This window comes from Phaseolus vulgaris, chromosome 9 (assembly GCF_000499845.2).
Source record: "Phaseolus vulgaris cultivar G19833 chromosome 9, P. vulgaris v2.0, whole genome shotgun sequence".
Classification (NCBI taxonomy): Eukaryota; Viridiplantae; Streptophyta; class Magnoliopsida; order Fabales; family Fabaceae; genus Phaseolus; species Phaseolus vulgaris.
Window position 1 is genome coordinate 2,223,587 of NC_023751.2, and position 72,089 is coordinate 2,295,675.

At 32.7% G+C, this 72,089-nt stretch overlaps 5 protein-coding genes across 5 annotated transcripts in view; 3 read left to right on the forward strand and 2 right to left on the reverse strand.

The window, feature by feature from the left end:
- Positions 1 to 8,180: 8,180 nt before the first annotated feature.
- Positions 8,181 to 15,454, reverse strand: LOC137820222 (transcription initiation factor IIF subunit beta). The gene is made up of 6 exons (XM_068624180.1): positions 15,099 to 15,454; positions 12,822 to 12,930; positions 9,484 to 9,617; positions 9,309 to 9,383; positions 8,804 to 8,953; positions 8,181 to 8,628 (listed from the first exon to the last, which is right to left on the reverse strand). The coding sequence occupies exons 1-6, from the start codon at positions 15,294 to 15,296 to the stop codon at positions 8,509 to 8,511; spliced, it is 786 nt and encodes a 261-aa protein (XP_068480281.1). The 5' UTR covers positions 15,297 to 15,454; the 3' UTR covers positions 8,181 to 8,508.
- Positions 15,455 to 18,232: 2,778 nt separating this feature from the next.
- Positions 18,233 to 20,084, forward strand: LOC137822685 (cysteine proteinase 15A-like). Its single transcript, XM_068627631.1, has 3 exons — positions 18,233 to 18,910; positions 19,161 to 19,407; positions 19,581 to 20,084. The coding sequence occupies exons 1-3, from the start codon at positions 18,335 to 18,337 to the stop codon at positions 19,856 to 19,858; spliced, it is 1,101 nt and encodes a 366-aa protein (XP_068483732.1). The 5' UTR covers positions 18,233 to 18,334; the 3' UTR covers positions 19,859 to 20,084.
- Positions 20,085 to 33,992: 13,908 nt separating this feature from the next.
- On the reverse strand, positions 33,993 to 36,723 carry LOC137820223 (protein EXPRESSION OF TERPENOIDS 1-like). The gene is made up of 2 exons (XM_068624181.1): positions 35,356 to 36,723; positions 33,993 to 34,823 (listed from the first exon to the last, which is right to left on the reverse strand). The coding sequence occupies exons 1-2, from the start codon at positions 35,933 to 35,935 to the stop codon at positions 34,474 to 34,476; spliced, it is 930 nt and encodes a 309-aa protein (XP_068480282.1). The 5' UTR covers positions 35,936 to 36,723; the 3' UTR covers positions 33,993 to 34,473.
- Positions 36,724 to 62,402: 25,679 nt separating this feature from the next.
- On the forward strand, positions 62,403 to 64,844 carry LOC137821323 (S-type anion channel SLAH4-like). Its single transcript, XM_068625865.1, has 2 exons — positions 62,403 to 63,341; positions 64,550 to 64,844. Exons 1-2 carry the CDS (start codon positions 62,436 to 62,438, stop codon positions 64,796 to 64,798), a joined length of 1,155 nt encoding a protein of 384 aa, XP_068481966.1. The 5' UTR covers positions 62,403 to 62,435; the 3' UTR covers positions 64,799 to 64,844.
- Positions 64,845 to 68,631: 3,787 nt separating this feature from the next.
- The window catches only part of LOC137820634 (uncharacterized), a 5,433-nt gene continuing 1,975 nt past the window's right edge, over positions 68,632 to 72,089 (forward strand). Inside the window, exon 1 of the mRNA XM_068624807.1 lies at positions 68,632 to 72,089. This exon is cut by the window's right edge and continues 1,975 nt beyond it. Coding sequence (XP_068480908.1) covers positions 68,632 to 72,089 — 3,458 coding nt within the window.

Genomic DNA, 72,089 nt, shown 5'->3' on the forward strand with positions numbered 1-72,089 from the left:
AAACCAAAGTAATGTACAGCGGAGACACCTCTATTCAAAGTTTTCTGTTCTTTTAAGAATGGGTTTTAAAAATCAAAAGCGAACTGTTTTAAACAGATAACTTTGTTTATATGAAAAGAGAGTGTGATGAATTTGTTTTAAAATACTAGAAAAAAACATGATTTTCTTAATTTGGTTTTTTAATTTCCTGGTCTGAATCGAATCAAACTAAAACAATTGTACTCAATTTATACTAATTTTCTTATTTCATCTTTAAAGAAATGCCACCCTTATTATGAAGAAATGCCTATATTTGCAGAAAAGTTTAAATTTAATTTTAATTAATAAATTTCAATTCCCTCTCAGAACATATTTTGGAATCATAAATTTTTAAATCACAATTCATGGCACCTACCTAAATCAATATCCACGTTATTTTCTTTATTGCTTTTTAGTTTTGGAGTTTTGCGCTAAAAGGTTAAGCCATCTTCATCAGGAACACCTGCTTTTCTCTTTCACTTTCACTCTTTTCCACTACCAACAATTATTAATATATATTTACTTGCTTCTTAAAATGTATTTAATTTTCAATTGAGAACATGTCCCTAAAAAATATAGTTTGTACATAGTTTGTACTGATACGACTGGACGAATCAACGAGTTGGCCAGAATGGGATCGAATCACCATTTAGTCCATCGTGGAAGGGTCACGTAACGACACGTGACCGATCGACCATTGACGCTAAGTTAATGGTTGACCAAGCCAGTAGGATTAATCCGTGGTTAAGGGTTGCTTAGCACAACCCTAAATACGAGTCATTCCCCTAATCAGGCCCACCAATGAAGGTCTATTAAGTAATATAAATAGCACGTATTTCAAGGAGAAAGATACGTCATTATCTACAGTACTCTGACACCCGAGTGCTTACACCCCGACTGACTTGAGCGTTGGAGTGTCTTCTGCAGATACCATCCCCGCCTATGGAGCCAAACAACTAGGAGAAAGAAAGGTGTAACAAAGCTTGGAGTATCATTAACCGACCGAATATGAAAGCTGAAGCAATCATTCTCTAGGTCTCTAACCCGTTTGAGAACATAGTTATTATTTTATTTAAACATTTAAAATTTCATGTTAACGAAAAACCTTAACATACTCTTAGAACATCCTCATGCGAAATAAATGTATACGATACAAAGCAAATACTATATTTCTTTAATTACTTAATATTTGGATGAAAAACTCCAAGAATTTAATTACTTTGTGATGGAATTTAAATACTTGATGATAAATAATACTTTGAATAGATAATTAACAAATAAAACTTAAATTCTATAAATTTGCTAAAAATATATTTCAATCACTTAAATTGTTAAACTTCAATGTTTATAAATTTTTTACTGATATATATATATATATATATATATATATATATATATATATCATTTTTATATTTTTCTCCTTATCCTTTATATTTTAGTGTTCCTCTCTTCTTGTTTTCTTCTATTTGGTCTTTGATTCACTCTCTTCCATACTATTTTTTTTTTGTCTTTACTATCTATTTTCCTAGGATTAGTATTAATGTAAAAAAATATTTAATTTTAAATTATTTAGTATTAGTTTGAATTATCAAATATTTAAAACTAGTTTATTCTTTGATAATCTTATTCAAAATAAAATAAATAAATTTTGAATTAATTTGTCTAAATAAAATATTTAAAAATGAAATCAACATAATTTAAATTTCAAATATTTTAGATTTCCTTAAATTTTCAAAATTACTCTACTGAAAATTTAATTTGACATTTTTTTTTCCAAATATAAACTTGGAATTAAGTTGCGTTTGTAGCAAGCCCTAACTTAAAAAAGAGAATTATGTGATATGTTTTGGTGCTAATTATTTGCAACTACGCCTTTTTGACCATTCAATCTTTCGTGATGATTAAGGCAATAGATGAAATCATATTCTTCATGTCAATATGGACAAAACCTCTTTTTTTTCAAATCTCACCTTTTCCCTATCTATTATAACTGCTTTTTACACTGCCTTCAAACCTACACTATTATTATTAGTATATAAATATAAAATTACTAAATTAACTTTTTTATTAGTTAGCTTCAAAATACATTTAAAGCAATGACACTGATACTTTATCTTTTATATATATATATATATATATATATATATATATATATAAAAGTTACACTAAAAAATTATTAAATAAAAATTAATTTTAAAGACTAAAAATAATTAATTATTATGTTGACTAAATTAGATACTAAAAAATTATTGAGTTTTAAATTAGTTTCTATTATTAATAAATAGTTTTTAAATTGGTATTTAATTAGCTACTAGTGTTTTAACTATCAATTAATTACATTATAAATTTGGTAGAAAAATCTTGGTAGTTAATTAGATACCAATTTAGAAATTATTTATCAATAATAAAAATTAATTTAAAAATTAATAATTTTTTTTAGTTTTTATAATAGTATCTAATTTTCTCAAGCAATTAATTATTTTTATTTTTAAAATTAATTTTTATTTAATAATTTTCTTGTAGTGATAATCAAGTCATATAAAGTTCAAACTTTGTATTTTTAATCGAGAGTTTAAAAGTACACACGAGTAACCTACTATAATGAATTTGTGAAAAAAAAAACTTAAGTTCCATAGAATAAATCTTTTAAAAGAAGTAAACAGTTTTAAGTATGATGAAACTTCACATTAAAGATTAGTTTTATAATCAATAAAAAAACTAGAGTTTATAAAACACTTCAAATCTCTATATTAAATATCCTTATTATGATGGTTAAAATGAGACATTTTCAAAATGAAAAAGAGAGATAGAGAGAGAAGTACTTTGAATAAAGTTGAAGTTATTTGGAGAAAAACATTAATAAAATTAACTTTAAATTCTGACAGTAAAATTAAAAGAAGACAAGACTTTATTTAGAAGCATAGATGTTGGGACAGGAAGAAGAAAATAATTTGAGTAAAAAGTAGGAGGGAGTGAAATGTTTGAAATAAATAATAAGAGTGAAAAAAAATCAACTTAGTGTTGTAGTAAAAAAGAAAATGGCTGCACAAATACTCTCTTTTTCACATTTTATTTTTCCTTATATTTTTACATTTTTTTTATTAGTAATAAATAAATAAAATAAAATAAAATAAAAAAGGTTTCAACCTTTTACAAACTAAATCAATTCAACCTACTAGTTACCCTACACTACAAGAAAATTATGAAATAGAAACCAATTTTTAGATACCAAAATAATTAGTTGCAATAGTAACTAAATTATAGACCATTTTAGAAACTAAAAATGTTAGAGATCCCACATCGACTAGAGATGAGGACATTTCATTGTATATAAGTGGGTGCAAACCTCACTCTATGAACCGATTTCATAGGGTTGAGTTAGGCTTAAAGTCCACTTTGTAATAAAAATAAAAATTGATTTCTAAATTAGTTTATATTATTATTAAATAGTTTCTAAAATGGTTTCTAATTTAATTATTATTACAACTAATTATTTTAGTGTCTAAAAATGGGTTTATATTTTATGATTTTATTGTAGTTTTAGTAAGCAGAGGAAATCAGAATACTACTTGACCTTTCTTAGACATGTGCCAACGGATGTTCAAAAGAAAACAATAAATTAAAAATACTCTAATTCGAAAATGTTTTGGAAAACATATAGTTATTTTGAAACCTTTAACAACTTCAGTGAGAAAAAACATATATAAGTTTGTCGAGAAATAAAAAAAAAACATATAAATTATAAATTCCAGTATTCCATCGTTAAAAAGATTCAAATTTTAAAATGTCTTGCTATAGAAAAATTTTCCTTGCATGTTTGATAGGAGCAGCATTACCTTAATTCAGCCCTAATTATTATGTATTAAAACCCATAGTGTTTCTACGTCTTATTTTTGTCATAACATGATATAAAGTTTCAAGGTATGATTTGGTATATGTATTTCTAGGTGAGGTTGGATGTTACAAGCCTCATTAGGTTTTCAACAGTTTTGTTAACTATTTTGTTATGATTTATTTGGAAGAAAAATTATTTTAAGAAGGTTAGATTTAGGTATGGTATATGTCCCGTAAAGTAAATATAATCTCACATCGCTTAGAAGTCGAGTTCAATGGTAGTTTAAATACCCTCATTTTTCTAGTATAGGAAATTTTTGTATATGGATTGGAGTACTCGAGTACTTCTATTTATTAAATTTTTATTGCTGATTAAAAAAAAGGTAGTTTAAATACATATTTTTCTTTTAACACACCGAAATGTCTTTTAAGAACAAAACTGTGATGGAGCTTAAAAATTTCAAACAATATCGTGATTGATCCAAATAATGTTATCTCAACGAATATAACATCAAAGAAGCTTGTGATTATTAAGTGTTTTGTTTATTTATGTATAAGTATTGAATCCTTACTCAAATTGGATTCTGAATCCTTTGGACTGTAGGAGGATGATCCGTTAATGTTTTTTTGCATTCTGGTAGGCGGCTCTGGTTAGGAGAATGGTAATGTTAGTTATGTATAAGGGTTGGACCACCCCTGAAGTGGTTCCCATTTATTGATTTTTTATTGCTGATAAAAAAAAATTGTATAAGTATTGAAATATTTCTTAATTCTGCTTCTTTAATTTTATTTTTTGATAAAAGAAATATACAAGTTTCATCTTTACACTTGTTTTTTGTTTTCTTCCTTGACCTGTGAATGAAAATATCTCCCTTGAATTGGTTTTGTGTATGGTTGAATAATGAATGAGGAGTGATGTTGGAGGACATTTTGTGATGCATGCAAGGAATGTCCTGAATGGGTAGGGCAGGGAACATTGACAACATTGTCCTAAAAGGACATTCCCCAATCAAAATGGTTCTTCTTTCTTCTATATCTCTCTCTCTCTTCGTTTATTAGGCATGCCACTTTAGGAATCCCACGTTCATGGGAGTGAGAAATGAAAGTCCTCCAATTTCCATTAATCTGAATGGTGGGACACATGAAGTTGATCTCTGGCTTAATTCTGATGGGAAGATGGTATTGGAATCTTTGAGGAGTGAAGAAAGTTTGGTCCAAAAATCTTGAAAGCTCACAAACAATATTCCTAGTTGATTTCCACGATTGAATAACATGGATGGTGGGGTGACCAATAGTGAATGCGTTTCACACCAGATGCAACCTAATCTTCTCATTGCAACCATGCAAACCTTCCTCACCCAAATCTACACGTTCAATCATCGCATGCACTCATCAATTAATCAAGCTTATAAACGATATTAATTACATGTTAATATTAAAAAAGAAAGTTGAAATTAGATCTTTATCTAAAAACTTCTTTTTAAATTATGCATAAATTAACTTTAAGGCATAAAAATATTTTGTTCTAAAAGTATTTTTAAAAATGTCTACTTAAACATTTCGAGGTCATTTCAATAGTTTTGCAACCATATATGGAATAAAATTAATCAATTCTATTTACTAATTTTGTCATTTGCATTTGTAATACAACAAAATCATGAAATAAAAACCAATATTTAGATACCAAAATAATTAGTTACAATAGTAACTAAATTAGAGACTATTTTAGAAACTAAAAAAGAATTGGTTTCTAAATTAATTTTTATTATTGTTAAATAGTTTCTAAATTGATATCTAATTAGCAACCAAGGTTTTTGCTATCAAATTTAAAAACTAAATAATTGGTAGTTAAAACATTGGTTTCTAATTAGATACCAATTTAAAAACTATTTAACAATAATATAAACTAATTTAGAAATCAATTTTTTTTTAGTTTTTAAAGTGATCTCTAATTTAGTTACTATTGCAACTAATTATTTTAGTCTCTAAAAATTGGTTTCTATTTCATGATTTCCTTATAGTGTTGTTATGCGTGTGTATAAAATTACACATTTTTTCTCTGGTTTATGAATGATTCTACACAATTTTAATTGATAAAAACTAACACAATTTGTAAAACTACAGTCATAGAATCAGTAAAGTTTGCACTAGAGAGACCAAAATAATTGTTATTTAATCATAATGTATGGTAAGTTTCTTGACTTTTACGATAATTATTTTAAAACTTATACAAACAATCATATTTGATTAGTTTCCATGTAAATTTTATTTTACACTAATAGTGCCTAATCAATAAACTCGTACTTATTTAAAGTGATTACGGTATCTTCGATTTTAATATTTGTATATTGAGTAGATAAAAAATGATCTTTTATATATTAAAACTACATAATAAATTAGTTGAAATTTAATTAATTCTAATGATGTTTTAATTTTATAATTAAAAAAAAAAACAATTGATACTTATTTTAATTTTTTAAAGATTAAACACAAAAGATATAATAAAGGCCATTCTTGAAGTAACTTAACAATTAAAAAATAACAAGATTCCAAACAATAAGTCATATGATTTATAAAGTGAAACTTATAGGTACAAGTGTATTTTATTTACTTATTTACTAAAAAATTGAGTACTATAAAAATTAAAGGATACAGTAGAATTTACTTTGCTATAAGTGGCTTGGAGTGTCATATTGATCCTATGTTCAATTCAGGATGAGTCAGTCTTCAGATTCGGTTAATGTTGTCTAGAGTACAATTTTGGTTGGGATTGTGAGTGAAATATGGAATTACAGGAATTTTATCACTTTCAAAAGAAGTGTGACTGATGTGTTAGAAGTGTTTGCAATGGTGCAAGTAAAAGTTTGGTCGAATTTCTGTAAAATCTCGTTCTGCTTCATTTTCCTATTCTGATTGGTGTTTGGAACCTTTGACGTGCATGTGAATGGTTTCTTAAAGTTTTTAGGTTGTTAGTTTGGTTAATGTTTTCGTTAGTTTAGTAGGCGGTTCTAGTTAGAAGTTGATTATTGTATAATTTTTAATAAGGGTGAAGTGGTTCTCGTTTATTTATTGTTTATTGCTTATAAAAAAAATTATATTCCAAATCAATTATTCCTTGATAACATTTCATTGCATAATTTTGGAATGACATGAATTCAAACACGCATCTTAGTAGTCGTATGCAATAACTGGATGAATTCCATCAAAATCAACCTTGCTTTAAACTAGAAAGATGCTAAATAAGTCTAAATCTGCATAGAAAAAAATCAGAGAGGCACCACCAGTGGCACTTAATTTTCTTATTCAATTTTCAACCGAACCATAATTGAATAATTTAATGGAAGCATTCCTTTTTTTTTTACCCTTTTAATAAAAATTCTCAGCTTTTTCTTGAACAGTTGTACAGTACAACGGCTTTAGTTAAAAATGTAACTTTCTTTTTAATCAGCAAACTTTAGTCAAATATGTGGAACACACATTTTCAATGATTGAATAGTCCATTATCTTATATTGTACAGACTTAGCATAAAATTACACTGGGATTTCAATGAAAGGGGACCAACATTTTTAAAAGCTTTTCATTTATCATCTCCCATTAAAAAAATCATAGTGTTTTGCATATTTGTATATTATATGATGCATCTTTTCTTTTAATAAAAATCATTGTGGGACATAAATATTCAATTATCTGAAATGATCATAGGCAAGTACTACTTGGACCATATCAATTCCAATGTGCACCGAACCTGGTATTGAAAATGATAAAAATATCCTTTCAACATGTATCCAATCCGGATCGCAACTTTTTATCAAAACATTTTGAATTTTATAAATTTTTATTTAAAATGCATTTTTAATTTTGTGTTCTGAATTATCCAGAATGTATTTTTTTTAAATTATTTTTACTATTCCAGATTTTTAAATCCAGAACAAGAATAAGGATAATTTTGGAAATTTTGAAAAATATAGAGGCATATGAAAAATATAGATGCAGGATAGAATTGGTGTAGAAAGAAATTGCCATGATCATAATATGATATGTAGTGGCTTACCTAATAAATTTTTTGTTCAGAATAAATAAATATTGAACATAGAATTTACTGTTAATAAATTACCTCGCAAAAGGATAGAATATCTAGCATGACATCTCTAATGCAAACTAAATTTAAGACTTGAATTTGATAAAAAAAAATCTCAATCTTTACATAACTAAATTTTTAGATTATAAAAAATATACAGATAAAAATTATAAAAACAAGAATTTTACAATACATTTCCAGCAAAACTTACAATGATATTAAAAATGATAAAAGTAAAATAAGATTCACTTAAAAGAAAATGAAACTTTATATTTATAAAATCTTTGCATTAGAACCCCGGCAGAGAAAAATTCTACACTAACCATTATTTTTTCGGTTACTAAATTCCTTTCTGAAGGTATACAATACAACTGCCCCTCTGACAATTTATCCATATTAAAAAAGTCATAAACTAAGTATCCTTCGCAGTTCAGATACATTGCTTCTTGTTTGACCTCCAATGTTTCTTTCTTGGATCACCCTATTTACCCTAAACATGTTGACTCTTTTCAGAGAAGAGAAAGAGACTGAATTTTGTTTATGGAGTTAGAATAATAGACTATAATAAACAAAACCCTCATTCAGCGCTTGTATCTTCAACAGATTTCTTGTACTCAGGCTTCAGCTCATAAGTTCCTTGATTGGCACCTCTTTTATTATAAACACACAGTTCGTTCAGAATCTCTTTCAAGAATTGCTGCAAAAGAAAAAGCAACAAGTTCACTCAGGAGCTTTCAAAAATTGCTGCAAAAGAAAAGGGGGCAGAGTGTGTGGGGACAGCCTGCAGGAAGTGTGTGCGTGCATGTGGGTGTGTACAAGCTCTACAGCCACAACATCAAGTTAGGAACTAAAAAAAAAACAGAAAAGCATACAGCAGGTTGATCAGTCTCTTGAACAAGCTGTTTCAGGGCCCAATTAGGCTGTCTTTCAAATAGCTTGAACATTATATCCTCCAGCTCTCCCCGATCTCTTCTTGTTCTCTTTGTATCAGACTGTTTAATTGGCTGCGTCTTCTTCTTGTCCTGTGAAAGTTTCATGAGAATAAGAAAAAAACCTCAGAATTATTCCATGCATACACACACTTTGAGTTGAGAGACCAAACTTTATCCTTAGACAAATTTTATTTATATATACTCCAGCGAATTTTCATTGATATTAAATGAATCTATGGTATAATTAACTAATATATATTGCTTATTATTTATGAGTGGCACTATATCATAATGCTTTTAAAGCCAAGATACTTGGATCTTCTATAATTAACGTAAAACTTCCACACTGACCAGAAATTTCATCCAAGCAAAAATGATAGATTGAGTCAATTAGAACCATGTCACCAACATGTCGAAGAGATTGAATTTTTTATACAATACGTACCTTGGAATTGGATGAAACTAGACCAATCATTCCAGGCATTGGCCTCATTAGAACTCCACGATCATTATCAATAACCTTTCAATTGAGTCGAGGGAACCAGAGAAAGAGAATCAATTATTTAATCAGACAGAAAGCAAAAAATGTTATAATTAAATAATACACATGAACGAAATACCTGTATTTGACGATTTTTAATCATAGATCTGTTTGTCCTCTCACGGCATAATTTACCATATTCTTCAATGTTTTCACCATGGGGCTTCATATCAAACTTATGTTCTACTTTCCCTTCCATTGCAACCTTGCCACCTAAAATAAAATATAAAAGCTGTTACTTAACTCAAGGAAGCTAAGCTTTTCACAGTATTATTTCATCCATTTTAAAGTATTAAACATATCACAATTCACAGTTACCATTTGCCACGTCATAATAAAGCAAATTATTTAGAGTTCTATCATTTCCTTCTCCATCGTCTTTGAAAAGAATTCTATCAAATATGATTCATCAAGAGAAAGACTAGGATATTTCAAAAGTTTCAGGCCCCTTCAAGTGAGTGGATCTCATTCATCCCCACCAATTTCTCATATTTTGTTTTTATCCTCTTTAGAATTATTACTCTTTTCTAAGAGGAGATGAAGATTTGTATATGTAAGAACTAAATCTTTAATTCTTTTAGGATTAAACCAATTTCTTTCCTCTCACAACAAGACAATGATGATTGTTAAAGAGTTTCAATGCCAATGTATTGAAACCTAGAAAGAAGACATTCCCAAAAAGAAGACATACACAAAAAGAAGACATTCCCACCCAAGGAAGTACCCAATTTTTTTGTAACATTTTTGTGGTGCGTATTAGGTTTGTATACATGAGTGAACAAAAAGTACCGAAACTGGTATGATAGGACATGGTTTTAGGAATACCCATGCTTTAGGGCTTTCCAGTTTCCCATCCCAACATCACATTCATAATCATTTAGAACAAAAATTCTGAAATGATAACTCATCATCCCCGTATGTGAAGAGATCTTCATCTCATTTCAGTCCCCAACTGCTGGGTTTGTTTACAACAGGGTCTACCCAAACTCATACTTACTCCTATCCATTATATTTTAGCTCCGTTAGTTGAAAGTGGCTTAATTTCTTAATTCCACTTATAATAGTCAATCTGGGTTAGTGGATGTAGATCCCTATCAAATTTAAGTAATTTTACTAGGCAGAGAGCAGTGACATAATTTCCTAATTTAATCGTAGCAAACAATCTTGAATGCTGACTCGGAACAGCCAACTCCAATTCAGATGCTACACCAAATAGCAAATACTATGCAAACAACCTATACATATAAGATGCTAAATAATCAAGAAGTTTGTAACTTAAGACATATTCAACATTAATACTCATAAATCATATCTCAAAGATAAAATCATCATAGCTTGAAATTGCATTAAGCCTCAATTACACCACACAAAATAGTTATTTTAAAAAGATGTCTGGTACATGTCATAGTTAATTGCAACAATTAACAAAGGATCTGTTACCTCGCCGCCAGTATTTGAATTGCAAAAAAGTGGTTGCAAAAGTAAAGAGACAATGATGCCACTTTTACTTGTGCTTTTGTACAACCAGCAATTGCAATCACACTCACACTCAATGATTCACTTTCGCAAGATCAGGGTAGGACTGCCAAGCCAGATAATACAAGTGGAGGAATTGCCTGTCTTTAATATTCTAGAGAGTTGCCATTTAAAGCAGCACTATTTCACTTTCGAAAGATCAGGGTAGGACTGCCAAGCCAGATAATACAAGTGGAGGAATTGCCTGTCTTTAATATTCTAGAGAGTTGCCATTTAAGCAGCACTATTTCACTTTCGCAAGATCAGGGTAGGACTGCCAAGCCAGATAATACAAGTGGAGGAATTGCCTGTCTTTAATATTCTAGAGAGTTGCCATTTAAGCAGCACTATTTGTCGCCATTGAGTTTGGACTGATTTTAATCTCCTTAGAGAATGAAAATGACACGTTTCCCTTTTAAACTACAGTAACTACTTAAATTTACTCTAAACATTTCCTTTGTTGATCTATGTTTACCCTAAATGCTAGACTCTAAAGAAAACCCACATGAAACAAGAGATACTCCCTAGTTTATATTAAACCCTTTCGACTCTAAAAATCAAACTAATTGTAAATTATCAACAAAAAAAAAAACTACTAATAAGCCATCATCCTGCAGTGGTAGAGCTGGAACTGAACATTGAAGGGGACCAGGGACAAAGCTATAACAACTTGTATTGTGAGAATGCTTGAAGAAAGATCTTAGTAAGAGAAGTGGATTTATTATATAAGTTTTCAACCAAATCCCAGATTTAATGAAAGTGAAATAAAAAACAAATCCAACGAGTGAAAAAAGGGCCTTATAAATGGTAGTTGAATCAGGATTCAAATAATGAATCACAGGGCTCATAATTGGACCGTGTAGATTGATGATTAATAATAAAGCATCGCCAGGCATTCACAAACTAAGAAAATACATTAAAGCACATATTCATGAGCAGTAACTAAAAAAATAAATCTAGGAGCATGAATTCTATTAAAATTTGTTATAATAGAATAATATTAAAATTCAAACTAAATATTCTGCTATTAAAATTATTACACATTAGAATTTATAATACATACTCTGATATTAAATACTTGAATTTGAAAAACAAAAACAAAATTTTAATATGTTTTACATAGGATGTTAAACTATCGGTAGTTCAAATAAAAAATTATCATCAATTAAATATGTTTTTATTTGATACTAGACATTTGACAATGCTTAAATATCTAGTGGAAATATATAAAAGTTAAAACTGATGGTCCAAAGTTGAAATGAAACACATCACGTCTTGCAATTAAAACACAATTTGTTAAAATAAAATAAATACAATACACTGTCATATAGGATTAGGGTTGTGAAAAGGGTCATCTCTCTTCATTGTTATACTAGATGCAAGTGCAGCCATGAGGAGAATAGAAGTTAGAACTGTGATGCAGTGCAATTTATCCACTCTGGCTGCCTTTTTCAGTTACGAAAAGGGCTGCTCAAACAGGGGGGTGATGGGCCTTGGAAAAGTGGCAAGGTGCCGGAACTCCACTTAAGACCTCATAGAACCTCTGCAATAATCTTTTTATTCTACTCTAAGTTGCAATATTTGCAATTCATGTTTGATTTATAGTGCAAACCAAGCACCAAAACAATTTGCTCGTCAAATTATATTGCTGAAACAGTATTGAATTGGGCATGGTACCACCAATCATGAATATAACCATTGCTATATATATCTCAAGTTAGAGAATTGAGAAACTTACAGGCTTTTAATGAACTCATAAATAATTGATATAAATAAACTACAACTGATATAAAAGCATTACTTGCTATTGACGAATAAAAAACTGCAACTGGTATAAAACATTACTTGCTATTGATGAATAAAAAACTACAAATGGTATAAACCTGGGAATACTATTCTCACCTTGGCTAGTCTCAGAGAAGACACACATAGGAACAAAGTCCTTAAACATATTCAATGAATAAGTTTTTGGCATATTCACAGCGTCAGAGCCAGCCATCTCCATTGTAAACTGTCATAGTTAAGGAGCTATAAAATCAATATATCACATAAAGACAAGCAACAAATATTAATCAGAAACTCTTATCTATGTAACAAATCTAGAAGCAGAATCATCATTCATCTTGCACAATCAATAAATTCATATGGGAAAATAGTACAAAACATATAAAATAAGCCATCATTAGAATATGGAATTTATTTGCTTTAAAATCATTATCATTTCTCATGTGGTGGAACTAATTATTAAGAAAAAGTGAATGGATTTGCAAATCATATTTCACATTTAGAATACCTAAAAAATGAATACAATTCATTTTAATTAAATGGTTTACTCCAGGCCTTGGTTAGAATATTTAAAATAGGTAACTTAATAAGTAAAAAATTGTCTGCTCTTATTGTTAAAATCAAAGTAAACCCACTCAAATTTGTACATTTTTAAATATACACCAGAGTTACCTAATAGCATCAAATATCTTTGATGATACAGGTGCGAGATATACTACTATATTAAATATATGGTATGCAGGGGGTATACTTGGTTGGTACACTAGGGCATGTTTGTGGTAAAACTCCTAGTTTACAAGCGGATAAAGTATCCACTCCCCCAGATCGAGCAGAAATGCAAGAAAAATCGTTTTTCTGGTGAAATTGAGCAAACTTGTTTGGGATTGCTCGAGCTCACAAGTTCTACATGATGTGTGCGAGTCCATTAAGGCTCCTATTTCAGAGCAAAACCACAACCTTTTACGCTGTTTTGAGGTACAATAAAGACAAGTTTCTGGAGTGCTAAGGCTCATGCGAAATGTGTTTCGAAGGTGCTGGTCCCAGGCACGATTCTTTCTGTTCTTGTCTTTCATCTATTGGTCTGATCCCATAATCTCATGTCAGGATTTTGGGTTTGGGGCCTAAGTAAAGTCTAACAGCTGAAACACAATATTAGTCACAACTGCTGATTTGGCCAGTCTTAGAGGAGGCAATGTAATTTAGGGAGAGCCCAAGACAGGGGGAATGCATTAGCTCTGAGATTGCAGGGATCATCTTCTGAAATATTTTGTTGCTTTCCCAACCAATAATATTGTTGCGCTTCTATGGAATCTGGTTCCTATCATCTTGTCACGTCTGTTTGCAGGTGTCATCTTGTTCTCTCCATTCAACAGTACTCACATCCCCATCAGTGATGAAATGGGACAAAATCTATTCCCACCAACTTGATATCCCAACTCTACCCATTACCTGTCTGAAATACTCACTACACCCTATGTAGGGGACACTGACACGGATACACGACACAGACACGATATGGAGATAACGGATCTATATATTATGTAATTATGAATTATATAAACAGACAATAAAGATTTATGTCCATTAACAGTTTTTTTATAGAAAGATGTTTTTCTATAACAGGTTCAAAAAATTTGTTCCTTCAAAAAATTTGTTCCTTATTTTTTTAATCATAATAAAAAATTATTCAATAAGTTTAAGTTTTTAGAAAATTAATGTTTATCTCCTTTTTAAAATTATTAAAATTATGATAGACTCGTGAAAGAATTGTCCCAACAAATATATTTTGAATTTGACACAATAAGTTACGAGGGTCGTGTTCGATAGTGTGTCGGATACCGTGTCCGAGCTTCATAGACTCCACCTCTATGCATCGTCTATCCAAGCTCCATACATCATTTTCAAGGAATTGGTAGACAAATGAATCACAAAGTGGAACAACCAAACCAATTCACACTACTCTAAGGGAAAACCAACACCATTAACGATTCAGGGTTTTCCGTTATATAAAGGATCACAGAAAAAACAAAACCCCAACCAAAATCCATAGATAGAACTCGTATCTATAGGATTCAATAAACAATTCGATACCAATTTGATGACCTTCCCGATCAAGTCAATTCCACGACTCTGCAGTTTAAAGCTCACCTTGCAGTCGTTTATTGGTCGAAACACACCGTAGTAAAAAGTTAAAGTAGCTTCTATTCATTGCACTTTTCCGAAATAGAAAACCGCATAAGATTTTGAGCATCTTAATGAGCGATGCGGTATCTAACTTAGATTCGATATCAATTTAAACAGCATCGAACATGTGTTAATCATTCGGGTAACAAGAAGGAAAGAAGAGCAGAATTGGATAAGATTAAGGGCGTAAAAAAGAAGAAGATGGAGAACCTGAACTGCAGAGGGATCTTCTTCAGGGTGGAGAGGATCGAGGGAGAGGACGACCTTAGCGAGAGGTTGAGAAGGAGGATGAGTCTGCCATGACTTAGCCACCACCAAAGGGCATTTCATCAACCACACAGATCTCTCCGCCTTCAAAGTCTCCAAATTGGAGCTGCTACTCCCACTGTAACCATTCTCTTCATCCATCTCTCTCTCTCTCTCTCTCTCTCTTTCTCTCTGCTTCTTCGACCCAACAACGAAAACCACGCTCCTGTCTCACAACCGACACCGCCCAAGTCAATTATATTTGACCTTCAGCTCAATCCCTCATCATAAAACTCTACCATTTATATACTCCCTTCTTCGCCCAAATTCAATACTACACATTTATATACGCTCTTGGGCTTAACGTTAGTGGGTGTTTCTTCCTGCAGCCCAACAAATCTTTTCATGTACCCCATATTTTTTGAAAAGACTATTTTACCCTTTTTAAAAATTCTGAATTATATTTTTTAAATATTTCCAAAAACATATTTGATAAATTCGGATTTGCTATTTTGAAAATTAAAAAAATACTTTTCAAAAAAATATTCTAAAATGATTTTTTATTTTCCAAATTTTTTATGCCAAAAACACTTTTTTTAGAAATTTTTTTACCTATGTAACATATATACAAATACGGACACTGACACGACACGGATACGAATACGGAGATACGTATAATCTCTAAAATGTAGGACACGGGGACACGTATCTATATATTATATAATTTTGAATTATATAAATTGAAAATAAATATTTATGTGCAAACGTATGCTTGAGATTCTTTTGGGAGCATGAAGATATTTTTCATGATTTGTTCAAAAGAATTTGTTCCTTATTTTTATAATCATAATAAAAATTTATACAATAAATTTGAATTTTTAGAAAATTATTGTATTTATATCTTTTAAAATTGTGTTAGAATCGTGCTAAAATTTTCAAACAAAAATTCAACAAATATTTTTTGAATTGAACACCTTCACTGATAAATATCGTACAAGTGTTGACACGAATACATGTGTCTGACACAAATACGTCATTTAAGATAAGTGTTTGAGCCTCATAATTTTCTACTTATGAAATATCTACTAAAAAGTTATCCAAAACCGCCAAAAGATAATTTCAGTATTTTAAATAATATGAAAATACTAAAAGGGAAGAAACATCCAACTTAGTATACCTCTTCTTGGTTCGAAAATAAAACAAATCCAACCTCGGACATTTCATTCTCCATTGCTTTTTAAACCTGGTACCCATATAAATTAAAATTTAAAATGTATATTTTATTTTATTTTTTAATGATACATTTTATAATACAAAATAAAAAATACATTTTAAAAATATATTACTTCAATAAAATAAAAAATACATTATAGATTCTAAAATATATATAAAAATATAAATTTTAAAATGTATTAATACATTTTAGATTATATAGTTTAAAGAGCATTTCTGATTCCAAAAATATATATTAGATTGTAGAATTAAAATGTATTAATATATTTAATATCTTCTAAATCTATACATATATACGGAATAAATCCAAAATAAATGTTTTTTAGGGAGAGTTTTGTCATTTCAGCTCTCATAGTATGCAAGTTTAAAAGTATGCAATGCAAAGCCATCCAACCTGATGTATTGAGCATAAACCTCAAATATAAGTTACCAATGACCTTTTTATTGAATGTATTAAAAATAAAAGTTTTAGCAATTGTAATAGATTAATTTTTTAAATTTATATGAATATGTTCCGAGTAAAGATATAATGTTACTTTAAATTTCAATAATTTAAAAAATACATTAAAAACATTAGAGGATCAATAATTTAATAAAATCTTTCTAAAATTTAACTTACATTGCTTAAGTTTCTACGCACTCCCTAAACCCTAAACCCTAAACTCCCTAACCAGATTAATAGATGAAGCTGTTTATTAGAGATAATTCATTTTTATCAAGAATTTAACATTGTATAATTATATATGCTATTTGGATAAATTAATATATTTGTTAGATATTTTAATATTAATTTTGTAATTAATTTTGTTATATCTCTTTAGTTGACTCAATTTTTCATATATATATATATATATATATATATATAATACTATTTACACATTTATTTCTCCATCTAACACCTTTTATTTTTATTTCTCTATCTAACATCCTTTTGTTTTTGTTTTCTATCTAGCATCCTTTTGTTTTTATTTTTCTATCTAGCACCATTTCAAAAGTAAAAATAAAAATTGATAATTTTAATTTTAAATACATTAAAAAAATAAATATTTTTAGTGTTTAAAATAGTTAGAAATATAATTAATGAATAATGAAATAATTTTTTATAAAATAAAAATAAAAAAGTAATAAATTAAAAATGTTTAGTTTAATTTTTTTAAATAAAAAAAGTAAAAAATATAACCGTAACAACATAAAAGTTGAATCTATAAACATAAATTAATATTTATTTATTGTTATTATGATATAATCATGTTAATATAAAGTAAAAAATACAGGACATAATTATAAAAAAACCAAGTCAATTAGTATTAATTAGTAGTAGACACATATAATATTGAAGTGTCTACTCATTTTTAAGCATTAAGTATATCATTTGCATTAGTTTTTTTTTTTAGGATTTTGCATTTAGGTAGAGTAAACATTTTATTTTCTTCATTCTTAGAAAAAATTAAACTAAACATTTTTAATTTATTACTTTTTTATTTTTATTTTATAAAAAATTATTTCATTAATAACTATTTTAAATATTAAAAATATTTATTTTTTTAATGTATTTAAAATTAAAATTATTAATTTTTTTAATTTATTATTTTATTTATTTATTTTTGAAATGGTTTTAGATAAAGAAATAAAAATAAAAGATGCTCTTATTTGTCGTGTATAATCTTGAAAATATCCGGCGAAGAGAATAAGTGGGCCTGAAATTTATGGGCTAAGAAGAATCTTTATCTAACTTAAGTATTAGAGAGACTTATTTCTCCTGTATAATTTTGAAAATATCCGGCGAAGAGGATAAGTGGGCCTTAAACTTATGGGCTAAGAAGAATCTTTCTCTAACTTAAATAACAGAGAAACTACACGTGTTGACATCGCATTGATTACGTCGTTTACAATAATCTGGGAAGCGTGTATAAGATTCTCCAAGGATCAAAATATCCATTACTCGTTTTCAGTCTTTTCTTCCTCCGATGGCTACTCCGTCACTCTTCTTCCTCTTCAGTCTCCTCCTTTTCTCCGCCACCTTAGTCATCGCCAATCGGATCGACGGTGAAGACGACCTACTGATCCGTCAAGTTGTGCCGGACGCGGAGGAGCACCTGCTCAACGCCGAGAACCACTTTTCCGCCTTCAAGACCAGGTTTGGCAGGACCTACGCTACGAAGGAGGAGCACGACTACCGCTTCCGCATCTTCAAGAACAACTTGCTCCGAGCGAAGTCGCACCAGAAGCTGGACCCCTCCGCCGTCCACGGCGTCACGAAGTTCTCCGATCTCACTCCGGCGGAATTTAGCCGCCAGTTTCTGGGCTTGAAGCCGCTTCGTCTTCCCTCCGATGCTCAGAAGGCTCCGATTCTGCCGACCAGCGACCTCCCTAGCGATTTTGATTGGCGCGACCATGGAGCCGTCACCGGCGTAAAGAATCAAGGTTCTTGCGGATCGTGTTGGTCGTTTAGCGCCGTGGGGGCGTTGGAAGGTGCTCATTTTCTTTCGACCGGTGAGCTCGTGAGCCTTAGCGAACAACAACTCGTGGATTGTGATCATGAGGTTTGACTTTTTTATTTATGGAGAGTATTGTCTCCTCTTTTTACTGATTTGTCCTTCATACACTTGCGTAGCACTTGATCTGACCACAGTTATGATATATTGAAACATGATGTACCCATGAGTGGAATCTTTTATGAAAAATTGAACATAAGTTCGATAGATAGGTAGATGATAAAATTAAGCACCTCTGCTCTGGTTTGGAATTTGCAAAAAATATCGTGCATTAATCCTGTGCCTGCAACTATCTTAGTGTGACCCGGAAGAGCGTGGAGCATGTGACGCTGGTTGTGGCGGTGGCTTGATGACCAATGCATTTGAGTATTCACTCAAGGCTGGTGGACTAATGCGAGAAAATGATTATCCTTACACCGGAAGGGACCGTGGCCCCTGCAAATTTGATAACAGCAGAATCGCTGCTTCTGTAGCTAATTTCAGCGTTGTTTCCCTTGACGAAGAACAAATTGCTGCTAATCTGGTGAAGAATGGTCCTCTTGCAGGTAGTTTTTTTTTTTTTTCCTACTCCCTTATATTTGAATTGAAGCCACTTCCCTCAAAGGAAATGCTAAAAATATTCAGGATATATAGTTTCAATTATTTGATCGTGTCCCCAAGAATAAGATATATTGAATCGCTGATTAGGAAACACTGACTTTTGCTTTTCGTGGTGCAGTTGGTATCAATGCAATTTTTATGCAGACATATATTGGTGGCGTCTCATGCCCATACATCTGCGGCAAGCACCTGGATCATGGAGTTCTTCTCGTAGGCTATGGTGCTGGTGCTTATGCTCCCATTCGGTTTAAGGAAAAGCCTTTCTGGATCATAAAGAATTCATGGGGGGAGAGCTGGGGAGAAAACGGATATTACAAGATCTGCCGAGGTCACAATGTATGTGGGGTGGACTCGATGGTCTCAACTGTAGCTGCTATACATACTTCTAGCCATTAATGTGGATGCCTGAACGTCGTAGCGGGCACCAGTATATAATATAGTGCGTGTGTAAATAATTTGGATGTAATGTTATGGAGGAGGAAACTACTAAGACCATGTTTATGCTTTTTACTTTATTCTGCAATTTATCTGTGCTAGCTTGTCTGTACTACCCACCGTGATCGATAGTTATTTCATGTAATCTGAATGAAATGAACTTGTGTCCCCACAATTAACGTTGTCACATTCCAATGTCTTGTACTCTGTAAGAGAAATCTGCCAAAACAGGTAAACTGGACGTCTTATGGCGTCAGTTATAAATTGTCTTTTACAGTAATTTGACATGTTAATGTGGTCTGGAAACAGCAAGAATTAACGGGATGAATTTGTAGCCATCTCCCTTGTAGAATTTGTTCTGGAACTCCACCCAGTGAAGTCTCAAAGCATGCAAGAAAAAACTCAAGAGTTTCCATTAACAGTAACACGCCAACAGTTGCACAGATAAAAACAAAAATGCCAACAACGAGAATAATAGTGTTATTATACCTGCATCGGGCACAGAAATATACGGGGTTAGTGCATCAAATAACCTTCTTAATGGCCTATAACACAACTAAAGAACTTGCCCTCAGGCCAGAAGCAGAACTTTGTCAAAGAAAACACTTGACAGCTCCGAATGAGCTAAAGCTGAACAAGACCAAAATCCAAGGAAAGCATTAAAATGAAAGGATATGATTTATTTGAAGTAGAAAGGTTTACAATAAAGGGTTGCGCTAAAAGTGTCTTAAATGTTGAGGAACATCAAACATGTACTAAATGCTTCTGATTAATTAAACAAACAAGTGTTTCCTTTTGCCACAAATATCTTCTTAGAAGCAATTGAAGCATTGTTGGATACTAAATAAAGAAGTGTTTTCTATTTAAAATTCGAACTTTTATTCACCATGTTATAATAGACTAATCTCTTCTGTTAGATTCAACTTTCATGTAAAAGTGTTGTTGCTTTTATTATATATTTTCAATATATTAAACATTTTCTTATCTGATAAAACTTGTTTCTATTTTTACAGGACACCGGTTACTATTTATCTGAAATAAAATGGTATGAAAATCGTGTAGGACAAGTAATTGCAACTAATGCGTGGACGACAATAAAACCGCATCAGTTTTTGTCATTTAACTACCCTGATTAGAATTTCCAAGCAACCAACCCCTGAAATGACAGAAAAGGGGCTGGATCCTGAAACTTGCGTGTACAATAAAAAGGACAATAAATTAGTGTCGAGGTTTCTTGATTAAAGCTAATGATAACTTTGCCATCAAATCATGTGGACCTAACTAAGATATGTGGGCTTACATAGACAGGTAAGTTACTAGATATAGGTTTTACTGTCTTTCATGGTTTCTTCATGATACAATGCCTATATTTGCTAAATCAGCAACTTAGCCTGTGTACAATCATTAGATGATGGTTTCGTATATAGTAATTTTCTGAGGTTTCTTCCATTCTTAAGGCGTTAACAGGATTCCAAAGCCCATTGGGCCTTATTGAAAGCCCTTGCCATCCACGAGTTGCAAGTTAATAAAAAAGCCAAATTCCATGTCCATGTTGGATTTTGATTAATTGTAACAAAATTGTACAGACTAGAATCAAAGGCTTTCAACTACCTACCTGAGGGCCAACAAACGTAGATACGAAACTGTATTAGACACAGCTCCAAGCACAAATTAGATTGTATGTGTAAGTTGGTGCACAAAAACCTCAATGAAGTCAAAACTCATCACGGTCAAGGGGAATACTATTGACTCTGTTTCGACAGGATCATCCGTGTTGTATAGCAAAGATTAAGATTGACCTCAATGCCTCTGAGGAAGCATGGTAATAAAAATTAGAATGTGATTTAATAAAAATGAGAAGAAAAGAAATAAAATCGTAGTTTTGAGTGTACTTCTTCTTGATGTTGCTTCTTCAGGAGAAGGGGCTTCGGTACTAACATCCACGGTACAGCAACAAGTGCCAACAGTAGAAAGACAAGCTAACATCAATGAAACCGTGGACAGTTCAGATGAGGCATAAGTCTAAAACAAATGTATCATGTTTGGAGATCCCACGCTCATAAGTACATTTCATAATATATAAGTAGGTGCAAAACTCACTTTATAAGTCGGTTTTATAAGGTTGAGTTAAACATTAATTCACTTCTTCACATTATATCAAAGCCATTTTCGAGTCTGTTTTAACAAGAATTTACTGAACATATCAAACCACTCGCTATCAAATCGTTATCGGACTACCAATAACATAGTTTCATGCACGAGTCTCAGCGTAAATCTTCACATATCCAAATCAAATTTGAAATTTCTTACTTGAAGGAGCTTTTGACCAAAACAAAACAGCAACTACCACTCATCAAAACAAAATGGCAAAACAGAGAAAAAAACTTAGGCTTGGTGCTTTGTCTTTTGGGCCTACTCTTTGCTATTGGGTTGCTCATTGATGTTTCATCATGATCTTCAGTTGCCTTCTCTTGGGCCATAACATCCCCTTCCTCTTCAACAAACACCTTGTTCTCAAGGTGCAATGTTGGATAATCCTTAAGTAAGGTGTCAAGATTCTCCCAAGTGACGTCTTCAGGGTACAAACCTTGCCACTGAACTAATGCTTCTGCTGCATCAGAATTTGCAGAAATTTGCCAATCAATTACAGCAAGGGGTTGCACTTTAGGTTGATTATTGAAAACTGTTGAAGGGAGTTCCAATTGAGGTGTCTCATCCTGATTATGGAAGTTTCAACTTTGAAACATGAAAAATAGAATGAATTTGAACTCCAGGAGGTAATTCCAATTCAAAGGCCACTTCCCCAATTTGTTTGACAATGCGAAAAGGACCATAAAATCGTTGGGCAAGCTTTGATAATTGATAGTTTCTTGTAGTCACCTGTCGGTATGGTTGCAACTTAACTAGCACTTGATCACCCACTTTGAAGGGGTAACACAGTATCTTCTTATTAGCATAATACTTCATGACAGATTGTGCTTTGAGTAATTTGGAACGCAGCTTATCAAGTAACTCCTGCCGCTTTGTAAGATCTGCATTCACAACCTCATTGCAACTAGTTCCTATGACATATTGGGGCGAATGTGGCGGCTGACTGTAAACAATCTCATAAGTGGTAATCCCAATGGAGGAATGCTTGGATGAGTTATAGTGTCACTCTGCCCAGTGTAAATATTTTCCCCACAACTTCGTTTCAGCATGGACGAAGGCTCTCAAATACTGCTCCAACATTTTGTTAACGACTTCTGTTTGTCCATCGCTTTGCAGATGATAAGCTGATGACATTCTCAATTTTGTGCCACTTATTCAGAAGAGTTCCTTCCAGAAATTACTCATAAAGACAGGGTCCCTATCGGATATTATACTTTTAGGCATGCCATGTAATTTGCACACCATGAAAGCAAATAATTCAACAACCTTAACAGCTGAAAAGTTTGTTGGAAGCATGCCAAAATGAGCTGCCTTTGAAAATCTATCAACAACCACTAGAATCACAAAGTAATTTTGGTAAGAAGGGAGCCATGAGACAAAGTCAAGGGATATATCTTCCCAGACTGCAATGGGAGGAGAAATTGGTTGTAATAACCCACAGGGTAGTTGTGTAGGTGACTTGATTTGCTGACATATGACACAACCTTTAACAAATTCAACTACGTCTTTTTTCATTCCTTTCCAAAAGAAATTGTCACTCAATCGCCCATAAGTTCTATGTATTCCAACATGACCAGCCATTGGTGTGGCATGAAACTCCTTCAAAAGGACTTGCGTAAAATCTTGTCATGATAAAGGATAATTCCTTTAACAATTTTAAATCATGGATGTTCCTCTGGGCAACCAAGCACTTTTTGGTACAATTGTTTGAGTTTTGGATCTGCACTATAAGTTTCTTGTATCTTTGATATCAAATCACATTGTGGCACAATCAACCCCATCATTTGTGATGAACTCCCATCTATCCTGCTCAAGGCATCAACTACCTTGTTAGTTGCTCCTGGTTTATACGCAATTTCATAAGTGTATCCAAACAACTTGGACAAATAATATTGTTGCTCAGGCGTTTGCACTACTTACGTCATCAATTCCCGAAGACTTCATTGGTCCGTATGATGAATTTTCTGCCCAGAAGATAAGTACGCCAATTTTTGACAGCTGTGGTGATTGCATGTAACTCCCGGACATACGTAGAAGTTGAAAGAAGCTTTGGGCAAAATGTTTTACTAAAGTAACAAATTGGATGGTTATTCTGCATCAAAATTGCTCTCATCCCTTGCCCTGATGTATTTGTTTCTATTATGAGTTCTTCTTGGAAGTTAGGCAACATCAACACGAGAGTATTAGTCATAGCATCCTTTAGCTGCTCAAATGATCGTTGTGCTTCTTCAGACCAAGTAAATGAGTCTCTCCTTAGCAAGTTGGTGAGAAGAGCAACTATATAAGCATAATGTTGAACAAACTTCTGATAGAACCCGTCAACCTCAAAAATCTGCGCAATTTCTTAATGGTGGCAGGTGTCGGCCAAGCAATCATTGCACGAATTTCTAAGGATCTGGGCCAATGCCATCTCTGGATATTATATGGCCCAAGTACTCTATTGATTCCTGGGAAAACAAACACTTATTCCTCCTGAGGAAAAAATGATTAGTCACAAGACAGTGAATAACAATATCCAAATGAGATATATGATCTTCTAATGACTTACTATACACTAGTATGTCATCAAATAATACTATAACAAACTTACGCAAATAGGGTTGAAACAATATATTCATAGTTTACTGAAATAAAGTAGGTGCGTTACACAATCCAAAGGGCATCACTAAAAATCCATAATGACCTTCATGTGTGCGAAAAACCGTTTTTGGAGTGTCACCTATGTTTAGCCTTATCTGATGGTAATCGGAGCGTAAATCCAGTTTTGAAAACCATTGTGTGTCATGGAGTTTGTCAATCAACTCTTCAATTGATGGGATGGGAAATCGATCTTTTATAGTAATCGTGTTGAGAGCCCTATAATCAACAAAAAACCGCCATGATCCATCTTTCTTTCGTACTAACAACACTGGAGATGAGAAGGCATTGTTACTTTGTTGTATAATTCCCTCAGCCATCATTTCTTTGATCTGACGCTCAATCTCGTGTTTCTAAAAATGTGGATATCTGTAGGGTCTAACATTCACCGGATTTGAGCCTTCCAAGAGGGGAATGTGATGATCAGTCACCCGAATAGGCGGAAGGCCCCGTGGTTCCTCAAATAATTGGGTGTATCTACTCAGTATTCCCTCAATTTTTGGTCTCGGTGAAGGTTTGGGAGCTCTTCTATGGCAGGAAGCAACTGTAACCTAAAATATTATGCTATGACATTGGTAGCGATCATCCTCTTGATCTGATATATAGTGGCTTCTTGAGGTGTTGTTCGGTGTTGGCCCTTGAGTTCAACTAATTTCCCTTCTTTAATGAACTTCATTGTCAAATGTTCATAGTCAGTCAACACCAACCCCAATGTTGTCAACCATTGTACTCCCATTACGATCTCGACCCCACTCACTGACAACGTATACAAATCCACAGGAAATGTGTGAGGGCCCAACTGTAGTGGCACTTGCTTGCAAACAAATGAACATGATAGCTCCTCTCCATTACCCACCAAGATCTGAAAATTTTAAGTTGGGGCAACTTGAAGACCCAAGAATTTGGTTGTGCGATCTTGGATGAAGTTATGGGTGCTCCCACTATCTATTAGTGTCGCAATTGGAGAACCGTTGACATGGCCCAAAAATTTAAGGGTCTGCGAAATTACTTGGCCCATCAATGCATGTAAACTGATTTGGGTCGGGTTTGTATCCGACAGGTTGGTCGGCTCAGATTCATTAGGCGTCAGGTCCTCTATATGAAGGAGGTTTTTCAAATCAATCTCATTCGTTTCGGGTTCATTGGGTTCCACTATCAACAACATGAACTCCCACTTGCATTTGTGACCTTGATGGAAGAGGGCCAAGCACAACCTTCCATGAAAGGCAAGAGCCAAGTCAAGAGCGTCTAAGGTCAAGCTAGGAGCGTCTAAGACCAAACTAGGAGCGTCTAGGACAAGAAGGCCAAGCTAGGAGTGTCTAGGACAAGAAGACTTGGATCAAGCTATTAAAGGGAGAGTGGCATACTAGCACATATTCTGTGAAGGCCCATCAAGTGTAGTTTAGCTTTAATTGGGGTGTAAATAGCATAGCCATGTGGACAAATGTTTATTTTTCTGCACATTAGAATTAAGGAGGAGTTAACCTTGATTAGCTAAAGGTTTCTAGAAGCCTTCACTAATTAAGGGACGGTTTTGTGAAGCCATGTGCACCCATGTGCTTCATGAACCCATGTGCCTCACATTTCCATTTCATTTGGCTTACATTTCATTTGCACTTAGCTTAACATTTACAGCCTCCTTAGCCTATAAAAGGAGATGCCTATCACTTGTATTTGCAAGATTAATGAGAGTAATGTTATGCTGCCCACATTGTGCCATACATTGCTTTTGCCTAGTTTCTAGGACCTAATCTTCATCTTCATCACCTACCATAGGGCTGGCCGAACCTCCCTTCTTCCATACACATCATGCACCTTCAAGATCACCATAGCTCCTAGGAGGATCTTGCACATCTCAATCCATAGCTTCCGCACCATTTTTCACAACATCCAAGAAGAGCTCCATGAGAATGCCATCAGACCTGGTCGATAGCGTTCATCACAGTAATAACATAAGTTCTTTTCACGATGACTTTGGAGCTCCGTTGGGAACAATCATTTTATGGCAAGCAGATTAGGGTCTGATTTGGTTTTTTAAGAAGAAGGGCTCGCTATTTGTGTGTTGGGAGAAAGGGTATTCACAAACATCGGGGTTTCCACAATGGAAAGAGAAGGGCGAACGGAACGATTGGGCGTGGAAGCTTCTACAAATTTCTCTTCTTGTAGTTTTGCTAAGCTCACGGCTTGCGATAGTGATATCGGTTAAAAAGCCTGCACTTCTCTTCGAATTTTCGGCTTAAGACTTGAAACGAAGCAACTAAGAAAGAAGGGAGAAGGTAGTCCCATGATACGATTTGCTAGTGATTCAAACTGATTCTGATATTCCCACACGGTTGAGGTTTGGCATAGTTTGAAGAGGGCTCCTTTTGGGTCTTCATAAGGAATCTCTCCTTTTGGTGCGAAACGAACCTATAAGGCATTTAGGAAATTTTGCCAAGTTGATATTAGGTTGTTGTCATACATCCACTAGAACCAAGCGAGAGCTGCTCCTTCCATGGAAAAAGAAACCATTTGAAGCCTTTGGTCCTCTGGAGTGCGGTGGTAGTCAAATAACTGCTTGGTTTTGAAAATCCATGTTAATGGTTCAGACCCATCAAAACGGGGCATATCCAGTTTCAAGGACGTTCGAGTGAAAGAATGAAGAGTGGAATCCTTCGTTACGGTTTCTCAGGCTCCAATCTAAAGTGCCATATGAGTTTCCAAATTGGTCATGCGAATATTCATTGCTTCTTAGAAGGTTTTCTTATTCTCTAATAATTTCATAATAGAATATATTTTTTCATCACTCTTTGACGCAAGCGTGGCGTCTCTTAGTGTTTTCCTCTCAATGAAGCACCAAAATGCAATGCCTATTTTACAAGTTAGGCTTCCTATAAAGGATAATGAAATACTGGATAATTCTCTGGTATCATTACTGTCAAAGTTTCCATACATATAACCAAAACAAAACAACAACTACCACTCAGTAAAAGAGAATGGCAAAACAGAGAAAAAAAGGATATGCCTCAACAGAAAAACAGATCTATGGAATCCTAACAACTTGGGAAAATACTACTCTCCCCTTTGTTCCAATTCAGATTTTCAACCATTACTTTCTTTTGCCTTTCACAGTACAATCATAATCATCAAAATACTTAGGCTTGGTGCTTTATCTTTTGGACCTACTCTTTGTTATTGGGTTGCTCATGTTTCATCATGATCTTCAGTTGCCTTCTCTTGGGCTATAACATGTTACCTGGTATTTACGTTGTTTTCAAATAATTTTGCATTATTGTAACTCGAAGAATTTTTGCATTATAGTAACTCATTAAGATTCCAAGATTCGTTTGGGATACCCCCAACAGAATTGAAATCATTATCTTCAAAGAATTAAGAAATGAGAGTTCACTCTGAGTATCATGCCATTAGGATCCACAACAAATGGATAGGTGTTACGCACTTCTATTAACCTGTTACAGAAGCTGATAGACCTTTGCTACTGCTATACTAAAACTAGGGTTATCACAAAAAACTTCTGCCTTCATTCATAATAGTAAGTCCCTAAATAAGGGTTTAAGGGCCATGAGCCTTACAATACTTAAAAATAAAGCAAAGGATGAAACTGGAAAAACATACTAAATAAAATGGGAGAATAGTAAAAACATGGGCTTAAACCAATATAAAATCTTTCATCCAATTGGGTTGTTTTTTGGGCCTTGTGCTTGTGTAATTACTCATTCTAACATTACTGTCTGCCTCAGGAAGCACTTTGTCCTCAAAGTGTAGTCTTAGGGTCTGTTGGGCTGGTGGGGAGGTGTTGGGTTGGGTGTGCTCCAGTTGAACCGTGTCTTGAGCATTGGGGGTGAGATAGGGTATTTAACAGGGGGTGCAAACTGACATTGGGCCTTTAGAATCTAAATAATTGGTAGCAAAAACTTTGATGGTTAATTAGACATCAATTTAGAAACCATTTAATAATAATAGTAACTAATTTAGAAACCAATTTTTTTTTGTTTCTAAAACGTTATCTAATTTAGTCACTATAGCAACTAATTATTTTTTGTCTCTAAAAAATTGTTTCTATTTCATGATTTTCTTGTAGTGGATAAGATACATTTCAATGCAAAAAGAATTTTTTTTCATATAAAAAGAAATCCTTAATGTGTATGTTCTATTAGCTATTAATGTAAAATCAAATAGAAAGTAGATATTCAGTGTAATTCATTTCCTTTTTAAGCTTGAAATAACTTTTTTTTTATATCTTTTATAATTATGTATATTTTGTTGGATAGTGTAGAAATAGAGTAATATATATATTATATCCCTCGCTTATTCGACAAATTTTCCATTCATCCATGTTTTTCTCTTTTTAAGTCTTACTTTCTATTAATTATAAAAAGTTTGTTTTAATTTTGTAAATGTTTCTAAATAACTTTAAATAAAGTATAATTTTATATCTTTAAATAATTTTTGAACACCTCCACATTCCATATCTCCATTCTAGTCGAGTACTTCTATTCGAGTTGTAACACTTTTATTTTTCTCTAATTGTAGTGTTCGAAAGAACATTTCCATAATTTGAACATGTAAGAGAGTTGACAATTGACAAGAACGTCTTCATAAAAAATAAATTATTATTTTTTAATTTTGTATCCTATTTTTACAATTTTTTTTTTGTGTTGTTTGAATCGTACAATTTAAGAAAGTGTTACAAATTACACAATTGATGCATAAAAAAATGGAAAAAAATAAAATAAAAGTAAAATCATCATTGACCATCATCACGAAAACGAAAAAAAAAGAAAGATCACACTTTCCACTATATCCAAAATAGGAATATTGTTAAAATTAGAAAGAAATATGAAGGTTGAAGGTCAAGATAGAAGGTGTAGGGAAAAAGTTCGACTTATATATTAATGTATTAATCTAATACATCTTTTAAGTTAAAGTGTCTTTTTTCATAATAGATGTGTCTTAAGAATTAAAAAAAATCACATTTAATTAACCGTGGTTGTACAAGTCTCAAGATTTGATTTATTGCAGTGTTGGTCAACCAAAAAGCGAAATCACAATCACGTGATTAAAAAGACAAAATTTGATTCAATAATGACATTAATATTTATTGATTACCAATATAATTTATTTACTCTCTGTGTACTACTATGCATGTACAGTTACAAACATGGAAATAAGTGATCAATTTATATTTCTATTTGCTTATTTGTAGAGAAATGTAAATAAAGAAATAAAAGAGTAATTAAAATTGAAGTCAGGTTATTTATGCATGATTTCAGCTTTAATAAAAAAAATTAAAATCCTGTCATTCTAACATGATTATTGCATGAATATTTTTCTTTAATTTTTATGTTGTATTTATTATATATATATATGATTTTATATTTTTCTTAATTAATAACTTTTTTTTAATTGAGATAAAATAATTTTTAATTTTTAAATATTTTTAATATTGTTTTCAATTTTATAAATTAAACACTTTATCATTAATTATCTTTTAATTTTAATTTATATTATCTTTATTACATTTTGGTTAAAATATTTTAGTAATTCATTTTATTGTCTAATTAATTTATTTTTTTTATTCTTTCACACCAATTAAATCTAATAATTTTATTTTTTATTTTTTTCCAATCATTTTTTTAATCCACATTATTTCTCACATACTTTCCTTTCATTTCTTTTCCTTTCTATTTCTACTTCAGTCCAAACTTAAAATATGCAGTTGTGAATGTGAAAGTATTTATAAAATTTGTTGGGTTTATGGTTTCTATTTTATATTTTCATGTTGTATGGAGGGCAATATATTTCGGAGGGTTGATCCCATTTTTAGGGTTTCCAAAACGATGATATCTTATTCTAAAGAACTGTTTTAAAAGTTATTTTTTTAATCATATTCACAGTTATAAGTCTTGTCAAATACATTATCTGCAATTTAAAATTTTCTTAAAACACTTTCTTTAATATATTATTATTGGTTTATGCAAGTCCCGAAAATTATAAATTTATCCACAGATTTCAAACCCCAGCCAAATCCTCACAATTTTTAAATGCAGCCAAATCCTCGTGGTAATCCCAAATATAAATATATAACGACGGTTTAGAAAGTTTTGAACCTTCATTATCTAGTTTCTAAGTAGATTTATAAAACTCTGTTATCACAAATTTTTTTTCATTTTAATCATATATTCTATTTTTTCCTTACACTTTTTTAAATTATATATATGTTTGACACATTCCTTCTTTAAACTAATCCAATCAAATTACATATTTATCAAAACAGTAGAAAAAATGAAAGTTTTATATAAAAAAAGCTTAAATATATATATATATATATATATATATATATATATATATATATAACCATATAAAAATAAATTTAAAATCGTATAACGTTTTTGGATTTTTCTTGCGAAATAATTCAGTAGTTTAACATACTATTTTTTTTTTCACGTCAGTTTTTCTTACTTGTGCTTTACATTCAATGTTAATAAATAAACAGTAAAAAAAATGTCGGATATCTAAAATGATGTTTTTTAATAGGAATTATCATTAAATAAAGTCACGTTTTCAAAATTATATTTTTGAAGTCCTGTTTGATTTGTCACATATTGCCAAATTAGTCGGATTCATTTTATGTTATAATTTATGAATCCACCCAGTTCATCAAAAATCGAATAAAACTATACATGGTTTACTAGTTTACTTTTAAGAAAAAAAACTCCTGAAATCCAACTTAATAATACTTACAAAAACATAAATAGAACTAAAATCTTATTTGAAACAGTAATATAAAATTAATGTTAATAAAAATGCATTTATCCAATTCGATGCAATGCAATGATGCATACATGGCAGCACCATTGTGTATGCGAGAGACTTGCATTGTAGTAATTACTTAGACTGATACTACTGTTTTATAAAGAAATTATTATGAAAAATAGTATAGTTAATTAATGTTTAAAAAAAGTAGCACTGTGTAGAACTATATCTACACGAGTGATTAAATAATGTCATAAAAAAAGTAGCACTGTGTAGAATCTCTGGATCTGTAAATAATGAAGTTCATAGCAGTGTTTCTTAAGAACTGTCTGATATGAGAATTCTGGTGTAAATTAAATTAATATGGCATCAGGGAAATCAATTTCATGTTGACAATTGTAAGACATGCAAGCTACTCCTATCAAATATTTATACATAACTCTTCCAAGTGGCACAAATTTTCTCCATCTCAATAGATGCATGCTATTAAAAAGTGATTTTTTTATTAAGAATATATACATTTTAGTTTCTTCCACTAGATTTAATCTTATTGATTTGTTGTGACTGCATGATTTATAATGTAATTAATGAATCCACTGTCATTAGTCTTGGTTGAGAAATGTAATTAATGAATTTTTGATGAACTTTTATTTATTGTTTACTTGTTTCCATCAACAAAGTTTGAATCTGAAACATTATTTAAGAGATTGAAAGTGAATTTTACTGATACCAACCAAATGAATCTGTATTTAACAAATAAATATGTCCTTGCAATAGTTGAGTGTGGATTAATTAATGTATGTTGGAGAGAAAACTACTAATCCAGACATGCACTGCCAATGCCCCCAAATGAAGTTCCGAATTTCGTGCATGCGTAATTTGGGGAAAGAAAGTCGTTGCTGGCATGGTAGATGGAACTATTTATTCGATCAGGACACAGGATTTGATCGTCTGAAAAACAAATCATAAAAATCTATACTACTTTAATTAGGGACTTAGTTACATAAATTGTCGTCATTTCAACTAGGCTCCAATTTTTCAATACAAACAATTTCTCTTGCCCTCGCACGAGCTTTAAATATGGAGTTTAGCATTATCAATGCTTGAAAAAAGCTTAAGAAATGCTCTATTAAAGACTTACAAACTCAACAGAGTGACGAACAAATTTGACAGACCCACCCATGTTGAATAAACATAATAAAAACTAAGCCTTTTGGAGTTATGCCCCCTGTGTTGAGTTGATCAATCATATTTTGGACATATATAGTATTTTAATAACGAGGGTCTTGTAATCAATGCAATATCATTGCACATCTTACTTTATTTGTGCATGTGTGTTGTGTCCATTGTTATGAGACTAATTTTTCAGGCTTTGAGTTATGTTATTGCGTGATGCTTCAGCGTATGAGCTAACTCAGCAAAAATTAGCGTCTTGTATAGCAATTCTTTTAGAAAAATCGGAATATTTAACGGTTTTATGGGCAACTTTTGTTTTTGTTTGCTTCTCTCTTTCTTTTCTATCGATGCATGTGGCCAACAGAAGTGACTAGACTTTGAGCTACAATTATAGATTTAACTCTTTTTTTCTTTTTCCTGTCTGGATGCTCCTCCAAAAAGCATGAAAATTTAGTCAACTCAAGTGATCTTAATATAATCATGGAGACTATCCACAAAATCTAAGCAGAAATAACGTTTTAAAGTTGATTTTGCCAATATAGAAGACGGGATCGAGGATTAAAAGGGTACAACCATGCAACTTTATTTCAAACACTTTGTTCAGAAGTATGATCAACTCTGGTAAAAAGATGAACGAATTAGAAACTGGAGTGAGAATATGAGAAAGAAAAAAGATGTTATTAATCTGAGATGAAAGAGAAAGAGAGTGGTATGTCTCAATCAAGTGAAGGTTCTGTAGCACATGTTATGGGCCAGTTATTACAAAACTAGGGAAATTTTCTCTAGAGTTTCTGATTCTCCCTTGTGCACTAAAACAAGCAGTCTATTAAAGTATTGTTAGCCCTATCATAAGGTATGTACCTTGACCTATTTCATTGGGCGCTGTACACACTTATATGTATTAACATACATCACATGCACATACTTTTAGAAGCATTAAACATTATGAGCAAAAGAAGACGTTTGCCAACTCAAGCATATGGAAGTCACATCCCTGAATATTGGATGTCTATTCCACTGGATAATTGTTTTTCAGAGATGCAGTTGCTAAATGCTACTTGTAATTCTCCATCTATACGTAATAATATAAATTATATATGCACATTTCGATCACTATACTGCAAGAATGCCCAGTTGCCAATTAGCTCGCAATGCATGGGAGACAAGAAAAGACGGACCATGCGTGGCCCGTTTCTCCCAACAAATCGTCTAAATAAATGTAAAAGAAATAAAGAAAGAGGAAAAAAAAAAGCTCTAAAATTCTATGCTACACCACACACGAAACCTACTTCATTCTATTTCGATCTGGCAAGCAAACGGATAAACGGGAAAAAGTGGCTTCGAGTTCAGCACCAACCAGAAAGCTCACTCAACATTAACCCAGAAAAAGAAAAATACTATAAAGAAATGAAATCATCCAGCAAAACTATACTTAAACATAATAATGCACACACATCCAAATGCTGTCCGTGTCAAGCAAAACACACGACAGCCCCACACTCACGGCAAAATGAAAATGTATGTGCTCTAGAATTGAAAAGTGACCATGAGTTTACCAATAAAATCAAAATAACAATGAAAATCTGAATTGACATTCGGATAACACAACAACTATCCCCGGCCCCTTTAATTTCATGCACTGGAATCATTGCCATAATCATTTTTTTTTTTAAATTATAAACTACTTTTCCTTCTAGCTGCTAGCTACCCACTTCAGCTGGCATCGGGAGCAATGGATGTAGGGAGAAGCAACCATAATCAATAATTCCAAGAGACTCAATTAATGACAAAATAAGAGAGAAAGACTCGGTTTCTTCAATTACTGTCCGCGGAGATAGAGAAAGAGACGCACGTCTTTAGGACCTTGGGGGGTGGAAGAATTGTGTACCAGACATGAAAGCATTCAGCGGAGCGGGGTAGAGTGAAGGGTCAAATGGGTGGTTTCCACTGGTTGTTGTGGCTGTGGCTGCGCCGGTTATTAAGCCCAGCTGTCGGGGATCACCACCGGAGGAACCCTCAGTAGCTGCACTGGTGTAAGAACTTTCAGGGCCTTGATCGTAGAGAATTCCCTTGAAAACATGCCCTCCGATGCTGACAGAGGTCTGATACGCGCACTGTTCATCTGAAGCGTCCACTGCGCTGACTCTCACACACCGAAACACCGCCGAAGTGCTCACTTCAGGTGGGAACTGGCCCAGCTGTAACCCTAAGTACAAAGAGATCAACAAAATTAATTAAATCAAAGAATTAACCATCCAAAAAATAAAACTAGACGAGACTAGTTACTTGTCTGTGTGTGTGTGTGCCCTCTACTTTTCCGCTATCATCACAGGGGGAAAAAAGGAGAAAAAAAAAAAGTCTTGCCAACGTCTCACATGGATGGAGCTCAAATAATTTCGTCAGTTTTACTTAGAAACAGTGATGGAATATGGAAAAAAGAAGAAAGAGAAGGGCAGAAAAAAACAAGAGTAAAATGTGATGGGTGACCAAGGAGCGGCGTTGCATTTTCAATCAAATACTATGGACTGGTTAGGTGTATGTAGTCATAGAATAAAAGACCAATCAAGTTACATCGAGATCTCACTGCATCATCATCTGTATGTAGTGGTGGTAGAAGACTAGTTTTTCCAAAACACAAGTTACATGGTTGAAATTTATATCTCAAGAAAGTTGCACACGGATACAAGAGAGACAAAATTAATTAAACCACTCTATTGTAATGTAATACGAAAGTTAACCTGCGATGGGTTGTGGAGCGGAGACGAGTTGAGTGTCTCTGTGATGTCGTTTGGGAATATTCTCTCCGCGGAATTGTTGTGGGTTCTGCAACGCAGAGAGTTGTTGTTGTCGTTCGCGGCGTTTGGCTGCGGGAACCCAAGTGCTCTTAACGTGGGTTTGACACGGAAACCCTCGGGTCTTACAGCAGGTCCTGCATCTGAGATGTGTACAATCTTTCTTGGCTTGGTTACCACAGTCCTGACAGTTAATGCCGCTGCTTCCTGCACCTCCGGACCTCATGACAGTTAATCCAAATCTCGTAGACTCATCAGACACACACAGTGAAACCTCCTCCGAGCAGTTCCTGCGACTAGGACCCACTCCAAATGCAAAGTAGTTGCTCAAGTTCTGGGGTGCAGCTTGAGGCTGATACGATTCTGGCCATATTTCGAACCCCTTGTTGTAGATCTCCTCGTTCCTGAACAACAACAGGTTATTCCCGTTGTTGTTGTTATTGCTATCTCCTTTTCCCACCTCTCCCTCTTCCTTGTTCTGTGGGCCTCCCCTTCTAGTTCCACCTAGAGGGAAGAACCCGGCCATTTGTTGCACCCCAAAGCTGAAACGATTTTCCCCAATTCAGACACAATATCCATAGCAGAACCTTCGCCCAATCTTAAAATGTTTTACCAAAGATCGGGGCTACAGCTGTAAATTTTGGGTTAATTAAGGCTAGCCGCACACACACAAAAAAAACACTGCTAGGTTTGCTTACTGCTTACTACTAGTAATCTTTTACCCAATCGTTTTCTCTCTTCTTCTTTTTTTTGTCTTATTCACGCTCACTATGTGGGTGTGATGTGTTGTGTGGTGGGGCGTCTCAAATATGATCTTCTCTGGGCTGGTTGAGTTTTTGCAGCTTTTGGGGGAAACTGTTCCTCACCAAAAAAAGAAAAAAAAAACTTAAATTTAAAAAAAAAAACACAGGAATTATAAAATGAGTAAAGAAGAGAGGATGTGGAGTTGGTGAAACTGAATTCCCTTGGAAGCAATTATGGCACGGAATTAGAGCTTCTGCTACGCCGCCACGGTAACTGCACCCATCTACTCTACTGTGTAAGTCTCATTTATGAATTACGTCTCACCAATCCCACACTATCTCTCTCTCTCTCTACCTCTTTGCTTTCTAGTTTAGACCTTAGAGTGCTGTGTCCTACTACGCTGCTGCACAAGAGGAATTCAAGCTAGCTTTGTTTCCATGGTGCCTTGCCATGTCTAACTGGGAGTGTTGTACTGTTATGTGATGAGGGTGTGTGGTTTCTGCGAGAGAGAGAGAGAGGGTGGTGGTGTGTCATGTGTGCGTGGAGGAACATGAAAATCTATCACTTAGCATTTCTCTACAGTTCTCTTTCAGTTTCAATAAATCTCGGCCGGGATGAGCGAACCACGACTGTGCTTTGACCATCCAACGGTCCATACTCTTCCACGTGTCATATCACCAGCTTTTGCTTATTCGTCCTTGCACCGGAAAACCCGCTGATACTTTCTCTGACCGTCCCCATAAATTAAGATTTTTTTTTCTCTGATTTTTAACGTCTCTGAAGCAATCTTCCCCATTGCGGAATACCAGCACTGTGCATCACTCAACCATCAACATGCATCTACGTCCCTCCTTTCACCACATTCGTCTCCAATCACCGCTCAAACCTTTCACCCCCTTCCCATCCAACGGCTCTCATAACTCTTACCCTAGCTTAATCCACCCCCATCCTTTAATTAACCTCTTTTTTCCAACCAAATTTTGGAGGGAATGCAAAAGAAGAAGTTAAAATCACATTAATTATTTACACTCTCAGATTTTTTTTAATTTACAAAAAAAAAAATACATTTCTTATAAATAGAAATAAAAAAATTAAGAATATTTATTGATGATAAAAAAATATTTTATTGATGATAAAAAATATAATAGGAAAAAGGAGGGATGAAAGGAAAGGTTTAGGTTGTTGTAAAAAGGTATTGGAAATGGAGGTTAATTAGTGTGGGGTGAGGTGCAGGGTGAGGTAGGTATTGGGAGTATTTATGGTATGGTTTACTAGTGTTGCAGTGTTATCTGTCCCATGCCTCGTATTCCACCTAAAAATTCTTGGCATAATGATTATATGATTGACTCGCAATGTGGCATAATAATATGTTAATGGATGGAAAATTGATTTGGGGCATTAGAAAAAGAGTTTGGTGGTGAGAGGTCAACACCTGTGATGCAAAATTTGGGCAGACATGAGCCAGGAAATGCATCCCGTGTCGTCTACATGGAAATCGCACACGGACCATTTCTCGGTAACGAGTGGGGTACTCCAACCCTCTTCATTTTAACCAATTCAAAAAAGGACCAAATTAAATGCATTCAATTCTACTGTGCTTCCATGCTACTCTTTTTTCTTTTTTCTTTCATCTACTTCCACTTTTCTTGTTTCCTCTTTTACTCTCTCTCTGCATATTTACGTGCATATGAGGTTTAAATTAAGATTGCACCAACTTTCTCCCACAAATTTTATCGTATGATTAAAACAATTATCTTCCATTTTAGGTCTCCCATGCATCACACCAAATCTTAAAAACAATTACTGAGAATATTTCACATTTTCTCTGGAATGTAGAGTTTGGAGTTTCATATGAAATTAAGAGGATGAGGTCAACAATATATAAGAGACCACATATTTAATATTTTAAAGTTTTTCATTAAAAGAGGTGTCAAAATATATCTTATATATGGATTTAGTTATAGTTCAAGAATCATTGAATCTACATTTTGTGTTGGAAGTCTAGAGTTTCATATTGAGATGAGAGTAGTGAACTGAACAATATATAAAGATGATATCAATATCGCTTAAAAATAGGTTAACTCATGGTTCAAGACTCGCTGAATTTATGTCTTTTATGTTAGGTATTGACTTTTCTTAGTATGTCAATTCAACACAATTGATTAATTTTCAATCTTTCGACCTCTTAATTAACTTACGACCTTTCAACATATCAGTTGAACAACCAACAGAACAACTCCAAGATTATCCAAATATAATGTTGAAGTGAAACGAAGAGAGATCCAAGTGATTTTAGAAAGAACATCTACAGTAGTGCTACGATACTCAACATCGGGGTTGTCTGTTTTATGTTATTTCTGAAAACATCATAAGACGAGGTTCTTGCCAACATACACCTATGATTTTAATCATCCAAGTCAAAATTTGGGTTACCATCACTAAAACTTATGACAAGAGATGAGTTGATGACGAAAAAAGTGACCAAACTCTTACCACTCATATATCACTAGTTACTCTTTCAGTTAGAATGCAAATGTAAAAGGTTGAAAAAAGAAGTCACATATAAACAACCGAGTATAGTAAGTATAAAATGGAATGAGTTAAAATTGATTGTGTAGTTTCCTATTAATTTATTAATAAAAATATTATCGGTGTTCATCTCCTATAAAATATACGCATCTAGACCATATATAAATGAAAAAAAAATCAATAAACTTAATATTAAAAAGACTTTTACTATTGAAATAAATTAATTTTAATTTATAATAAAATCCAAAAATACTTATAAAAAATTAAACCAATTTTTTTTAAACGGATTAAGAATCCAAATTTTAAATAGGAAAGCATTACCAGTGAGATTCGATCCATTACGTGAACTTCCATCCACAAAAAGTACATAAATTGATTAATCTTTCATTTATCATTATATTTTTTTTTTTAAAAATCATCACTACAAAAAATATATTTATATTTTATATCCATTGTAGATAAACTTTTACATCAGTTTAATAGTCGAAGTGAATGTTATTGATGTAGAAAGTATAACATATTTTATAATGATTACTCAATCGATATAAAATATGAAAAAATTATATCAAATTTAAATACTAAATGTCATAAAAGTACATTTAAAAAGAGAGAAAAAAAAAACAATTATGATACTTATTACATCAGTTATGGCTAGAACCGATATAATATCCTAGATGAAGATTTCTTTAGATTTAGAAAATGACATATTATATTGGTTGTCTTCAGAAATTATATAATATCATTAAAAACACACATATTATATCGATTGTGTCCATAATTAATTTAATATGTCATTTTAGATTATTTTTTGCATTAACCATGTAAAAAAAATATATAACATTTGGTTAAGGAATTAATTGGTGTAATATGTGAATTTTGTTTTTAAATAATTTCACTATGTTTTTTTTGCTATCCTAACATGTAATTGCAAATAAGAGATACTAGATTAAAAAAAAAATTACGTATTTATCTAGACTCAGGAGTAGTAAACATTGTCCAAATCAAGTCTTAGAAAAATAAAGTCTAACGTAACTTAATCAAAATTAATAAAGTTTTACATAAATAATAATGTTTATTACCACACAATTATAAATCATAACAATTTCTAATTTCTAATGCGTATAAAATATTTTGCTAGTTCATAATGATTTTTTACAATTCTATATGCCCAATAACTCGCTATATGCAAAAGGCTAAAACAAATTAATAAATATTAATCTTCAAGTGATATATATATATATATATATATATATATATAATTTCTAATTAGTTTTTTCAAAATATTGTGTTTTAGTTCTTATTCTCAATAATTAACGGTACTAACTTAGAATATGGTTCACATCCAATTCATGTCATAATAACCATATTTAAAAATTCTTTTTTACCTATTACACTAATATATAAAATTGAATAAAGTTAATTTCTTGAAAAACTAATAAACAAAAAATTTAATAGTTTCAATGAAGAATTAAGAGTATAAACTTGCATTTTCACACGAACATAATGCATACTTATTTCGATTATTTAAATTTTGCCTTCGTTCCTTATTTTACACTGGTTCCAAAATAAATGATGTAATATCTTATCGTTAAAAGTATAATTTACACTAGTGAGTATCTTAATTTTTTAATAAATTTTAAGTAACATATATATAAATTATTCTTATTTTTACTTTAACATGGAATTGGATGATTAGTGTCTCAATATTTTTTAAAAAAAATCATTTATGTATATAAATGATTTTTTATTAGAATCTGTAGTGTCGTTCGATAAATTTTTGATAATGTTAATTGTTGTTGGGTTATGAAATCTTTACGAGTAAGATTTGATAGAAAATATTTAAGTATCAAATAAAGATTTACTTATAAAATACTCTCTCATATATAGTTAATAAGAATTCAAAAAATAATAATAAATATTCTAGTAGAAAGTCTTTAAGAAACTCTAAATACATTCATAGCATATATTGAGTTTTTAGGTGAAATACTTCCTTGTTTATATTCTTATGAATAAACTTGTCTTGTTAATGAGTTGCATTTTCAATTAGGTTAGTATCTTTTAAAAGTATACTTGTGCTCTTTAATATTTAAAAACCTAGTAGGAAATTTTTGACAATTTTTTTAACCTATTAAAAGTAACTTTTTTTAGACATTTCAAAATAAGAATATGTTGATATTTATCACAAGAGAAAAATCCTAAACCCTTCTAGAATTTGATATTTCAAGTGATAAGGCAAGTAGGAAATGTTACTATTGTTAGTTGTGCAGAGCTATAATAATGTTTAATCTATTCGAGAATAAATATATCTCTGTACAAGAGTTAGAACATTTTTTAAATGCTCCCTTAATTTTATTTATTCTTCATTTGATAAAAAAAAATGTTACTCCTTTAATAAAAATGTTTCTATAAAATTTAAAATCCCCACAAATAAAGATAAAAAATAGATATTGAAAATATTGTACTGTGCTCTTAGTTTTCACAACCAACTAAACCGTTACCCATTTACTTTGATTAGTATCTATCAAATCCTTCACCTCAACTTCTAATTAACATAAAAACATTTAAACTTGTTAGAACCGATCTTACAGAAAAAAAAAGGAATAATAATAAAATATTGATATAATAATAATCTTGCATTATATTATAATTGGAAAAAAAATTATTTCAATAAAATAATTTTGAAACAATATTAAATCATTCTTTTAAATTAGTATTTTTTTTATTTAAAAGTAGATTTTAAACTTAATTTAATTTTAAAATAGATTTATAAAATAAAATTTACATTTACAAGACTATCAACTCATATATATATATATTATATTTATATTTATAAATAATTCAATAAGTTCAGCTGGACTTGCTATTTAACTTTTTGATTCAAAATAAATAATAGAAGGAAGCGTGGAGGGATGAAAAATAAAATGAAAAGGTGAATGATTGAGTATCACGTGAATAGGAACGTAATTAATTAAAGAGAGGTAACAGGTAAATAATTGGGCAGAATAATATAAGAGAACCAGGTAAAAGAGCTATGGGTCTTGAAAGTCTAATCTAAAGCTAAAATATGTCTTTGACATTTAATAAAATTGAATGCCCAATGAAGCAATGGGTGGCAGATAGAAATGGTACTATTCTATCATTCCCAAAAGGAAACTTTTGAATTCTAAATTAATTTGTTATTTGGGGCCCGAGGAAGCAAATCATGTTCTTTCAACTCTCATCACTATATTACTATTAAAATCATTCTCTCGTGTCTCAATCCTTTCTTTAAATTCAAGCCTGAAAACACCTCTGCATTAAGAAAATAAATGTGTCCCAAAATCAAACTGCTTTAGTTAAACTCAACTCATTACACTTGATTAAGGCTTTAATGATTCATTGATAATGAAGTTGGTGGCTAATGGGTGACAATTACAAAGATTAAGATATTGGGCGTGCCATGATTGTTAGAAACAGGAGACCTAAAGGACTGAGAAGACGTAACCTTCTTCTTTTATCTTTTCTTTCATTTATCCATTCCATTCCATCTCATCATTGGATTCTAGACCAATTCCACACCCCCCAAGGGCTATCCCTAACTATTTTATTTACCTTCCTTAAGTACTCATCATTACCCTCCTCCATATTTTAAGAATAATAACTTTAATAAGTTGAATTTTAAGTATAATTAACTTATAAACTTGATTCATAAGATAAGTTTACCTTTATTTATATATTTTATATATTTGTATATTATGAATTATATAAATTTTATATATTTGTATGTTAAGAATTAGTTTTACTTGAGGTAAGACTTTTAACTTATTTTCCTCACACCAACATCAAGATCTGTAAACCCGTATGTGTGATTATATTTTTGGGTGGGTTGAAACCTGTTAATTCATACAAAAGACTATATATTTTTTAGTGTTGAAGTTGGATTTTTTTATTCAGATAGTAATGTCATCCGGTGTGTGAATATTAGAGAATTTTTTATTAACGCGACTAACTATTTCTTGTTGTTAATGTTTTTTAACACCTTCAGTCTTGCTTGGCCTACGATTGAATGTGTTTAGTGTTGAAATAATTCGATTCACATCTTAATCTCATTCAACATTATTGGAAAAATGTTATTCTTAATTTATTACATCAATGATATACGTCTGGAATGAAAAGCAACGAAAATGCTACCAATTGTTAGTAGTAGTGTCCAGAAATTATGTTCATTTGAAATTATTTTTGTTGCTCATCAGATTGATGGAATTTAACTTACATAGGTGAACTGACCATGCCGAAAGGTTGAGAGATCGAAAAGTTGGAAGAACAAAAGATTCATCAGTGAAAACCTTATCTGGATACATGTGTCGGTATTAATAGAAGATACGTAAATACAATAAATAAAATTAATTAAATGTCAAAGACAAAATTACTGATGGCAGAGCCCCAACCACACACAACCACATAATAAGGAGGCTGAAGACCTAAAGGTTGTTTATTGATTTATTTGCAAATTGATAAGTGTCTAATTTCAGTAATATTTCATATTACAATATAGGCACTTATGATGATTTATTGCTAATTTACATATAAAATAATCCCTAATTTATGAATTTATACCTTTTTACATTTTTTATGATATTTATTTGAATAAGGGCATTTTATTTCCAAATTTGGCGTTAGTTGCAAATTTCTAGGGAAGATTGGAGATTTGGATTAAAGAGGAATAATTTGAGCTAAAAAGAGAAAGTTGGAAGGTCCCAAAATGGAGAAAAGTGCCGAAAAAGCCAATTTTGCAACAGGAGATTCTTGCTCAAGCGAGATATTCTCGTTCAAGCGAGAATGCTCCATAATAGTTTTCGGAAATCGACGCCTTTCTCGCACAAGCGAGAATTCCTCGCTTGAGCGAGAATGCATCAGACATATTGGGCTTTTTTATGTTTTATCACTTAGCCCATCAGTGCGACACAAGAAGTAACCTAACCCTAGAAAATTAGGTTAAATAGGGGGCCATAGGCTCAACCCTAGTGTGCCAGATTGAGAGGAAAACACCATGGTGAGTTGTAACCTAATTGGGAGAATGGAAGGTGCTAGAAATATGCGTGGCTAATTCTACCCTTTGGGATTGGGAGTAATCTGCTCAAACTCTTATGTATTGAGGTGATATCTTATATATTAATATTCAGTTCTTGATTGATTATATGTATTGCTGTTTTACTTCTAAATTTTGGTGACAAATTGAGAATCTTAAATCTGACCGAGAGGTATTTTTAGGATTCAGACCTAAACGACAATACTTAACATATTTGAGTGTTAGAGATAGACTTGAAATGTTAATTGTCATTAACGTCTGAGTGTGATTCTAAGTTGTTTTTTATAAGTATGCGAGAGATCGATATTTAAGAAACATTCTTAAGGATTTATATGCGAGAGCTCGATATAAATGGATTTTCTATGGGCATCAATTTCAATCAAAGAACTTAATATTAACATGCTAATCAAAATACATGAGAGTGAGAGAAATGAAACCTAATTCCTATTTTTCCAATTGAAGCAACCAATTCTTTGTTTGTTTTCTTATTGATCAGTGCCAACACAACCAATTCACTTTTTAAAGTTCTATTTTATATTTATCGATTATTGTATTCGATAATTCACTATTCCTTGTGGGATCGAGATTCGTCCATAGGGACAATTATTACTTCTGACAAACGCAATGCACTTGTCGTAGAGAGTTATCAAGTTTTTGGCGCTGTTGTCGGCGAACAATTTGATTTTTGAGTATGAATTCCAAAATATTGTAAATATTCTAACCATTTTTATTTTTTGTTAATAGTTCTTACTTTTTGTTTATATTTCTTTATGGTGTTTATATTTGTTACTTTTTTATGTTACTTTATTTACATAATTGTTTTATTTTGTTTATTTTATTTTATTACAAATTTGTTTTTTTTTCTCTTAATTTGTAGATTTGCTTTTATTGTTTTAATCTTTATCTTGAAATTATTTGCTTTTAATTGTTTTAATTTATTTTCAGATTTTTGAATTTATTTATTTCTATTTCTATTTAGATTTATTTTGAATTGATATTTTTATTTGTTTTTAATTTACTTTTCTATTTTTTTAAGAAAAAAAATACTTTGATTTTTCCCCACTAATCTTTTTTAGGAAGATAACATGGTAGAAGAACGAGCATCACTCCCTAGGAGAATACTTGGAGATTATGTCATGTACCAAGGGTCAAAGCATTTTTCTAGTATTGCAATACCTGCTACTGCCAAGGCCTTGGAAATATATCCCGATTTTCTCACTCTCATCAGTGCTCATCAATTCACAGCAATGGAACATGAGGATCCATATTCACATTTGGATACATTTTATGAATTGGTGGGAGCAATGAGCTTTAAATCAGATGATGTTGATAAGGATTGTATGCACTTGTTTCCTTTTTCATTGGCAGGTAAAGCTAAAGAGTGGCTCAAATTACTTCCAAATCAGAGTCTCACTAGCTGGGAAGAGGTAGAAGAAAAATTTCTGCAAATATTTTTTCCAATCTCTTGCTACATCAAAGCCAGGTTTGAAATCTCTATGTTCAGACAAGTATCATACAAATAATTCCAAAATCATATCAATTTAAAATTTAATACATAAAGCGGAAAAATTATTTTTTCATTCCTCACTTTCAAACAATTAATTAAACTTTAATTAAATGTAAATTAAATTACATTATAATATAACGTAAGTTGCAGGAAAGAATTATCCATTAATTAAACTTTAATCTAAGCAATTCATACATGGATCCAATTTTCTTTTCTTTCCTAATCCTTAATCCTACGTAAGATGCAGGTAAGGAAATTAATTCATAAGTTTCATTAATTGAATTAAAAAGAAAATAACATAAGGCTTAGGAATGAATGACGTAAGGTGCACGAAATTTCAATTCATCAAACAAGGGGCAGATGAAGTCTTCTGTGAGACATGAGAAAGATTTAAGATGATATTGAGAAAATGCCCAAATCATGGGTTTGAAGATATTGCTCAGCTGAGCATATTTCTCAATGGTCTTAGATCTGACACAAAGATGCTGCAACTAGCGGCACAACGATGACTCTTGATATAAAACAAGCGACAAAGATTATTGATGCATTGACATCAACTGGATATCAAGCCCAACATGGTGGACAAGGTCTTGAAAATAGAAGATTGTTAGAAGATGCACTCTTTGCTAAAAATAAAATTCTGACAAAGCAAATTGAGCAACTAACCGCACAAATGGCTAAATTGCCCCAACAATTATATGTTGTTCATTCATCTCAAAACCAAAGCAAACCAATTAGGTGTGATTTTTTTGGAGGTGATCATCCCAATGGTCACTATTTTTATCAGAACAATTCACTTGAAACTGAAGATCCATCCGTTCTTGAAAGAATAAGTAAAGTTGAAGACGCCCTAGCAAAGATTGTGATCGTTCAGGAAAAGAGCATGGCCACGATTAGAAGTATAGAGATCAAAATAGGACAGATGGCCAAACAAATTGCACAAATTGCAAATGGGCTAAATGACAAATTCTCAGCCAACACCATCACCAACCCAAAAAAGCATTGCAATAATGTAGTGGCTGAAATAGAAGAAAAAAATGAGTCTGAGGGGGAAAGAGATGAGAAAGAGAGAGAAAATAAAAGAAGTGAGGAGAAAAAAATAAAGGAAAAAAAATGAAAATAAGGAGAGAGGTGTTCTTGAAAAAGATTTATCATATTCTCACGCTCCTTTAAAAAAAGAGAAGGGAATTTTCTTTTGATAGACTACTCCCTAAAAATTATTTTGCAGGAAATCTGAAGCAAGATTCAACATTTGAAAGATTTCGAAAGAATAGGAGCTACATTGAAGAAAGAAATATAGAATTGGAGGATAGATACAATGCCCTTATTCGAAAAGGCTTGCCTAAAAAATCCAAGGACCCAAGTTGATATGATTCCAATAGCACAATATGAATGATTCTTGACATTCTTAGGAATCATCTTGAGTTGGATATGAGATAGGCACTTTATGATAGAATTTGATCAAGGTTCTATGTTCAAGAACTCACCAAGACTAGTACCAAAACCCAAACTCATATGGAAGTTCCATGTATTGTCAAATTGAACCGATCAAATTGAATGAAAAGGCAAAAGCACCGAACAAAATGCATAAGAACAGAATTGCACCGAACAATTAAGCTTAGAAAAGAAGAAGAACCAAAGATGAAACGACAGAAAGTAAAAGACCGAAGCAAATAGCAAGAACACTAGAAAACCGAACTGAAAAACAAAGGAAACAAGCTAAGACATGAACATAAAAAGAGAAGGAAGGAAGGAGAAGAGAAAGCTCATGAAGATGGAGGAATGGTTGGATGATCACGCCACTTAGAGGATGGAGACTCCAAGATGAGTGTGCAAAGCCGCCACTTGAGGTAACCAAAGAACTCTCAAGATAAGCCTAAGTGAGGAAGGCACAAAGCTCTCCAATTCTCTCTCAAATTGAGTAGAGTTTCTCTAATTCAAAATTCAAATCTGAAAATACAAAGGCAGCACCTTAATTTATAGCCTAGAGGTGCTGAAATGCAAAGCTAATTAAATTCAAAATTCCCCCCAAATACATGAAAGTGGCGCCAAGCATGAGGAAGGTGTGACTTCCTCTCTCACTTTGGCACCTCCCTATTACTTCTACACCTATCTACTAAACGCACACCCCCCTAAGACTCCTAAACTAAAGACCTAAAGATGCTTTAACAAAAGAGGTTTCTTATGTTTCCCTCTAAGCACCTTCAAACAAAGAAATTACAAAAAGAGAAAACAAACGTCCATTAGCTCCTAAAGCCTTGAACATGCTCCTTGTAAGCCTTTGAGGTGGGCTTTGAACTCCATGAGCATCCTCCATTTGAGCCTCAACCTCTTCTTGCTCTTGATGATTGGCCTCCATGTCCACTTGAGCTTGATCTCCATCATAAGTAGTTTTAATCTTCCAGTGTCTATAGGTGCTTTATCTATGGGCAATGCCTTGCTGGAGTTGGGGGCAAGTATAAATCTAATTCTTTTGGAAATGCTGAAGAAAATAGGAGATTTGGAGGTTCAACCCACCAAAATGCAGTTACGGTTGGTAGACAAATCCATCAAATATCCTTTTGGTGTGGTTGAAGATGTTCTGGTGAAGGTGGATAAGTTCACATTCCCTGTGGATCTTTTTATAATGGACATGAAAGAAGATGAGGAGATTCCCTTGATACTCGATAGACCCTTTAAGCAGACTGCGAGAATCATAATTGATCTTGACAAAGGAGAATGTCAAGTTAGATCCTAAGATGATGTGGTAACTTTTAATCTTTTTGATGGTCTAAAAATTTTTAATGTAGGGGGAGAATGCATACAAAAGGATGCAACTAAAGGAGTTGTCCCCCCCGAAATAAACAGGTGTCAAGCTCGATGACATTAAATGAGCGCTTACTGGGAGGCAACCCAGTTCACATTTTAGTTTTATGTTGTTTTGTTATTTTGGTTTTGATTTTACCTAGCAAAAATCATGTTTTCTTGCAGGGATTTTTGCCCAGGAAAGTCAACTCTCACTTGAGCGAGTTTGACATCGAAAAATAGAGTTTTTGTGCAAAGAATCTCGCTCAAACGGGACAAATGACACTCAAGCGAGTTCTACAATGAAAAATTTGAGTTTTCTACAGGGATTCTCGCTCAAGCGAGTTTGGCGTCAGAGTTCTCGCTCAAGCTAGAAATTTTTGCAAAAAAGAAAAATTAATAATAATTGAAAGGTACCCCAATTCCTATATGTCTATTAATCATTTTGCAGGTTATTTTAGACTGGGGATAGGTTCTATTATTCCGGGGGGGGGGGAGATCCAACAAATGAAGAAGGACTATAGATGAAGATTTTAACAAAGAGCTGGATGAATTCTTAGAAAGAGAGGATTGAGCAAAATATTCTCTTTTCTTTTTAGTTATTTCAATTTTGTTTTCAAATTTTATTTTTCGATTATTTTGTTTATTTACTTATTTTATAGTTTTAATAAATTTGTTGTTTTGTTAGTTTATGTCTTGAATTATATTTCTTGAATAAATTTTTGTCTTAATTTGTTTATTTTTCGCAAATAAAAGGAACTAGAATATTAATTTTGAATTGAAGAGAAAAAGGAATTTGTGTTTAAATATTAAATAGTGAGATGAATTAGACACATATTAAAAAAGAAAATATAATTGAATCCCTATTCAAATGTAGTGAAATTGTGATACATGAAAATTTAAGAGGATGATTGATTAGGACAGAGAATGACGAGACAAAAAGGAATGAAGGCCAATTAAACCAAGTGAGTATGTGAACCTTAAACAATTTTGAGAGTTTTATTTGATGAATTTACAGTTGTGGTTGCTTAATTTTTATTTTTGTTACATCATAAAAGAACATGAAGATGATTGAGGCATTTGTTTGTGTTAATTAGGAACTCGGGGCCAAATAGCCAACCTTTATCTTATTAGAATTCCATTTTATTATATATCCCCTTTGGGCCAAGAATTTTTTTGTTAATATTGCACCTTAACCTTTAATGATATATTTTCCTACCCTTTAGCATGTTTGAGGAAGGAGAACATAGATGCAATACATATAGAAAAGGGAATGACTGGTCCTTCTTGTGAAAAATCAAAAAGTTGAAAATAGAATCTTTTCCTATTCTTGAAAAAAAAAATCATCATGAAAATCATGAAAAGTCAGAAAATGAGGAAAAAGGTGACATCGAAAGGAAGTGGTAATTAGATAACATATATGTTCTCTATAATTGAATTATAGGTATGTTCTTCTTCTTTAAGATGTGCATTTTGTTATCTAAGAAAAACCAATATTTTTTGGAAGCCCAACCTCATTACAACCCTGAAAAAGACCTCAAGATTCATGTTTCTAATATGTTTGTGATTTGAAGATGAAATGAAAAGCAACCGTTATTTGTTATGATTCTGTGAAAATAGAGAGAAACACTTACATGTGAGCATATGAGAAGATATTCCTTGATGAATTGTCATTTATTTGTTTTTATTTGATCCTGGAAGTTGATTGTGTCTATATTTTTCTATATTTGAATTTGGAAGCATCATAAGTTTCTGATTTGCTCTGTTGTTTAGTGAATTAAGTTGTTTGATATTTATATTCAAATATATTCATTTACTTTGTTTGAGGACAAACAAGTTTCTACGTTAGGGAAAGTGATAAGTGCCTAATTTCAGTAATATTTCATATTACAATATAGACACTTATGAGGATTTATTGCTAATTTACATATAAAATAATCCCTAATTTATGAATTTATACATTTATACATTTTTTATGATCTTTATTTGAATAAGGGCATTTTATTCCCAAATTTGGATTAAAGAGGAATGATTTAAGCTAAAAAGAGAAAGCTTGAAGGTCCCAGAATGGAGAAAACTGTAAAAAAAGCCAATTTTGCAACAAGAGATTCTTGCTCAAGTGAGAATGCTCCAAAATAGTTTTCGAAATCGATGCCTTGCTCGCTTGAGCAAGAATGCGTCAGACATATTGGGCCTTTTTTATGTTTTATCACTTAGTCCATCAACGCGACACAAGAAGCAACCCAACCCTAGAAAATTAGGTTAAATAGGGGGCTAAAGGCTCAACCCTAGTGTGCCAGATTGGGAGGAAAACACCATAGAGTGAATTGTAACCCAATTGGGAGAATGGAAGGTGCTAGAAGTATGCGTGGCTAATTCTACCCTTTGGGATTGGGAGTAATCTGCTCATACTCTTATGTATTGAGGTGATATCTTATACATTAATATTCAGTTCTTGATTGATTATTGGTATTATTGTTTTACTTCTAAATTTTGGTGACAAATTGAGAATCTTAAATTTGACCGAGAGGTATTTTTAGGGTTCAAACCTAAACAACAATACTTAACATATTTGCGTGCAAGAGTTAGACTTGAAATGTTATTGCCATTAATGTCTGATTGTGATTCTAAGTTGTTTTTATAAGTATGTGAGAGATCGATATTTAGGAAACATTCTTAAGAATTTTATATGCGAGAGGTCGATATAAATGAATTTTCTACGGACATCAATTTCAATCAAATAACTTAATATTAACATGCTAAAAATACATGAGAGTGGGAGAGAAGAAACATAATTCCTATTTTTCCAATTGAAGCAACCAATTCCTTGTTTGTTTTCTTATTGATTAGTGCCAACACAACCAATTCAACAATATTTTTATTGTTCTATTTTATATTTAGCGATTATTGTATTCAATAATTCACTATTCCTTGTGGGATCGATATCTGTCCTTAGGTGCATTTGGTTTAATTCTTGAGCTTCCAGTTTTACTTTGTTTTAGGATTCCATTGAGTATGTTGTTTTGTTTTTGTTTTATTTGAGTCTTATTGATGTTTTTAATTGGTGCAATCTGTTTGGTTTGAGTCATTTTAAATTTTTTGAATCCATTTCAGTTTTGTCATGTCATGTTTATCCTACAATGTCATCAATTCCAAGTGGTGCTTATTGTTTTTGAATTGGTTGCTTGATTTTAATTTGAGTGCAGTTTTATATTTCTAAATTTGAGCTTTGGTGCATTTTATTTTTTTTCAGATTTGAGTTCATGCTTGTGTGCTAGTTTCATACAAGTTCATTTACATCAATTCCATTGTGTCTTTGAAGTTTTCAATTCTGTTTTTAATTCCAGTGTAGGTTTCCTCTGTTTTACTGATTATGTGCTGGCTGAAAACATTTATGAAAATTATTTTTGTTGGTGAAAAATTCTGAGATTCTGTATTTGAACAGTTTGAGCTGTTAAAAAAAGTGAAAAAAAAGAAGTATAGCAAAATTCAAAATACAAAAAAATGATAAATGAAAAAAGAATAGAGTGCAAAATTCTGACTCTAAAAAAGGCAGTGATTTGAAAAAAAATTATCAGAATTAATTGGCACACTGTTTTGGTAAATTTCCAATGCCTAATTTGAGCTAAGACATTGGGTTTTCATTGGTTTAAATTTCATGTTCAAATTTGAAGTATTTGGCTCAACATAAATTTTGAAAGTCACGCAAAATTTTTACACAAAATTCCAGTAGTGCTGTTTTTTGTTTTTTTTTTTTCGAATCCAATTCTAGTACCATTCTCTAAGTTTCAATTTAAGTACTACCTTTTCTTGTGTACCTTAATTTTATTTTTTTTGTCAATTTTATTGAATACTCTTTCAAGTCTTGTCAGATATCAATTCCCTTTGCTGTGGTCCTATTTTTTAAATTGAGTTTTGTTACTTTAAACTTGTTTGACATCTTTTTGGTGGAAACAACTTAAAAAGTGCTTTGGTGAGTATTGGAGTTGAAATTTTTGGTGAGAGCTATATCAGTAAAGTGATGCAGATTTGAACACTCAAAGTTGAATATCCTAAGGAGGTATAACAAGGGACATCAACAAGCTAGCATAAAATGAAATACACAAAGGAGCTACAAAGTGAAGGAATGCATAAAATAGGTCTTAAAATTTTGTGCCTCAAAATTTGTTAATCTAATTTCTTTGTATTTCTTTGAGTTGTATTTTGCAAAACCTTGAACAATTAGTGGGTTAATTTCGTCTTAGATGGTGAGTGTGTCTTCAAGGTTCCAAGTGCCAAGAAGCCTCACCTTTGGAAACGCCTAGTTTAAAGCTTTCTAGTTAGCAATTTTCAATTGTGTGTTTTATTGGTTTGCACTGTTTTCTTGCAAAAGACTTTGTTTTCATCTTTGATTGTGCTCTAAGTAAATTACTTAGAGAAGGGTTTGTGAAAGTATTGTGGAATAGAATCTGGCTAGGAAATGCTTGGTACTTAAGTGATCCAAGTGATCCACCTCTCTTTCCTGGAATGTACCTACGGTACTCCACCTATCTTTCTTTTGGTAAATTGCTTTTAACACATAACTTTCAACATGTCTTCTCATTCTTCTAGTCCAAGTGAAAGTGATAGAAAGTCTATAAAATATCTTTTGAAACAATTAGCCAAAGACTTTCAACACTAACACATAGACAATTGCAACATGAGGCCCAAATCATAGAAGATAAAAAAGAAAGGGATGCTTATCTTGCTATTTTAGAAGAGGAGTTGAAAATTGTTAAAGAAAAGGATGAATACATAAGAAAAACATAAAGATATTCACATGCATCTAGTTCTAGGTTGAATGACTCATATGCAGAGGAGAGTCTTAAAATGAATGAATACTATCAACCTTAACCTAGGAGAACTAGAAGGGAAAACCCAAAAGAGACTATGATAGATTTACCTCATTTCTATGGAAAAGAAAATGTTGAAAAATATCTAGATTGGGAGATGAAGATAGAAAAACTTTTTGCTTGCCACCATGTGATGGAGGAGAGAAAAGTACCCCTAACCACCTTGAGAGAGAGAAAGAGGCCTCCATAAGGACCCTCCCATTGAGTATTGGAATGACCTTAGGAGAGTCTTGAGGCGCCACCATATTCCCTCCTATTACAATAGGGAGTTAATGGACAAGCTCTGAAGACTCCAACAAAAGAGCATGAGTGTAGAGGAATATAGGCAAAAATTCGAGCAATACACTATGATAACCTCTATTAGGGAGGAAGAAACCACCACCATAGCTAAGTTTCTAAGTGGTATCAATATTGAGATTAGAGATAAAGTAGAACTCTTGTAATATGTGGACTTGAATGACTTGGTCCAACTTTGCATAAAAGTTGAGCAACAAAATTTGAGAAAGGGATCAAGTTGCAAGGTGAGTTCTTACTCTAACTCTTATCATAAGAGAGAGCATAGAAGACAAAGGGAGGATAGTATTTCAAAGGATAAATCTATAGAAACTTCCAAGAGCCTAGGAAAGGGTGTGTCTACCCCACAAACCCGCAATAGAGATATACAATGCTTTTGTCTTGGTATAGGCCATATAGCATCCCAATGCCCAAATAGGAAAACCATGATCTTAAGAGGTAAGGATGAATATAGTAGCCAAGAGGATGAGTCTAGCGGGAAAAAGAAAAAAGAGAAAAGTGAGGGAGCATATCCTTTTGAGGGGGAATTAATGATGATTAGAAGAACCCTCAACAATCAACCTAGTATGAACCATGAAACACAAAGAGAGAACATCTTTCACACAGGATGTAAATTTTTAGAAAACATTTGTTCTCTCGTTGTGGATAGTGGATATTGCAACAATTGTTGTAGCACTAGGATGGTTGAATAGCTTGTTCTACAAGTAATACCTCATACAAAACCTTACAAACTTCAATGGATAAATGAAGATGGGGAATTAACTGTAGATAAGCGAGTAAAAGTCAGTCTTTCTATGAGGAATTATAAAGTTGAAATTTTATGTGATGTAGTACCCATGGAAGTCTGTGACAATTTGATAAGAAAACCATCCATAATGATTTTACCAACGAGATTACTTTTACCCATAGGGAAAAGAAGTTTGTACTTTATCCTTTAACACCCTCACAAGTGGTAAAGGACTAAGTACAAATGAAACAAAAAATAGAAAATGAGAAAAAGAAAAAATTATTAGAAAATCAAGAGAAAGTCCTTAGGGACAATGCTGAGGCGTGGGAGAAGAGTGCTCTTTCCCACAAGGTCATTCGAGTGGAAGAAAAATTTGAAAAAAATAATAAAGTTGAAAAGATATTCTATCTGAACAACCTCCAAGCCTCCTTTTTTGTAAAGGGGCACTTACATGCACTGCCACACTTTCTGAAATTTGTGAGCTACCTCCTCAAGTCAAAATACTTTTAAAAGAATTTGGTGATGTATTCCCTAAGGAAGGACCCATTGGACTTCCACCTTTTAGGGGTATAGAACACCAAATAGATTTAGTTTCGGGAGCTAGTCTACCAAATAGACCAGCTTATAGAACTAATCATGAGGAGACTAAGGAGATAGAATCACAAGTTCAGGAATTGTTGGAGAATGACTCTGTTCAAAAGAGTCTAAGTCCTCATGTTGCACTTATTTTGTTGATGCCTAAGAAAGATGACAAGTGGATAATGTGTTGTGATTGTAGAGTCATCAATAACATCACCATCAAATATAGGCATCCAATTCCTAGACTTGATGATATACTTGAAGAATTTCATGGGTCCACTATATTTTCCAAGATTGATCTTAAAAGCGGATATCACCAAATAAGAATTAAAGAGGGTGATGAGTGGAAAATTTCTTTTAGAACTAAGTTTGGACTATATGAGTGGTTAGTGATGCCTTTTGGACTCACTAATGCACCTAACACTTTCATGAGGCTTATGAATCATGTCCTTAGGAATTGCATAGGTAAATATGTAGTAATTTATTTTGACTATATGCTAAGATATCACCAACAAGTGAAGGTCGAGTCATCTCTAGGCATCTATAAAGATAAAGTTTTATGTGACGTAGTGCTTATGGAAACTTGTCATGTCTTATTGAGACGACCATGACAATTTGCTAAAACTCCATGCATAATAGTCGTATCAACGAGATTACCTTCACACATGAAAAAAAAATATTTTTTATCCTTTAACACCTTCTCAGGTGTTAGATGGCCAAATAAGATTAAAACAAAAAATAAAAATTGAATAATCACTAGCTCTTCTAGAACAAAAGGTAATGTCTAAAGAGTCTAGTAATAAAAATCTAGAACAAGGGAGGAAAAAACTTAGAAAAGAAAATTATGTACTCTTTTCTAAAGAAATCTTGTGAAAAGTTGCCAAAAACAATAGAAAAACAAGAGGAATGTCAACTTAATAAGACTATTTTTTATACAATTGTTGGAACTAACTCGTCTAATTTGTTTGATGACTTCAATAGATGGACATTTGATCTTGGAGGACGAACATAGTTTTCAATGCAGGAATAAGGTTGTTGTTCGAGATCAACCCTGCAGATCTGAGGACAGATCCTCTCAAGAATGAGGGGATGATGGCAGAGCCCCCAACCACACACAACCACATAATAAGGAGGATGAAGACTCAAAGGCTGTTTATTGATTTATTTGCAAATATGGGTCTAATTGGGCTTTTGTTTATTTTTGTAGGCCCAATCAAGAGGACAACTCTAGGGTGAAGGAATGTACAAATACATCCAAGAAGACCTCCAACTCATTAAAACATAAACTAGAGCTTTGGTTAGAAGAACACAAGAAGACTATGTTTCTGCTTACTAGTCAACATTATTTGTGGGCCAAGCTCTAGCTTAAATAAACTGTATAAAGTTGTTTAGGATTTCATAGGCCATGTATTGGGCCTAGTAGCATAAAATAATTGGACCAAGTAGCATAAGTTTTTGGGCTTGTATTTAGGCCAATAGTAAAATAGGTCTAGTTACGGTTAAAAGCGACTAATTGAGGTAACAATTGAGCTTCTTTGAGCCCAATGTAACCCTAAAACGTCTAGGGTATATTGGAGGAAGAAAATTACCTTGGCATGGAGCACATGGACATCCATATGGCAGCCTAGGAGTGGAAAAGATTTAGTATGGAAGGTGTGAGCTAAACATGGAAAGCATGACTCAACATGACACCTTCTCATTGGAGAGTTTTATTTTGAATTTTCAAATTTTGGCTCCAAAATGTTCAGCCCTCTCTCCTATAAATTGAGGTGCTTGACTCTCATTTTTCTAAGATTAATGAATGAGTGAAATTGCTGCCAAAGTTGCTAGCCTTTCTCACTCCCTTATCTTGCCTCTTTAGGATAAACACTTTAATCTTCTTTTTCACATAGCTCAAGTGATATGGTCCAATCAATCACTCTCCCTACCTATCATGCACCTTCAAGGAATCCATAGCTTTATATGAGTCATCCTTGTTCATCTCTTCCATTGAAGCTTCCGCCAATCCTCTCCAAAATCCAAGAAAAGAATTCAGTCATGAAGGCACATCAACACATTTCCATCAGTTACAAAGTAAAAAATTAATTAAGAAAAGATAAACAAAAGTTTTAATCTGAATTGACAAGTTCCATAGATCCATTAGTGAGTAATATAAATAGATAGCACATTTAAATTCAGTAGTTAGATTTTAAATGAATGATTAAGACAAAAACACTCACTTAAACTTCAAAGAATTTCTATAGGTACACACCTCATACCGAATGACCGAGAGATAATTCAAGAAATATGAGTGACTGAGAGAGGGAGTTGGCTGAGGAAAGAATGATAAATAGGAGTGAAACAGAGGTTGCAGGCAAAGACACTCTCCCCTGTAATTTGTGTAAGTAGAATAGTTTTTTTTTTCTTTTGTATAAAAACTTAAAAGAATGACTTAATGTAAAAAAATATTGATAATGATGAATAAATTTACTTACTTATGTCTAATAATATGTCTAATAAATTTACTTCTAAATTTACAATAATAATATGTCTAATAAAGTTTAGACTGGTGAAACTTTTTATACGTTGTAAAAATAAAATTTGAATGTAGTACAATGTTTTGGTGAATTAGAATAAAATTTTGAATATTGAATTATATTTAGTCTTGGTTGTGCTTTACAAATATTTATGAAAATAATTTTAAAACAAAGTATTAGACGGTCATTTGAGGATAATCACTATCCTATAATGATTTGCTTACAAATTCTTTTTAACTTTAGTCTATTTCTTCTAAAAGTGACATTATTAATTTATCACCTCAAAGAAATCTTGAAATTTGAAAAAAAATATAATTTGTCTATATTAAAATAAATATTAGATGAAAAAAAAAAAATTCACACCCTAAACCCTAAATTTCACACATTAAAAAAAATTAAATGCTATAAGTATGGAAACAAATATTTTATAAAAAAAAAACTGACTTTGTGTGTGATATACTTGGGGATAGAAGTTCCGGATCTTGTTGGGCTCTAGTCATCAAACTTTTCAGGACTCTTTCTTCTTACACCTCCATACCTTCTTGTGCCACTCTCATACTAAATGTAAAAATATCATTTTATCCTTTTTTTTCCACTTCTTGGATTTAAAATAATAAGCCTATGAATTATGTAATCCGGATATATTCCGGATTACATAATCCAGAAGTCAATTTCATATTTAGAAAAGACTTCCGAATTATGTAATCCATAAGCTAATAACACATCTGAAAAAAAAGCCTTCCGGATTATGTAATCCAAAAACTAATATTATGTATAGAAAAGACGTTTGGATTATGTAATCTGAAAGCTAATCACAAAAGACTTCCGGATTACATAATCCGAAAACTAATTCTAAATCTAGAAAAAAACTTCCGGATTATGTAATCCAAAATATTGAAAAAAGTATTTTTGGAATACGAAAAATTTATGACGATGACAAAAGAAAGTATGGAGGTGTAGGAAGAAACAGCCACTTTTCAGTGACCTGGTTGACTATTTGGGTCCTATCTTAAATCCATCTTTGGGCTTATTTTTTCTTTAGACAAATTCTCCCTCCACCCCATGCTTTCTTCCAGCACTTCTATAAAATATGTGAAATTATAATTTTATCTTATTTTCATATTTTTCATTACTACGAAAATACATTTTGAATTCTAAAATTTTGAATATAATTTTGTAGAAAATATATTTTGAATTCTAAAATTTGAGAATTCAGAATATTTTTCTGGGATTAAAAATACTTTTAGAACTCTAAAATTTAGAATACAAAATATATTCTAAATTTTAAAATTCAAAAACTCTCAATTATACAATTCAAAAATGAAAAAAAAACGTGTACTTTTTATCAAAGGTAGTTTTAGAATTAAAAGATATATGATGGAGGTGGAGGAAGAAAATGCTTTTTCTTTAACCTTAGAGTTCTGAAAATGGATCCAACTTCATTAAGGTTTTTTTTAACAATATGAAAAGTGTGTCCGCAAGAAGCAGCAATGTAAAACGGAATAAAACACTTTGATGAAGCCACCAATGATCAAAGGTTGGGAAATTTATATATGGTTATTTCTATTTACATTTTCCAATTTATTAAGTATATCTTCTTTTCTTTTTTATACAATTTTAATTACTAAAAGTATATATTTTTGCATAAAATGGTGCAATTTTTTTTCTTTTTATGTTCATTTTAAAACTTATTGTTTACCACCTGTATTACACATCATCTCCGCTATTATCTACACTTTTAAATATTTTTTTTCTCTATTAAAAAATAATCAAATTTTATCAGAACTTCCTTTTGAATATTAAATTAATTATTTCCCATCAAACTTTACAATTTTTATATTAGCAATGTGTTTTCCATCAACATGATATTGTGAATGTTCTGAGTAATATCGTTAGTTACATTTTTCGTCGGTAAGTTATTGCAATATTGTGTTCGTCAAAAGTATGTTACCAGGTTGCATTTTCATGCTACAAATATTACACGTGAATATTTTTAATGTTACTAAAAATTACGTTTTAAAAGAGGTTCATATTTCACAAATATTAGAAATCCCATAAGATAATGTAAATTTAATATATATATATATATATATATATATATATATATATAAATGAGACAAACATCAAATTATAAATCAAATCAGTTTGAATTAAATTTAAATTTATTTCTTAATAAAAAAATAATATTGTCCGAATTGTATAAACTTAAATTATTGCCGTTTGCTTATTATGGTAAGAATAACATTAATTATCATAAATTATAGTTGGTGTAATTTTTAAAAGAATTGGGTTGAAAACAATTAAAATATTATTATTTAGGATTTAAAATTAAATTAAATAAATATTATTTGAATATATTTTTACAATTACTTAGATTATATTTATAAAACTTATTTTAAACATGTTGTTACTGTAATTTTTTCGGTGACTAATTTTTTTCCTATAATTTATTGTTTTTTTGTTAGGATATAACTAAGAAATTCACATGCGTTATTCTGTACATTAAAAAAATGTATTTTGTACTTAATTTATCTTCAATTTTGTTCTAATAAAAATCTTTAAAAAAATTAAGCAACTTATAATCTCTTAACATTTTGTGTAATTTATATATCTTTAAAAAAAATCAAGTAATAAATTACTATGTTTATTTTAATCCTTATCTTAGAATATGAAACATATATTTATATTTCATGATATATTAAAATTCGATTTTACTCATACATAAAATTTTAAAATTGTTTTAATTTCTACAATTTATATGTAATCATTTAATTCAAAACATCAAACAGCTATCACAACATATATAAATATTAATGTAAACGAATTAGAACTAGACCAATCAATTCGTTTCAATGTATATAGAACTTGTCCCTAACTCATATAGCGTCATATAATATTTGTAGTTGTCTCAAATAATTCTAAACAACTCATGAGTATTTTCCATTTGAAGTTTCTTAACATTTTTTTTACCGATTTTGTATAATTTATATACCTTTTTTAAAAAAAAAAATTTCAAGTAATCAATTACTATGTTTATTTTAATCCTTATCTTAGAATATGAAAAATCCGATTTTAGTCATACATAAAACTTTAAAATTGTTCTAATTTCTACAATTTAGATGTAATCATTTCATTCAAAACATCAAACAACTATCACAACATATGCAAACTAATTAGAATTAGACCAACCAATTCGGTTCAATGTATAGAACTTGTCCTTGATTCATATGGGTTAAAGACATAAAAAGCTCACATAAGAAAAAGTCACTAAAACCAAATATTCAAGAAATTTTCATGGGTCACTAAGACTTACCCAACCCATGGAACTTTTTAAAGTAAAATTTTTATTTAAAAAGAGAAATGGAAAAACAAACATTCATGGAAAAAGATTTTATATACATGAAAATATTTACTTGATATAAATCTAAACTTGAGACAAAATGGGTAGGATCGGGTTAAGGATAGGTGAAGTTAAGTTAGGTTGTGACCATGTGAAGAAACTATTCGAGATGGATCCAAGTCAAGTTGGATCCAGGTTAGGCTAAGTCGAGTTAGATCCATATCAAACAAAGACAAATTAGGTCAAAGTCAAGTCGGTTGGATTAGGCTCAGGACAGGATGGGTCATAGTTAGGAAATGACAGGTCAAGTTGAGCGCAAGTCATGCAAGGTTATTGGCTTGAGCCTAAATCAATTTAGGTCGAGATAGGCCCAAGTAGGTTGGATTAGGTCAAACTCAAAGTATTATAGGTTGGGCTTAACTTAAATTGAACTAGGTTGGATCTGGCCTATGCCATGATTGGATTGAATTGGACTTTGTTGGGTTCGACTAAGCTTTTGTCATTTTGTGGGATCGAGTTGGTTCAGGTCAAGGTCGGACTTAGTTGGTCCAAGCTAAGATCAGAAAAAGTTATTGTGTTCGACCAAATCAATTCAAGTCAATAAAGGTTTAGTAAGTCATGTCCAAGTCATGTAAGATCGGACTAAACTGAGGTGAGCTTAAGTTAGATTGGGGTAAACCAAGTGGGATTAGACCCCAACCTCACATTTAAGTTACAAATATTAAAAATTAATTAATGAAAATTTATAGTTAATATAAAATATTTAAAAATTACTTTACAATTTAAAATATTTTAAAAACTAGTACAATTTTAAAAAATATTTCGAAATTAATTGAAGTGTTATAATTGATCAAATCCACATTAACGCTCACTGTTTTGGAATTGAGACTTTTTTTAACGTAATAATTAATGAAGAAATTATTTTAAGATTAGGTTGAAGTGAGTGCATGTTCTCTCTATCAAATTCGAAACTCTATCTAGAACTCAAGACACTAAGAATATTCTCCTCTAGAAACGAAGGTCAATACACAACAAATCACTCTCGTCGAGTTGAAACAAAAATATATATGTTAGACTTTGGAGCCCTAAAGTGTTCTTGCAATTGCTTGATTCATGAATCATTACACACCCGTGCATTTATGCCTCGTGGAACAATAGTAGGAACACAAAATTATATTAAAAATATACACACACGCATATACTATATCATTATCCAGCATATACTATATCATTATCCAGCTATAACGTGACAAAGCAACTAAAAAGATGACCTTGAATTAAAATAAACAAAAACAAACCTTGTATAATTTATTTCACTCCCGATACGTTGACACCCTCTGCACATGACACACATTTGACGTTGTAGACGTGACAATAACGTGACAGAGTGAGATTGCGCGCGAATGAGCAACGCAAACTTCAAAATAGGATAAAAATATATATATTACAAAACAATCGGTGTAATATTTTTTTTCTAACTTAGAATGAGCCATATTACATCGGTTAAGTGATCTAACCGATGTAATATATGATCCATATTAAAACAGTTGAATTTTTTTTATAAAGAGTGGGTGGGTTATAAACGTCACATAGGTAAGACACATGGGTAACCAGTATATGTGGAGGAACTTATGGTTGGGTAGTTGTGGTAGGGTTATTACACCGGTTAAGTCATTTAACCGATGTAATATATGGTTCTTATTAAAAAAAATTGAATTTTTTTTCATGAATAGTGGGTGGTCATAAACATCACATAAGTAACCAGTTACAGACACACACGGATAACCAGTTTTGCGCGTGCTACGAGTCATATATTATAATATAGAGTCAATGTCACGTCCTCACCAAATGTTCTGCAGTGTCAATTAATATCACGCAAGCGGTGTCAAGTATGTGTTAGTGAGAGAAGAGGGTGTTAATAAAATATTTTTCAATTTATTTTTATACGGCCACTTGCACATTCCTACCGTTTATGCTCGAGTCTAAACTTCCCCTACAAAACCCTTGCATTGCATGAGGAATGCCCTCATCACAACAACAATTGTTCTTCTACGAGAGGGTTGGAGAATGGGCATGGCAACGCAAGATTCGCGATCCGAGATTGAACTTGTGGTGGACACGACCACGACCACGACCACGGCCACCTCAAACGCTTATAGCCACACCGACAGTTTCAGCAACCACCAACATTCAACCTCTTTCACAACGCTCCTAATCTCTGTTCTAACCAAATTCCATGCAGGCTACTTCAGAATAAGCCTCTCCCTGGGAAGCCAAGCTTTACTGTGGAGGATAATAATCACATCAACACACGACACAACCACTCTACCGCGCGTGCTTTCCACGCTTCCTTCCGCGGCTGTCTGTGCACTCTGGTCTCTCTCTCTTTTCACTCTAGTCTTACTCTCCCTTCTCTACCTCCTAAGGTGTTTTTTTTTCTTTGAGATGGTGAAGGCCGAGTTCTTGCACCCTGTAGGGGTTAACTACCTCTTTGCGCCCTGGATTTCGTGGCTTCTATTGCTTCAATCAGCGCCGTTCGTGGCGCCGAAAACAACCCTCTACTTAGTTCTGTGGTGGGTGTTTGCGGTGCCGATGGTGGTGCTTGACGTGAAGATCTACGGGCAGTGGTTGACGAAGGGGAAGAGGGTTTTATCCTCTGCGGCGGGGAACCCCACGAGCCAGATGTCGGTGATAGGGAACTTGGTGGGGGCACATGCTGCTGCGCACATGGGGTGGAAAGAGTGTGCGGTGTGGTTGTTTTCGGTGGGGATGGTGCATTACGCGGTGCTGTTTGTTACGCTTTATCAGCGATTATCGGGTAGAGATGGGGTTCCCGTTTTGTTAAGGCCAGTTTTGTTCTTGTTCTTTGCAGCGCCCAGCGTCGCAAGCTTGGCTTGGGAATCCATTGTTGGAACCTTTGATACTGCTTCCAAGATGCTCTTCTTTCTCTCCCTCTTCCTCTTCGCCTCACTGGTAAGATTAACTTCTCTCCGAGCTTGCCTTTAAAAAAGATTGTCACCTAAAATTTGGTAATAAACATTCGTAGTAATACATTTACCATATAAATTTTAGATAAATGATAATTTGACAACATTACATAGTATATACAACTTTTAACTTTTGATATGATAAATTTATATATAAATATATAATAAAAAGTAAATTTATAATTAAATGATATAAAAAATATTATAATAATAATTTTGAAAATTATAATGTAGTTATATAAAAAATATAAGTTGTTATATTATTCTTATATTCAAATATATTTGAATTTTTTTAAACCGTTATTAGCATAAAAGTAACTATCCCATTTCATAATGATTGGATGACTGTATAATAAAAGAATTTTACGCTTAATTTGATTGATTTTATTCTATAGTTTTTTAAAACAATAAAAATATATTAAATAAAAATATTTAGAGTGTTCTAACTCTTTTCCAAAATCAGCTCCTAAACAAAGGAAATATTATAATTCAGAGACGATCGAGCAAAGAATTCAGCACAAATTACACTATTCTAGAAAATCTTATAAATGTAATTTTTGTGTCTTGGTGTGTATCATCTTATACTACTTTGTTAAATTGTTTAAAACTATAAATAAAATAAAATGTGTCTTTTTATTTTAGTGCTTCTCTCTTTTCTTACCTTTTATACATTTGAAAGAAACAAAACATATGTGTTACGAACTGTTCATATAAACTCGATAAAATAAAAATTCCAAAGCTATAATTTATTTAATAAACATCTCGAACATCTTTACACCCATTTTTTAATTTAATAGCACAGGATTATAAAATTACAAAAGCCTGGAAATTTATTTAGCAATAGATCATGAAGTTGGTATATTTATTACAGTGTGTGTTTGATTTCAGCTGTTTTAAAATGTATGCCAATTCAGCATTCCCTTATTTCTAAATTTTTGTCTTGGAAAGCTGGTTTGAACAGAGGAGAACAAAGACATTATGTAAAATTTAAACTCTAGTTGTTTTCATCTATGCAATAGTCTTTCCCTTCACTAAAATGAAAAACATATACAGGGCTATACTATTATAATTGTTTAGAATTAAACAAATTTTCGCAGTACTATTATAATTGGTCATATTCAACATCTATAGTGAATTTGAATTTTCAACAGCGATGATTTGATTGGATGAAACATATTTACTGGTGTTGAGCAGATTTGCAGGCCAACCCTTTTCAGGAGATCAATGAAAAGGTTCAACGTTACATGGTGGGCTTACTCCTTTCCCATCACAGCACTTGCTCTCGTTTCAATGAATTATGCAGAACAAGTGAAAGGAACTTTTTCTCACATTCTGATGCTCCTTCTGCTCGCTCTTTCAGTTCTTGTCTCCTTTGCTCTTACGTTTTTTACTCTCCTCAACTCTAATATGCTTCTACTATTAAGAGATGTTACTATCCGATAGCAAGTCTGATACTACATGAATAAATGTCTAACTCAACATTATAAAATCGGTTTATAAGGTGAAAGTTTATCTTACATATAAATTATAAAATATCTTAAACTCTTATCGATGTGTGATCTTCAATATTACACTTTCAACCTTCAAAAGGAGATGTTTCCGGCTTCTACTTCGGAGGACGTTGTTTGGGTACAATTTGGGTCAGTGTAGTGAGCGAAATTTGGAAACTTAGGGAACTCTGTCATCTTCAATAGGGGAGTGGCAGATGCGGTAGAAGTGTTTGCTTTAGCGCAAGTAAAGGTTCAGTCTTGGATTTACGCAAAGTCTAGTTGTGATCTATTTCCTTACTCAAATTGGATTTTATATCCTTTGGACTGTATGAGGATGATCCGTTAATATTTGTTTGCATTCTAGTAGACGGTTCTAGCTAGGAGAATGACAATATTATTTATGTATAAGGGTTGGACCACCCTAAAAGTGATTCTCATTTATTGATTTTTTATTATCGATAAAAAAAAATAGTTTCAACCTTATTTCTTAACTAATCCATCTATTACCAACATAAATTATGACGCAATCTGAAGACATGGAAGATGCCTAACATATAAGAGATTCACGCAATCTTCAACAAAAGAAATGAATGTGTACGAGGGATTCACCAAATCTTAACTAACCAATTTATAAGTATTTGTTGTATATCATTCAACTCTCTCATTTTCATTTGATCTGTAATACTTGGATTCTTAATTCTTAATTCAACCATAAACAAAAACAAGTTGGATTAACAATACTTATAATTTCCTAAATATGATCGATGTAGAACAATTTATGTATATCATCCTTCTCATCTTTATTTATTTTCATTACTTTACACGTTTCTCTTTTTTTAATATCTGAATTGTATAAATTGTTATAAAAGTAAGTTTTTTACATGAATGAAAATTCTCAATATATAATTATATAAGAGAAAGTAAAAGTAAAAAATAAAATTATTTTTCATAAGTTAAGATTATAACTTATGCATAAATTACAAGTAAAACTTTAGAGAAATTAATAAAAAAAATTATTTTTTTTATCAGCAATAAACAAAATTAGTAAAATTTTATGTAATGAATAATTTTTATTTTATTTTTTTATATGTTTGTTTCAAAAATACTTATATCCTCCAAAGGTGTTTGTTTTTGCAATCGGAAAAGAGTGAGTTTACTGTTAATAAAGAATTAAAAAGAAAACACACATTATGATGGAATAATTGCAAAATAAAAACAATACCGTTTGTAAAAATTTACATAAAATTTAGAAGATTGATAGGAAAAGATAGATATATAATGATTACGAGTAAAATCATAATTGATTATATACTTAATATTTTATTAATAATTAGTTTTTTCAGATAATTAATTGAAATGAAAAATATTTAACTAATAAATAAAATTGATTAATCTAAATTAAAATAATTTATAAAGTAATTTATTTTAATATATTATTATTTTAGAATGTACTTTTTAATTTTTAATTTTTATTTTTATTTTAATTTAAATTTCATTTAAAATATTTTTTTAAAAAAAATAATTTTAGAATATATTAATACAAAAATAGTTTATTATATGAATCAAATCAATTACAATACTTTTTCTATTTTCATTCCAAAACTCAAACAACTACTATATTTTGTACTCCCTTTCCTTTCTTTAGATTTCTACTTCTCTTCCATAAAATCCTAAATAAATTTTCCAAATATATTCTACAATCAACATTTCCATGACTATCTCATATAAATAAATACAGAGTTGGAGAGGCAATAGTTTAATCTGTCATGTATGTGAAAAATATAACTGAATTCTTTGATACCCGAAAATTTGAACTCTGCTACCTGCTCGACCAACTACACAACCAACGCAACTTACTGCTACCTCTTACTTCGGAAGTTATAAATATAGACTGTTAATATCTGCTTCATGTTATGTCAAAAATAGCCACACCTCTACCAGTTTCAGTTTTACCTATATGGAAATAAGAGAAAACATTAATTTACACTCAACTCTATTCAAAATATCACATTTTTATCATCAATTTTTTTTAATAAATTTTTTTTTTAAGCATCACTATGAAACTTGACATGTTAGTTAAGATGATAAGTAACAACAATCATCTCTCATCACATGAAAAAAATATTATTAAAAAAAATACAAAAATATGGGAGAACTAAACCAAAATTCATATATTAACAAAAACGATACATGGATAGACTATACATATTCATAAAGAATTATAAGAATATACTAAATGAAAGCTTATTATACCAATGAAATTATTCTCTATGAATAAATCATAAATTAGTCAACTTATCAGCACGCGCATCCTCTCCACGGAAAAATTGAGTAAGTATTTCATTGAAACATTCATGGAAGATTAATCCTACCAGTAAACACAGACAAAACAGTGCAGAATCACAAACATTATTAAACCTCATCTTTTGAGCTTCCTTCATAACATGTATAACTATATAAAACTCAGCAACTATAACCGTCTGAATTTCAAAAAACGCAGAAAAAACACCAATAAACTCCCTTGTACTTACACGAAAAATACTTCCACAAGTAGCAAGATCAAGATACCCCTAACTGAGATAATTTTTACTTTATAAATAATTTTGTGAGAATTAATTAAATTTAAACTTGTTAATTAATATGATATTAAAAATAATTTTAATAAGATTTGCTATGTTACTTTATTCGATTATTTACTAATATTTAGTCTGAAAAATAACCATAAAAGTGATGTGTTGAAAATAATCTTTATCTTATAATTTTTGTGTAAAAAAAATAGGTTTAAACTCAATCTTTAATAAATACTCTAGTATTTTGGTTTTTCTTCTTCTTTTCATTTTTCTTAGAAGAATATGTACATTGCTTATCCCTTTGTCTAAACGCAAATTAAAACGGATACGGTGATTAAAAGAAGGATGCGGAAACGTAGAGAATTAGGAAGCAAAATTTGGATATATACATGAAACTCAGTACTGCTATATATCGTATAATATACGTTTACATGTACTCCAACCTTCGCTCTCCGTGATACGGTTCACGATTTTCAGTTTCTTTGTGTACCGGTCGGCACCGGACGACCGCAGGATTCTCATGGTAAAATTATTACAAAAACCCCTGCGTCTTATACGACTCTTCGTCCTTCCATGACCTCGAGCCTGGGGGGCAAGTGTACCGGTCGGCACCGGACGACCGCAGGATTCTCATGGTAAAATTATTACAAAAACCCCTGCGTCTTATACGACTCTTCGTCCTTCCATGACCTCTAGCCGGACGACCGAATGGTTTATGTCGAATAAATCTAATTTAATCCAGAACGTGGTTACACGTGTAGAAAAGAGCAGTTATAACAACCATTGACGAAGTAAAAACACGTTCTCTAGACCACTCCCCTGGTTTTCAGGAAACCACCAGGCACGACCCAAAGACCACTAAGCATGTCTCTAACCATCAACTGATTGGCCCACATGGCCAAGGCCCAGGTCAACCTACTAAAGAGACTTCTGAAAAGGGGGAAAAGGTACGTTTTCCATACTATCAGAGAATTCTCACTTGAGCACCATCGCTGACTTGAGCGTCGGAGTGCAATCGCAGGTACCCCCGCCGGCCGGCCGAAGCACGCGAAGAGAAAGAAGACTTGAAGAATAGGACAACCAAGAGTGAAGAAGACACCTTGTATCGACGTGGATCAACATTACTCAGTCCCCAATATCCATACAGGTACAATTGGCGCCCACTGTGGGGCCGAGTAATCATTATTTCCAGACCCAAAGATCCCAACGCTTGAAGATGGGCTCAACGGCAAACAACAACAACAATGATATCTCTGAAGAGCATAGGACCATACTACAAACCCTCCAGATTCAGATGCAGGAGTTACTCCAAAAAGGAGTCATCGATCAACTTCGCCAGGATGAAGAAAGGAAAAGACGAGAAGAAGAGCGTCAACAACACGCAGAGGAGATAGCACAATTGAAAGAACAGAACAAGAGATTGTTGGATAGACTTGAGCAATCTGAACGCGAAGGGCATTCACGTGCACCTTCTCCATCACCGTTCCAATCAGGAACAAGAACAATAGCCCAGGCTATACCTCACACGTCACTCGTTCAACACACCCGTCAGAGTGTGAAGCCAGTAACCCCAAACGAGGTAGCAAACCCGAAAGGCCATCCGTTCACTGATGACATCATAGCCACTCCTCTCCCTGACAAGTGGAGGGGCCTAACGATAAACCTTTACGACGGTTCCACAGACCCAGACGAACATCTGAATATATTTAGAACTCAAATGACCCTTTACACGACCGACCGAACGGTATGGTGTAAAGTCTTCCCCACCTCTCTCAGGGAAGGCCCCCTTGGATGGTTTTCGGACCTTCCACCCAATTCCATTGCAAGCTTCGACGCTTTGGAATTGAAGTTCACCACGCAATACGCCACAAGTAGACCTCATCGGACATCCTCCATGTCTCTTCTAAATGTCAAACAAGAAAGGGGAGAATCATTGAGAACATTCATGAACAGATTTAGCAAAGTGTGTATGAACATTCGTAATCTTAATCCAGAAATAGCCATGCATCATTTGGTCTCGGCCATACTACCAGGAAGGTTCACTGAAAGCCTTATCAAACGACCTCCGTGCAATATGGATGAATTAAGAACAAGAGCAACAAAGTTCATGCAGATAGAAGAACATATTGACTATCATCGAAAAACTTATGCTGAGAACACGGACAAGAGCAAAGGAATTCGTCCCCCCACAATACCGACCGACCGAGAACGACATCGCCCCAATGGGGGACCCCGTTTCCACAACTACACTCCCTTGATTGTACCAAGGGGTAAGGTTCTCGACGAAGCACTGCAGATTGAATTGATTCCGACATTGAGGCCATCACAAACCCCTCCCAATGCCGACACCAGTAAACGTTGCCAATACCATCGTAACTATGGCCACACGACCGAAGGATGCCAAGCACTGAAAGATAAAATTGAAGAGCTCGTCCAGGCCGGTCATCTGCGCAAGTTCGTGAAAACCACCATCACTGCACCCAGGTCACCCCAGCGTGATCATGATCCCCGCGAACGTTCGGGACGAAGAGACGACCGGACCCGTGACAACCACTATCGTTCAAACAGAAGAAAAAGAAGCGAAAGTCCGATCAGACGAACGAGGCCTAAAAGCGAAAGCCCTGAACGTAGAAGTCGAACTAAACAAAAAGTTCGCACAGTCATCAATACAATCGCTGGACCGGTGTCGCTCGGTCAGCCCCCTCAAGAAATTAATTACATTGCAGGTGGCTTTGCGGGTGGAGGATGCTCTAATTCAGCAAGAAAAAAACATTTGAGAGCAATTCAATCCGTTCATTCGACTCCCACGCAACGCCGACCGCATATACCACCAATCACTTTCACTGACGAAGACTTCACAGCAATCGATCCATCTCAAGATGACCCCATGGTAATAACTGTGGAGATAGATAAATTTGCAATTGCAAAAGTTTTGGTAGATCAGGGTAGCTCGGTCGACATCCTATATTGGGAAACGTTTAAGAAGATGAAGATTCCAGAAGCAGAGATACAACCCTACAACGAGCAGATAGTTGGTTTCTCAGGGGAAAGAGTGGATACGAAAGGATTTATCGATCTATACACCACGTTCGGGGATGATTACCTCAGCAAGACCATCAACATACGATATCTACTCGTTAATGCCAATACATCGTACAATATTTTGCTCGGTCGACCATCTATCAACAGATTGAAAGCCATTGTCTCAACTCCTCATTTAGCTATGAAGTTCCCCTCGGTCAATGGAGATATAGCAACCGTGCATGTAGACCAGAAGACAGCACGAGAGTGTTATGTAGCTAGCCTGAAGGTGGAGCCGACCCGAAGGCTTTATACCACGTCAGCCGAACGGACCACAGAGCGAAGAGGTCGGTCAACAGAAAGACGCTCCAGAGGAAGAGAATCTAGAAGACACTTGGTCGCTTTAGTCGATCTAGATCCTCGACTGGATGATCCCCGAATGGAAGCAGGAGAAGATCTTCAACCCATATTCCTTCGGGACAAAGACCGGAAAACATACATGGGAACATCCCTCAAACCAGACGACCGAGAGACGATCGGTAAAACATTAACAAAGAACGCTGATCTTTTCGCCTGGACGGCCGCAGACATGCCAGGGGTAAAATCAGATGTGATTACCCATCGATTGTCTGTTTATACAGAGGCCAGGCCGATCGCTCAAAAGAAAAGGAAACTAGGTGAAGAACGGCGCAAAGCCGCACGAGAAGAAACCGACAAGCTAATCCAAGCTGGTTTTATTCAAAAGGCCCACTATACGACATGGCTAGCCAATGTAGTGATGGTAAAAAAGACGAATGGAAAATGGAGAATGTGCGTAGACTACACAGACCTTAACAAGGCGTGCCCAAAGGACTCGTATCCTCTACCTACTATCGACCGGCTGGTCGACGGTGCAGCCGGTCATCAAATCTTAAGTTTCCTTGATGCTTATTCAGGTTACAATCAAATACAAATGTACCACCGTGATCGAGAAAAAACCGCGTTTAGAACAGATTCTGATAATTTCTTCTATGAAGTCATGCCGTTCGGCCTCAAGAATGCAGGAGCCACATACCAGCGACTCATGGATCACGTATTCCACGACATGATCGGTCGGAATGTAGAAGTATACGTTGACGACATCGTCGTCAAATCAGACTCTTGCGAACAACATGTTTCTGACTTAAAAGAGGTTTTTCAAGCCTTGCGTCAATACCGCATGCGTTTAAACCCGGAGAAGTGCGCGTTCGGCGTAGAAGGGGGGAAGTTCTTAGGCTTCATGCTCACACATCGGGGTATAGAGGCTAATCCAAAAAAATGCAAGGCAATCACCGAAATGCGAAGTCCCAACGGACTCAAAGAGATCCAGAGACTAGTCGGCCGTCTCACTTCGTTGTCTCGATTCGTACCCAAGCTTGCCGAACGAACGAGACCCATCATAAAACTTCTGAAGAAGACAAGTAAATTTGAATGGACAGATGAATGTGAACAAAATTTCCAACAGTTAAAAGCATTTCTGGCATCTCCACCGGTCATCCAGAAACCGAACGCACGGGAACCCATTGTGGTCTACCTCGCCGTCTCCAATGAAGCGGTGAGTTCCGCTCTGGTACAAGAAATTGAAGCGGAAGAACGACCAGTATATTTTGTAAGTCGAGTCTTACATGACGCAGA

Bases quoted from the DNA above. Each gene is read 5' to 3' on its own strand.
- LOC137820222 (XM_068624180.1), bottom strand. From the start codon at position 15,296: ATGGATGAAGAGAATGGTTACAGTGGGAGTAGCAGCTCCAATTTGGAG. The intron at 9,384-9,483 runs GTATTTCGTTCA...CTCAATTGAAAG, and splicing joins TTAAAAATCGTCAAATACAG to GTTATTGATAATGATCGTGG. The intron at 8,954-9,308 runs GTACGTATTGTA...AAACTTTCACAG, and splicing joins TAGTTTCATCCAATTCCAAG to GACAAGAAGAAGACGCAGCC.
- LOC137822685 (XM_068627631.1), top strand. From the start codon at position 18,335: ATGGCTACTCCGTCACTCTTCTTCCTCTTCAGTCTCCTCCTTTTCTCC. The intron at 18,911-19,160 runs GTTTGACTTTTT...CAACTATCTTAG, and splicing joins TCGTGGATTGTGATCATGAG to TGTGACCCGGAAGAGCGTGG. The intron at 19,408-19,580 runs GTAGTTTTTTTT...TTCGTGGTGCAG, and splicing joins GAAGAATGGTCCTCTTGCAG to TTGGTATCAATGCAATTTTT.
- LOC137820223 (XM_068624181.1), bottom strand. From the start codon at position 35,935: ATGGCCGGGTTCTTCCCTCTAGGTGGAACTAGAAGGGGAGGCCCACAG. The intron at 34,824-35,355 runs GTTAACTTTCGT...CTTTGTACTTAG, and splicing joins CGCTCCACAACCCATCGCAG to GGTTACAGCTGGGCCAGTTC.
- LOC137821323 (XM_068625865.1), top strand. From the start codon at position 62,436: ATGGGCATGGCAACGCAAGATTCGCGATCCGAGATTGAACTTGTGGTG. The intron at 63,342-64,549 runs GTAAGATTAACT...GGTGTTGAGCAG, and splicing joins TCTTCCTCTTCGCCTCACTG to ATTTGCAGGCCAACCCTTTT.